The sequence below is a fragment of the Cibotium barometz genome, chromosome 22 (assembly GCF_041138505.1).
Source record: "Cibotium barometz isolate CiBa-2024 chromosome 22, ASM4113850v1, whole genome shotgun sequence".
Classification (NCBI taxonomy): Eukaryota; Viridiplantae; Streptophyta; class Polypodiopsida; order Cyatheales; family Cibotiaceae; genus Cibotium; species Cibotium barometz.
Window position 1 is genome coordinate 25,424,488 of NC_141067.1, and position 72,089 is coordinate 25,496,576.

Here is a 72,089-nt window from a genome sequence, read left to right on the forward strand (position 1 = left end):
GTAAAGAGTCGAACTAATTTGCAAGAAAAACCTTGATTTTGAAGGTACCAATACCTGCAAACTTTGATATATAAAACCTTCAAAATTTGAGGTGAAGTTTCTTGCAGGGAGGGAACTTGAACTATTTTTGGATGATCCTTAGTTCAAATTTTGAGAAATATTCTATTTCGGCTTGTACTTAGAGATTTTGAGATATAAGCCATTAAACTTGGAGAATTGACCAATTTATTGTTCACGTAGTATATATAGTACATGAACAGATTGAAGACTTCGAGAACTAGAAATATTCTATCATTTTTATGTACATTAAAGAATAGAAATATATCTTTTATATCTCAAGAAAATGCCAAGAGAAAATACGCCAGAATCAATTTCATCTTATTTTTTAGCCTTTTTGGATTATCTCTCTCTCAGCTTAGTTTGCACTTCTTAGAGGGCCCAAAGTTGAGTCCAAAATTCTCCTAATTAGTACCTCGTCCTCTACCTGCACTTGTGTAGAATGCTTGTTGCTCCGAATTGCCTTTGTTTCGTGAAGAATAGTCTGACACCCAAACTCTTTTCTTCAATGATCATCATTGACACCAAATCTGTAAAGTTGAGAATGTTCGCCCGAGTCTGAATAGACGTCTTGAATACCTTGTATTGTGCCCGAGACCACGTAGACATACTTCCACCTTATTATCATCATTAACAAAAACACTAATCAATGTAAGGGATTCCACAATGCCCTTGATCTTCAAGGTATAATCAATCCCAGATATGTTTTGCTTCTCCACAGTATAAATCTCATTCTACAATTGAATCTTTTGTGCCTTGGTGTTAGTTTCATATAGCTTCACCAAGGTGTCCCATGCCTCCTTGGGTGATTTAGCATCTTGTATATACCTAATCATGGTATCATGTATGCTATTTGAAAGTCGATACATTACTTTCCTTGCTCGTTGATTCCAAACCTTGTATACTTTTACATCTATAACAGTTGGATTAATCTCAGGTATCTCTCGTGTGTCCTCATGTTTACCTTTCATGTAGTCCCAATAGCCTTTTTCCATCACAAAATTTGTTAATCTAAATCTCCAAGCATGGAAGTTATTCTTATCAAGATTCTCTACAACAATATGGTTAATTCCATCATTTGACATCTTGTCTGCAACAACACAAACTCACCAAAAACAACACTCTTGTTTGTCCTGCACAAACTGCTATTTTCTCTAGCGATAGTATACATATTGCACCCAAACTGTACAATGAGCGACCTCAATTTGTATACATACACCCAATAGCACCTCTAAGACCTCTTTGTAGTACATACAATGTCTGCATAACCAATTGCCCTTCATGTAGTTCTAAAAATAGAATTCTATAAAGAATCGAAACTTCCTCGGCAGTGCCTGTGAACACATGCAAATTGAAGAACGGACGTCCACATGTACCTGAAACTCATTTTTGACAATATAGTTTCCCTACAGTTTCGATCCCATGAAGAAATCTCCTCAATCGCAGTTTGTTTGCCAATGCCTCTAGAAGAGCTCTTGACAAGGGTGTAGTACCCATCACAAAGGGGAAAGAGTAGATGAAGCTCTTACCCTTGTACCGCTTCATGTGATTCTCTTGCTTACTGATCAGCTTCTTAGTATGAACTAGGCTCTGATACCATGAAAAGATGCAGGAAGGAAGAGATATTGAGCTCTTGCAAGCACACACACACACAAACCCTAGAACAGAACACACAAGATGAGATGCTGAAAATGTTTCTACTTCTTCTTCTTCTCAACAAAAGGGTTCTACCAAAAGATAAGGGAAATACAACATAAGTACTAAAGTACTATGTACATGTGGTCCATAATGTGAACACGCTAAGTGAGTGAGCTAGCAAGATAAGTATGCCACAACTGAGTGGTGTGGCAGACTAGTAGCTGGTGTAGTCCAACTGTAGAATCATTGGCAAAGATCTATCATGTCAGCATCCTACCAAACACGCCAGTGATGTAAGTGATGAAAACAATCACCCAAGCATATCACAAGTGTCAGCTTATATTAAGCTTGACATATCAACAAACACGAACACCAACATGCATCAAAAATGCACACACCTACATTTACAGTAAGCTTACTAGAAGTGTGCATTATTCCCAGGTGGAGTTGATCCATCTACAATGATTTAGGAACATGCACACGCACAACAGAGTCACTAGAGGATGTACATACATAATGGGCACCTAACATATTCTTATGTGTTGTTTGCCTAACCACCTAAGTAATAATTAATAACTTGTTCTAACTTTGTATTTCCTACATAATTGTTCTTAATGATGTACTCAAGGGATGACCAAGCCAACAAGTGAAAAAAGAATAAACTTTAACAGTAACATTCTTTGGAGTATGTCAAGTCTTCATAGTCTACTCTAATTCCTTCAGCTGAGAGAATATGACATAAATATTCAATTTCTCTGTGAAAGAAATAAATTTTCTTTGGATTAGCATATAACTAATTTTCTTTCAAAATTTTGAAGACGAAGGCAAAGATGTTGTTTATGCTCTTCTTTATTTTGACTAAAAACAAGAATGTCATTAAAGAAAACAATGACAAAGTGTTGGTGTTTCAAGAAAATATGATTCATCATAAAACTAAATGTGGCAGGTGCATTAGTAAGACCAAAAGGCATAATAAGAAATTCATAATGTCTGGATAGAGTACATAAAGCAGTCTTATATATGTCAGATGTGTGCATTCAAACTTTGTGATACTAGATTTTAAATCTATCTTACTAAATATAGTTACACAACAAAGTTCATCTAGTAAATCATACATGAGGAATAGGATATCTATTTTTAACAGTTAACTTACATGAGGAATATCATATCTATTTTTAATAGTTATCTTATTCAAAGCTCTATAGTCAATCCACATACAATAGGTTTGGTTCTTTTTCTAAACTAGAAGTACCGAGGCATTGAAAGGAGAACTGCTAGGTCATATGACTCCACAATCTAAAAGTTCTTCTATTTATTGTTGAATCTCTTTTTGTTGAGTTTAATTTCATCTATAAGGAGCCTTATGAGGTGGTTGACTACTGAGGATAATATCAATTGTGTGGTCTTTTGGTTGAGATGCAGGTAGTCCTGAGGGTAGATGATCGGCAAAGGTTGAATTGATCTAGGAAGAGTTGTTGAATAGGTGATAAACTATGGTTAGCTACTTTAATTTTGTTTACACATATCATGTAAGCTTTGTATCATTTACACAAATCATGTTTACCTTATGTGTGTGATAGTAGTGAAAAAAATTCATTGGTGGCATCAATATGAAGAGTTAAAGTTTTGTTTTGGTGTGTGATCCACATCATATATGTGTTTGAGGATTGAATTTATGATGAAAGGGCATACCTAGAATGATATCACTAGTAATGGTGTATTTAAGAAGTCTCTTTTCTCTTTGTAAGGACCAATGAGAATCTCTAGTTGCCTAATCAGCTTAGTACCATTGTAACATGTACATAAGAATGCAGATTTAACATTATAAAGTGATTGGTGTGTTTTTAATCGCAACTTCTTAACAACATGTTTTGAAATAAAATCATGTATACCACCATCATCATGTAACACAATAATATCATTATCTTTGATTTTACCCTTTATCTTAAGTAAAGAATAAAATAAAAATAGGGTTACCTAGAATATCGCTCTATTAGGAATTACCATCATCATGTAGTGTCTCTTGACCAATCTGGAGTGTAATCACCATCATCATTGGCACCATCATTGTTGGGTACCTCTTTGATGTTGTGAGGTTGAGTAGTACTTGATGGGCTAATGTTCTTCTAGAATCAAGTAGCAAAGTGGCCTAGTTGGTTACACTTGTAGCATGTAGAGCGAGGCTTCTTTGTAGAATTAGTGTTATCACTAATAGTCTTAGGTTGAGATACAATGTTTTGATCATTAATAGTCTTTACATTCTGAGTGGGATTTATGCGTGTATTGCTAGGTGCTACCCAAGGCTTTCTATTTGCATTAAATTTGTTAAAAGTACGTGGCCCAATAGGAGTACCATAATGATGAGACATTGGTATCGATTTTTAGTGAAACCTAAGGTTTGTCAATTATTGGATGAAAATAGCATTAAATTGTCAAGAGGTTTTGTGCAAACCTCTTTTGTGTTCTACATCATGGGCTAAAGAAATAACTTTATCAAGTGTAGAGGTTTGAACATATTTACCTCGGCTTGAATAGTCTCTTCGAGTCCTGATTCATAATGACGTGGAATTGTATTTCCATGTACTTCAAGCGTACGAAGTTGAAGAAGATCTTATATCTATTTTGTAGTTAGCATACAAATTACACATGAGAGCTTTTTGTATAAGAGCATAAGATTTCTATGCATTCTATTTATATCTAGCATAGAGATTACACATAAGATATTTATGAATAAAATTATAAAATCTCCATGTATTCTTTTTGTATCTCGCATATACAGTATTATGCATATAGTGCTTAAGTATATGAGCTTTTCTATAGAGCGTATTTCAAAAGAGTTTGGGATAACCACCTTCTCTCCCACTGTGTGATTTCAAGAAGACTTACAAAGAGGGAGGGTTTTTGTGATGGATTTCCCACATGATACATGGGTGAGGGGTTTTGGCTCTAGAATTCGGGCAAAGTAAAAATGAAGGAGAGCCTCAGAAGAGGGTATACATAGAGAAGGTGTTTTGATGAGGGCATGTAATAAGGAACCCTTTGAGGTTGGGGTGCACTATAGTTGAAGCGAGGGGTAGGAAAGAGAGGAGGGCACAAGGAACTTTATCACACAATAGAGGAGGTTGGGGGTGCGACCAGGTGTGGTAGTGTATCTACGATTGACACATTAGGTTAATAATTGAAGCGGGTGTGGTAGTATAGTCTAAGGTCTACACATTAGGTTAAAAATTGAAGTAACCAAGTTGATAATACTCTCAATTATTAAGTAAGATCATAATTCAAAAAATGCAATAAACAACTTTTAAGACCTAGTTACACAATTGATAAGGTTGATATTGTCAACCCATGTACTTTTTCACCAATTATGTAAACCTAGTTGCACAATCGACAAGATGGTTTTTTGATATTGTCAACCCATGTAGTTTTAAACAAATATGTAAGAGAAAAATATCATTTTCTAAAAATAATTCATTATTTAAAAGGAATTCAAACCACACATTCATGCCACTACTACGTTATTCTGCGATAGCGCGTATAATCTGTCGATGTGTGGTTCATTGACTAGTCACAAACTTACAAAGTAGGAGGGTTTTGGTGATGGAATTTTCTCATATTCCTCCAGGATTTCAGTGGTAGTAGAAAGAGAAAATGAGGCCTCGCATCATGAAACTATTTTAATGAGGGTGTGCACTAAGGAGAATGGTTTAGGAGGGTTATGTGTAGAGGAGGCCCAAGAGGTTGAGGTGTAGTGCACTTGAGGCAAGGAGTAGGATGGAGAGGAGAGCACAAGGAACATGATTTTTTAGTAGTGGAGGAGGGTGGGGATGGGCAGCATGAGGGTGGGTATAAGAGTAATTCCATGATCTAAACCTTAGGTTAATAATTGATGTTACTAATTTCATACTATTCTTAGTTAGCAAGTTAGAATATATTGTGAAAAAATGTGATATTAAGCAAATTTTAAAACCTAGTTACACAAGGGAGAAATTTTTAGCCAATTGCGTTAGGAAATAATGTTTTAAGGAGGACTTCATGGAACTTGTAGTTTATTCATGAGAGTGTCTATAGGCTGGTGGAATGTAGTTTTTTCACCATAGTGTGCACAAGTAGGAGGGTTTTTGTGTGCACTTATATGGGAAGAAACAATGGGAAGAAACAGGCAGAGAAGGGTGTTCTACATAGATCAATTTGTTTGCTCTGGGGGCCAAATGGTATGAGTAGATCCTAACTGGGATCCTATTCTTGACATCCCCTTGAAAAGAGTACACTTTTGCACTTTGCATGCACTAGTGAGGATCATATACAAATTGGTTTATGAATATGTGTGTTTTTCTCATAAAATGCAGCCAGCTTCTGATGCCCAAGAAACATGTAAAAGGGTGGAAGGAGTATTATCTGGGATGGGTTTACATCGAGGCGAGGTAGAAATATGAAAAAAAGTCCGAAGCAAGCGGCAATGTACCATGCAAGCCTTGCTTCCTCTCTGCACCATGAAATGAAAATGGAGAACCACTAGTACAACAACCAGAGAAATATAAAGCATGGAAAAAGTTACATATGGCCGTTCCTGATCGAAGCAATGGAGGAAAGGCTAGAGTAGCAAAAGCAAATGTGTAGATTGCTATTGACAAATTGGTAGTACTTTTGCAGAAGATGACATTTGGACCACATGATTCCAAGGAGTTTAAGGAGGTGATTGGTATATTCTATGCATCAGTGTTGAAGGCTAGACTTCAAGTAGTATAACACATTACATGGTAAGTATGACATTACAATAAGTGTGACATTACAATTAATTTATATGGTTTTAGAGACTAACTATGATTACGTTGTTTATTGATGTAGCATATATTGCATGCTCATGGTCCTTACTTTGCAAATGTAGGAAGTTTAGTGATATGGTCTACACAAGGCATGGAGAAATCTCATTGGCAAGCATGATGTGATTTCCAAAAGACAACTTCTCATGGAGGTGGAATCTATGATGTCAATCCAATTAAATAATTACGTCTATGGTGGTATAGAAAGATAGTAATAAGGTTAGAGGAGAAGAAACATATGTCCAATGGATCACAGGAAATACACAGAGTCATTTGTGAGGTTAGAAAGGTACGATTTGAGAATTCATCAGGTAGAGAGAAACATGTTGAATGGTTGAGAACTCAAAAAAGAGAGAGAAGCAAGTGGAAAACCCGAGAGTTAAGTGTTTCAAATGAGCAAATGCAAGTTGAAACTCTGTAATTTTTTGTTGATGCAAGTATTACTCTACTATACCAAAATGGATTTCACATAGAGCTTGTAAACCAATGTGATATATAACCCATAATCTCACTAACTATAAGCATAATATTAAATAGGTTTATGTGTGAGAGTATATGTATACTTGTGTGTAAACAGTTGTGTTATTTTTAAAGTTAACTAAACTATTACTTATAAGTGCTTATAAATGGTGAGACATTTACATTTTATAGTCTTGTGGCTTTCAAGGCATGGCATGCACCAAGGAAAGTGCTAAGAGGAAACCTACTAAGACTCACCCAACATAGCCCCAGGTCAATATACCAACAGAGACTGATAGTGAGCGCACTAAATCTGACAATCCAGGAGGCACTACTACAGGTAAAATGCATCCACATCCACCACGTCACAAGAAGCGTAGATGGAGACCAGGCTCTGCTGCTCTTAAAGAAATAAGGAAGTATCAAAAAAGTTATTCGGTGGACCTCATGCATGATGGTCAGTTGTTGGCAGCTAGCGCATCACTCTTATGGACAAGGATTTGAGACTTGTACGAAGGATTCGTAATAATGGCGATGCCTTCAGTTTGAACATGCATAATATGATTTGAGTAAATCATGTGATGCGTTGTAAACCTGTGTTTCAATGTACTTGTAATCTATGAGAAGAGTTTTTAATACAAGTACAATTTGATGTTTCTTTCTCAATATCTTGGGTGCTATTATCTTTTTCTCTCGTATAGTTTTTCAAGTTTATCGAAAGCATTATTTTTTTGTTCACATGCCTCATATGGATTTAGGATTTTTCACAAATGTATGCATGTAAGACTATAAGTGTATAAAATTTCAATGAATTTAGAAATTTTTTCTTTACTAAAAAAGTATAATAAAAATTACTCTAAAAACTAGATTAGTTTAAACATGGAACGAAGTTCTAGAAATCGTAGGGAATTACTGAGATGATGCATCAGAGGGGCTCTTATAAATAAGGAAATTACTAATTTTTTTAAGAGTTATTTATTTTCATTCTATAAAAATATAAATATAAGTTATATTTTTAGTTTTTGAAGTTATAAATGTAAGTTTAGAGTCTTTAATTTTCATTCTATTCTTGTTTTATCTTCTTTAAGAACATGGCTCGCACCAAGCAGACTGCCAAAGAGGGTTGATCCCATGAAGGTCAGGCCCCCACCAACGCCCACACATCACAAACGTCGGTGGAGACGTGGCACCGTTGCTCTTCGAGAAATAATAAAGTATCGAAAGACGACATACCTTCTAATCTCGAGAGGAGACCTTTTCATCGCCTCGTTAAGGAGATCATGGATGATTTGAACGAGAGCCGGACATCTCAATGGCATCCTTGGGTCGACAATAGTGAGGCTTCCACATGATGGACAGCCGTAGCTTTGGAAGCTCTTCAAGAGGCTCTTGAAGCTTTTTTGGTGGACATGTATGGTGACACAGTGTACGCAACAGTCCACAACAAGAGAGGCACCATCACTGACAAAGATATGTGGCTAGTTCTATGCATGCAAAAGTGGAGGGAAGATTATGGTGCTGAGCTGCAGTTTTAGGGAGACCTTGTAATCTCATATATATGCCACAATCTAATCTCATGTGATCATGATGTAAATTCTTTACTTAATTTTTAAAAAAAATCCTTGCCAAGTGTCTACTCGATTATATCTAGAAATCAGAATTGTATTGTGATTTCGATTTCAAATTAATGATTAAATATTATTTGTTGATTGCACGAATACAACAAAACTTCAAAAATATATTTTTAATAATATAGAAACTATTACATCATGACATAGAAGCAAGTACAAAACCCTAAACTTTGTGCCCCTTAGTACTAGGCTCAGCAGAGTCAGTAGGAGCTTTAAGCGAAGGAATTCCAACAAAATTTCCATCGAGCTCGAGTTGGATAGCATAAAGATCAATCTTCCCAGTAGCAAGGCCTAGGCCAACAAGTGAATGAATCATCCCTCCGCGTTGAGCCTCGAAAAAATTTAAGTGCTTGGAGAGCTTCACAAGAACCACCTTCTCTAAGCTTGACTTCACAGGCATGGACTTGAATGCAGCACCCTTTGTTGAAGCCTTGATTTTCATGAGAGAGACTTGTCCATCAGGGGACCATACTTTGTGAAAGACAATGATGTCTTGGAAGATCTTGCCACAATATACTCCTTCAAAGCTGTATCTTGGACTCTTCCTCTGCCATCCTTGTTCCACCAGCTCTTGATATGCAAACTCATCGACATAGACAATTTCCTGAAGAAAATAATTGCATGCAAAAATAAAATAACAAAAATTATTCCAAAATACAATTGCATGAAAAAAAAATATTTTCAAATGAGTTGAAATTCCTCAAAAGTGAGGGGCACAGAGGTAGATCAGAAGGGGGGGGAACATGTGCAAGTGCTCTTTGCACAACTTTTCTATGGTTGTCACCACTAACTCTAGGGGTATCCACCAAGCAGTGGAGTCAAGGATAAAAAATGTGATATCATCACATCCCGCAAAAAAATATGCAAGCACTAAGCTATCAGGGTCTAGAGTCCTAAATATATTCTCTAGCTCAACACTATAACAAAACCTAGGGTAAATCTGGTCCCACATGTGATCGTTTTACGGGTTTCACTCATCCACTCTGCGAATGCATCATGATGAGAAGCCATGTGAAGGCATAAAGGGAGCAACAAGCAAGGTGGATAGAAAGTGAGAGAGATAGAGAATATAATAGAAGTGAATGAAAATAACCCCTACTTATACTTATATATTTTATTAAAATTTTAATGGAGTAATATTTATTTCATTAAAACTCCAAGAGATCCAACACATCCTTCATGAGGAGATACTCCACCCTTTCAATGGTGATGGCACCCAATGAAGCTAGTGGTGGGTCATGACTTTGGGTTTCGTGAGGCTGGATGAATGCAATTTATACTTATGTTTATTATTGTACTTAAAATATCTATAAACTTATATTTATTTTAATACCTTATGTTTATACTTTAGTAAATAAAGGATACTTCAAGAAAATATAATAAATAATAAATCATACTTCTATTTCTTATTACATATTATTATTATTATTATATTATTTACAAAGTTACCTATATTAATATTTATAATTAAACATATACTTAAAGTTATATTTATTTTTATACTTATATCCATAGACTTAAAATTAATGACACTTCATTAAAATATAAGAAATCATAACTCATATTTATATTTCTAGGATAATTAATTATATTATTATCACTTAAATATATATTTATACTTATATTTACAATTATACTTACTTATACTTATCTTTATTTTCTTATACATTAATGGGTCCGAAACACAGTAGACTTTAAAAAACCACTAAAATTTATAAAAATGAAATAAAATTAAATTTACAACACTTTTAGAGAAACAATTTTTAATATTCACTTGGAAGAATAAGAATTACGTGGACTCTACAATTTCAAGGATGTGTGGAGCAACACACTGCTTGCATGTTTTGTAATGTTCACTTCGACTCCCAACCTTCCTACCATCCAACTTGAAATATTACAAGGGGGATCATTAGACATGAGTTGGATTTACTTCCTCCTTAGAAAACTAAGGGGCCAATGACTTTCTACATTAACGCTAAAAGGGTCATTATGCTCCCAAAGAATGTTCACATCAATGAGTGCTGAATGCGTGCCATCTCACATGTCTTGGTCCAAGCTGAGCCACTCCCCTAGTAGAAGTCGCCACCTCCTATACTTGATGCGAATGCATAAAGTTTGTCTTGCAATGAAGTACGTGTCATAAAAAACAAACAAACAACATACATAAAAACAATAATCAACAATCAACAACAAACATAAAAACAACAACAACAACCAATCAACGATCGGTGTCTTGCAACAATGAAGTTATGAATAAAAACTATTAAAAAAGAGAGAGAGAGAGAGAGAGAGAGAAGAGAATACCATTCAAAAATTTTAAACATAAGAAGCTTATGCATGAGAGAGAGAGAGAAAGAGAGAGTGAAGAGAATACCAATCAAAAATCCTAATTCTAAACATACCATTCAAAAACCAAGAATATATAAAGAGGTGGGAGAGACAAGTGGAATAGAAATTACCTTGTGAGGAATCGTCCTTGTTGGGAGAAGACTTGAGAGGAGAATTTGTGAGGAGAGGACAAAGGGTGAGGTGCAGCCATCATGAGGAAGAGAGGGTTGCAAAAAATTAGGGTTATGCACAACAGAGGGAGGAGAGGGGAAGCGAAAATAGTTGCGACATCGACGCGGGATTATTCAAAAAAAAATCAACAAAGCGCTTCTATACTTGCCTCTATATGCGCGTCTATATCATTATAGACGCACATATATCCGCGCATATATCTGTGCATATAGTCATGCATATAGCTGCGTAAATAGCCGCGTAAACCCTTGCAGATCGCAAATTTTCCCATGGCCCCTCTCTCACTTCCATCTCTCTCTAGTTTGTGCGGCTATGTTCTCATTCTCTTGTAGTGATATGATCATTACTCATAAGAATTTGATGCGGCTTAAGATCAAGATAGCTATTTGTGGCACAAAGAAGAGAAAGTTCATGTGAGAAAATGTACATAACTCATAGAGGTTTTATCCAAATGAGATGAAATTTTATGAGGAGAGAGCTATGATGGAGAACAACATACTTGTAAAATTTTGTGAAGAAAGAACTAGAGTTACAGAAGATATGGCAAAATTTCATTCCGTTAAAAAAGGGGGAAAAATGAAAAGGTAGTGAAATGTAAAAGGAGGGACAGTAAAAAGTTAAACATAAAAAAAGAGAAAAAATAAAATTCGGTTTTCAAACTTCCATGTGTTGACCACAAAATCATCTGACATGAAAGATATGGAATCTGACATGAAATCTGACATTTCTCTATTTTTTTAACATATGGGCTCTATTATTTTATAGTCTTAAGATATTTGGACAAAGATATGATAAAAAGATCCATGTTACATCCAGCTCTCTCATTGGTCAGGCCAATGTTTTTTTATTCACTCCTTAAGGGGCAAAATGGAGAGTCCATATTTCTCCTAATGATTTATACTTTATTTTTCAAAATTTCTTTTTATAAGTACATAGATCCGTGCTTTATCTACATTCTGGTGCATTTTTTTTAAAATTTTTTTATAGAGATTTGAAGAGAATAGACATTTTTTAAGATTTTAAGAATGTGTTTAGATTTATTATTTTAGAGAATAGTGCATTACGAATTTTTCTTTTTTTGTGATAGATCTTCTTCTTCTCTTTAGGTCATTTCTTCTTTCCATAGCTCATTTCTTCTTCTACTTTCAAATTTTCATCTCCAAACAATTTGTATTTCCCTTCATCTCCAAACAGTTTGTATTTTCCTCCTGTTCTATTGCACTTGTCCACTACAAAGCTAGAGAATGAAGAGTGATTTGATTTTTGGTGCCATTTTATTGGAGCCAACAAACCATTTCTCTCTTTCATTAATCTTGCTATCAAGGAAAGAAGCAAAAAGAGACAACACACGGCCAACATAGAGAAGCAACAGAGAACAAAAATGGAGGTTAGCAATGTTTTGATGTTGGTTATGTTCAATTGAGTTCTATAAGTTATGTTTTCCTATTGGTTATGTGCATTACTATTCGTGAATAATAAAGTTAATAATAAGATATGTTTTACTATTTATTAATAATAATAATATGTGCATAATTATTGATTAATAATAATAATATGTGTTAAAGTTGGTGTTAAGTTACACATATGTGTTAATAATCATGAAATTTTGTGTAAGTTGTCTTGTAGGCATTGATTGTACTCAATGGAGATAGTGATGGATCTAAGTGTTCCTAGTTTTTTGATGTTTTAGGAAGCAAGAAGCTCTAACAAGAGAAGTATACACTTCCAGCTAGATGAAAAGTATGCCCCATTGTACAAGAGAATTGAGGTTTCAATTATGAAACCATTGGGGATGCAATTACACAGAATAGCAGGGAAAAAACATATACATCTTTGGGTTGATGGGTCTATATATCCGGATGATCCTATTACACAACAATCTCTCCAATTCTTAGGACTAACATCATTTGTCAAGTATGTTTGCAAGGGTAATGCAGGTTACAGGGGGTTATACTTGGAGACTTGCAACCCAAGCCCATGTTTCTACACAACAGATCATGAAACTTAATAGATCATTGTTGGCAAAACAAGAAGAGAACAATGTTTTGCAAGATGCTATGTATGACATGGTAATGCAAAATGCCAGTTTGATTAAGAAGATGAAGACAATGCTAGAGAAGACTGTCACTTATGGACCCACAACGACACGGGAGGTACGTGAATGCCAAAGGTCATATAAACCTATGCACATGTTGGCAAAGATAGGTGGACAATACAGGCGAAGGATCTATGCACAACGTGATAACATGAAAAAGATGTTTAGAAATCTAGAGAATGAAGCCTAATCAAGGAATTGAAAAGATACTCACTAAAGATATGGTGAAGTCTGCGCTTCAATGCCCAAAGTTTAAGTCAGTTGGTGATTAAGTTATCATACAATGCTTAGAAGAGGTAAGTGATTCCTTCACATCAAATGATATGCAAGGAATATGTGATAAGGTAGGAATAAGTTCTCAGTCTTATGGCATGATATTTAAACATTTAGATATAAGGTTTAAAACAGTGATGCAAAAGAAAAGGGTATTGCCTCTTCCTAAACCATTTCATGTCATGCAAGCACGACAAAGATTAAACAGTAAGGTGGAACGATTAATTAGTGAGCCAATGCACTTATGTCAAAGACATGTATGCAAGAATGGGTAAAAGGAAGTGTCATTTGTCTTGCACAAAAATAACAATTTTGTATTAGATATATGCAAGTTACAGTCTCTAACGGTAAAATTTTACAGTATATCTGTTGTAGAATGTGGAGGCAAGCTAAAATTTGTTTTGAAGCTTGATGAAAGTGAGGTTATCAAAGGTCAGAAGTTAGAACGTGTTTGTGAAGCTTGATGAAAGTGAGGTTATCAAAGGTCAGAAGTTAGAACGTGTTTGTGAAGCTTGATGAAAGTGAGGTTATCAAAGGTCAGAAGTTAGAACGTGTTAGTCTAACTCTCATAAATAGAGAACTGGATCCTAACATCTTGCCTGGTCATCTTGATTACTTCAGTGTACAGTCTGAGAATGAAATTTGGTGGATTTCTTTATTTGAAGTAACAAAGGAAGATCATGAGATTTTGAAGATTTTCTTTAACTTGACATAGATACCTAATACTACAGTGCAACATAAAAATCATGGTGAAGGTTTGCATGTAGAAGGTTATGGTGAGTATCAAGTGGAATGGCACCTTGCTAGAGATATCAAAACTTTGAAGTGCATATTTGGTGTGTCAAATGTAGCAAATGCTGAGTTTCCTTGCATATATTGTATGCGATCTAGAAAGAAAGATAAGAATGGGAAGAAACAGGTAGAGAAGGGTGTCCTACATGTGATTAATTTGTTTGCCGTGGAGGCCAAATGGTACGAGATCTCCAGCAAGGTGCCATTCCATTGATACTCACCATAAATTTCACGTAGACTATAACGCCTGTGACCGATAGCAAACCGGATGGCCAGACGGGGCTTTAGCATCAACGCCTCAGCCAAAGCGCCGAGGACGTGGCCATCCAAGGTTCAGTGGGAGAGGATGCCCATGCGGAGTCATGGGCGGCTAGTGTTGACGGCAGGCCACACACTATATAGCCTGGGGGACGAGGGGAAATCCTCATTCTTCCTCTATGGTTGGGTGGTGTCCCCTCCTGTGCCAGTGCCCGTAGTAGTGGTGTTACAGTGATCTAATAGAAATTCACTACCTTGGCCATATTATATCCGCCGATGGTACGCGAATGGAGCCAAAAAAAGTAGAGGTTATTCTTAAATGGCCAGCGCCGAAGAATCTCGAGGAATTGCAGATTTTTCTTGGCATGTCGGGGTTCTACCGACAGTATGTGAAGGACTACGCGAAGATCGTAGTCTGTTGACTGACCAGTTACAGTCAAAAACTAAAAATACCGGTTGGGGGGAAGCCCAATAGAAGAGCTTTGATAAGCTCAAGGTGACCGTAGCAGGTGCACCTGTTTTGACTATTGTCGATCCAAATGAGCCATTTGCCTTGGAAACAGATGCTAGTAATGAGGCCATTGGGGCCGTACTTATGCAAAGGGGACGCCCAATTGCATTTGAGAGTAAAAAGTTAGAGCATGCACAGCGTAACTACTGAGCTTACGAGCGAGAGTTACTAGCGATAGTTCATGCATTGAAAAAGTGGAGACACTATTTATATGGTGCTTCTTTTGAGGTCCGGATAGACCATGAAAATCTGAAATAGCTTTCAAGTCAAATTGACTTGAAGGGTAGAAAAGCTCGGTGGGTAGAGATTCTACAGGAGTTTGACCTTCAGATACGTTACCAAAAAGGTAAGTATAACATGGTGGTAGATGCACTTAGTCGCATGCCACAGATTAATAAACTTAGTTTCACAGCTTCAAGAATGATTTCTTGGAGTCACTACGTGGTTTATGTGAGCAGGATCCATCTTTTACAGAGGTGTGGTGCGTTGTACGCGTACGCACTTCTTCACAGACGCGACCACCTCCCTCGTTGCCATGGATTGCTAGTCCGAAGAGACTGGCCAAAGGTGCAATGGGAAGGGAAGTGAGAGTTAGTCCTGGAGAGACTAGCCGTGTCTTCTGGGTATAGTTTGGAGCCATAGAGCTTTGACGTAGACCCTTCATCACCTTTGACTGCCACGGCTTCAAAGGGGAGTGATAAACTTCATCGGGGGGAGTAATATGCTAATTACTCCATTGATGACGGGTACTTACTCTACAAGGGTAGAGTATGTGTACCAACTATTGGTGACTTTCGGGCCCAAATTCGTAAAGAAAGTCATGATAGTCCAAGTGCGGGTCATCCCGGGATTTAGAAGACCTATGCACTAGTAAAAAGATAGTTTTATTGGCCTAGTTTGTTTAAGGACGTCCAGACTTATGTGCTGAAATGCAGTAAGTGCCAGGTCAATAAACATGAACGTCTTAAGGTTGGAGGACTACTCCATCCGCTAGAGATTCCTCAAGGGAAATGGGAAAATGGATTTCATTACCGATTTACCCAAGACGAGTCGACGGAATTACTCGGTGTGGGTGGTAGTGGACAGGTTAACTAAAATGGCAAAGTTTATCGCCACAAAGAAAACTGTTAAAATGCCAGAGTTGGCAAAACTCTTTATTGAACATCTCTACAAGCTATATGGCCTGTCCGGCTGCCGCCGCAGATATAGTGTCGGATAGAGATAGAAAGTTCAACAATCATTTTTAGATGGAAGTCTTCAAGAAGTTGGATACTACTCTGAGTATGAGTACGGCAGATCATCCGGAGTCTCATGGTCAAACTGAAAGAGTTAACCAAATTCTAGAGGATATGTTGCGTTCTTATGTTAGTAAGAAGCAATCTAATTGGGAAGAGTACTTGTCCTTATTGGAGTTTGCCTATAACAGTTCCAAACACTCAGTGATGATTGGATTTACACCATTCATGTTAATGTATGGATTCCAGCCGAGATCTCCGATGGCTATAGGCTTAGAAAAGGAGAAGATTCAATCTGTTTTCCTTGAAGATATGAATGATATGCTCAGAGCTGCACGTGAGAGCATATCAGAGTATGGATTCCAGCCGAGATCTCCGATGTATGGATTCCAGCCGAGATCTCCGATGTATGGACACCATTCATGTTAATGTATGGATTCGAGCCGAGATCTCCGATGGCTATAGGCTTAGAAAAGGAGAAGATTCAATCTGTTTTCCTTGAAGATATGAATGATATGCTCAGAGCTGCACGTGAGAGCATTCGTAGCGCTCAGGATCGCGCTAAAACTTAGTAAGAAGCAATCTAATTGGGAAGAGTACTTGTCCTTATTGGAGTTTGCCTATAACAACTCCAAACACTCAGCGACTGGATTTACACCATTCATGTTAATGTATGGATTCCAACCGAGATCTCCGATGGTTGTAGGCCTAGAAAAGAAAAGATTCAATCTATCAAGGATTTCCTTGAAGATATGAATGATATGCTCAGAGCCACACGTGAGAGCATTCGTAGCGCTCAGCATCGCGCTAAAACTTATGGGAATAAAGGACATAGAGAGGTGACCTTTGCAGAAGGTGACTTTGTATTCCTCAAGGTTCCTACGCAGTCAGAAATCATGAAAACAAGAAAGTGTGATAAACTTTCTCCGAGATATTGTGGTCCTTTTAAAATCCTTAAGAAGATTGGGGATGTAGCATATAAACTTGAGTTACCGGAAAGTTCTCAAGTCCATCCTGTCTTCCATGTTAGTAAACTGAAGAAATCAGTTCACGGGTTAGAGAACACAGTTTCTCCAGAGATTTTGGTGGACTTGATAGAGCCACCAAAGATACCACATGAACCTGAAAAGATTTTAGAGTATCCTGAAATACAAACCCGATATAAAGTGTACCAAGAGGTACTTGTTAAATGGACAGATAGGGATGAGGAGGCAGCTACTTGGGAACGCCGTAGTGCAATTTCCAAGAGGTTTCCCCAGTTTGTTTTCGAGGACGAAAACTCTTCTTAAGGGGGGGTAATGTCACGTAGGCTGTAACGCCTGTGACCGACGGGGGCAGACCGGATGGCCAGACGGGACTTTAGCGTCAACGCCTCGGCCGGAGCGCCGAGGACATGGCCATCTGGGGTTCAATGGGAGAGAACGCCCATACGGAGTCATGGGCATCCAGGCTAGTGTGGATGACAGGCCACACACTATATAGCCTGGGGGATGAGGGGAAATCCTCATTCTTCCTCTATGGTTGGGTGGTGAGCCAGAGGCCGTCCCCTTTTGTGGTAATGCCCGTAGTGGTGTTACGATGATCTAACAATAACCTTCCACATGGAAACTATCACCATGATTTTGACGTTGCACTGTATTAGGTATCTCTATCAAGTTAAATAAAATCTTCAAAATCTCATGATCTTCCTTTGGTAATTCAAATGTAGCAAGCCACCAAATTTCATTCTCAAACTGTACACTAAAGTAATCAGGATGACCAGGAAAGATGTTAGGATCCAGTGCTCTATTCATGAGAGTTAGACTAACACATTGTAACTTCTGACCTTTGATAACCTCACTTTCATCAAGCTTCAAAACAAATTTTAGCTTGCCTCCACATTCTGCAACACAGATACACTATAATCTTTTACCATTAGAGATTATACCTTGCATACATCTAATACAAAATTGTTATTTGTGTGCAAGACAAATGACACTTCCTTTTACCCATTCTTGCATACATGTCTTTGACATAAGTGCATTGGCTCACCAATTAATCGTTCCACCTTACTGTTTAATGTTTATCGTGCTTGCATGACATGAAATGGTTTAGGAAGAGGCAATACCCTTTTCTTTTGCATCACTTTTTTAAACCTTATATCTAAATGTTTGTATATCATGCCATAAGACTGAGAACTTATTCCTACCTTATCACATATTCAATGCATATCATTTGGATGTGAAGGAATCACTTACCTCTTCTAAGCATTGTATGATAACTTCATCACCAACAACTGAGCTAATCTTTGGGCATTGAAGCGCGGACTTCACCATATCTTTAGTGAGTACCTTTTCAATTCCTTGATTCACTTCATTTTCTAGATTGCTAAACATCTTTTGCATGTTATCACATTGTGGAAAGATCCTTCACTTGTATTGTCCACCTCTCTTTGCCAACATGTGCATAGGTTTATATGACCTTTGGCATTCGCGTACCTCTTGTGTGGTTGTGGGCCCATAAGTGATAGTCTTCTCTAGCATTGTTTTCATCTTCTTATTTGCTAGCCTAGAAATCATTACCATGTCATGCATAGCATCTTGCAAAACATTGTTGTCTTCTTGTTTTCCCAACAATGATCTATTAAGTTTCATGATCTGTTGTGCAGAAACATCGGCATTGGTTACAAGTCTCCAAGTATAACCTTGTAACCCTTCATTACCCTCACAAACATACTTAACAAATGATGTTAGTCTTGAGAATTGGGGAGATTGTTGTGTAATAGGATCAGGTGGATATATAGACCCATCAACCCAAAATATATATGTTTTTTCCCTGCTATTCTGTGTAATTGCATCACCGATGGATCCATCATTGAAACCTCAATTCTCTTGTACAATAGGGTATACTCTTCATCTACGTGGAAGTGTATACTTATTTTCTTAGAGTTTCTTGCTTCCTAAAATATCAAAAAACTAGAAACACTTAGATACATCACTATCTCCATTGAGTACAATCAATGCCTACAAGACAACTTACACAAAATTTCATGATTATTAACACATGTGTAACTCTCGTGTAACTTAACACCAACTTTAACACATATTATTATTATTAACCAACATTTATGCACATATTATTATTATTAATGAACAATAAAACATATCTTATTATTAACTTTATTATTCACGAATAGTAATGCACATAACCAACAAGAAAACATAACTTAGAGAACTCAATTGAACATAACCAACATCAAAACATTGCTAACCTCCATTTTTGTTCTATGTTGACCGTGTGTTGTCTCTTCGTTGCTTCTTTCCTTGCTAGCAAGATTAATGAAGAGGGAAATGGTTTGTTGGCTCTAAGAAAATGGCACCAAAAAATCAAATCACTCTTCATTCTCTAGCTTTGCAGTGAACAAGTGCAATAGAATAGGAGGAAAATACAAACTATTTGGAGATGGAGGGAAATACAAACTGAGATGCAAATTTGAAAGTAGATAAAGAAATGAGCTATGAAAAGAAGAAATGACCTAAAGGGAAGAAGAAGCTCTATCACAAAAAAAAGAAAATTTGTAATGCACTATTCTCTAAAATAATAAATCTAAACACATTCTTAAAATCTTAGAAAATGTCTATTCTCTTCAAATCTGTATAAAAAAACATTGAAACACACCGAAATGTAGATAAAGCACGAATCTACGTACTTGTAAAAAGAAATTATGAAATACAAAGTACAAATCAAGATATTCTATTTTTAAGATAAAATCCTTCTAGAATCACAAAGTGATTGTTTCTTGAGTCATAAATGAATCTGGGCATCTAAGAATGTCATATCTTTTGAGATATTTGAGTTCCGAGCAGGTCTAGTATAGTTCTTGGAAAGTCAATAAAATAATAAGTGAATCTATTATAAAACTAATATTTTGAGATGTACAAGATTCAAAATTTTTCCTAATGTTAGAAAGAGATATTGAGGTTGATGAGTGTTGGTGTACTTTGCTAAAACTGGGTAGGGAGAAAGCTCCTAGTTGGGATGGTCTCTCAACTGAGTTCTTCATAGCCTTTTGGCCTTCATCAAAAGAGGTGGTGGTTGACATCTGCAAGAAAGCTTTTAAATTGGGTCTTTGGAACAAGATCTTTAAAGAATGACTTGTGAAACTCATCCGTGGACTTCTTGTAGTAGGTTTGGGCATTGCAGGCCTATTACTTTATTAGCTGTGATGTAAAAAATTTTAGCTAAGGTGATTGCCCTCAGAATCACTCCTGTGTTGCAAGAGGTTATCTCAAAAACAGCATGGCTTTATCAAAGGCATGTCTATTTATGATAATATTTTTGCTGCTCTACTGGATAGAGATGTGGCCATTAAAACTCAGTAGAAATGTATTATGATGCAATTGGACTTCGAGAAAGCGTATGATAGGATACAGTGGTGATTCATTGCTAGGGTGATGGAATAAAATGGGATTTGGAGTTAAAATGGCTACATGCATTTATACTCTCTCCTTGGGTGGATATTCTGAAGTGCTTCTTAATGGAAGAGTTGTAGGGGGATTTGAGATCAACAGGTCAGTTAGACAAGGTTGCCCATTAGCCTCCCTACTTTTTTCTATTGCCTCTCACCCTTTAATTTTGTCATTAGAGCTAGCATGCAGTGAAGGGAAGATTACAGGTTCAAAACTCAAGCACAATGAGCAACTGGTAATTCAATGTTTTGCTGATGACTCTCTATTATTCTTAAAGGCTGAGAACAACAATGTGAGATGGCCCCTAGAACTTGTACAAGAGTATGACAATGCCTTAGGTTCTAAATGTAACATTCTAAAGGCTAGGATCATAAGCCTGACTGAAGACAATGATTTTGATCTTCAAAGGTGGGGATATGAGGTGGTGCAAAAGGGTCATATTGTCAGACTTCTTGGGGTTCCTTTTCGGGTTGGACTTACTAATAAACAAGTAGTAAAGTGGGCCATTAATAGATTTGTGGAGAAATTGAAAAAGTGGGAAGGTTTGAAAGTTCCCATTCATAACAGAATTGATATCTACAACTCTGTATTGAATGCTTATATCGTGTTTCTAAGTCCTGTGTTATTGGAAGGAAATCATAGGCCCTATCAAAGACTTTCTGTGGAGAAATGGCAATGGTAAGGAACATGATTAATGATAGAGTGTAATATTTATATAACTACGAATTTTAAACATGAAGAAACATAAGTGATGAATGATATAGAGATCTTTGACGCCAATTATGCCTCAATAATATGCATTCCCAAATTTTGATGCATAAAGAATCCCATAAATTACACTACACAAGGAGAGAATCTTTACATAAAACATGTCTTTTGTTGACTCTACGTGTGTGGGGGCATACACAAAGAAAGAAAGGAAGGACGTTGGATATTCCTCACCTACTACCACATCCTCTCTCTCTCTCACACACACTCACACTCTAGCTTGTATCACCCCTACTAGTGCATCCATCTCTCTCTCTCTCTCTCTCAACGAATCCAATAGAAAAAGGTTCATCGTAGAAAAAGAAGGCAAAGCCACAATTCACTCCCATGTAGTCTCAACCGCTAAGCATTAGCTTAAAAATCTAATCTCAGCTTGACTATCTCACGTACTGCCACGTCGCTCTCTCCCTCTGACTCACAAAACGTGCGTGAGAAAACAAGGAAAGAGCTTAGGTTTGTCTCACCCCTACAGGCATCTATTGGCAGCCGTCAGGGCCGCGGATGAAGACCCTCTGCAGGACTTCTGTGTGGCGGATAACACCAGCATGATCACCCTCTCAAAGGGTTCACCCTCAATGATGTGCAGGGCTGGGCGGGTCCGTCAACCTGGCCAGTGCAGCTAGCTTCTTTGCTCTCAACACGCAGGGCCTGTCCATCGCCCGCATCGACTTCGACCCCAAGGGATTAAACCCGCCCCACGTGCATCCTCGCGCCACCGAGGTGCTCTTCCTGGCCGAGGGCACGCTCAAGGTGGGCTTCGTCACCGCCACGCCCAACAATACCCTATTTGAGCAGACACTCGACCCCGGAGATCTCTTTGTCTTCCCTCGCGGCCTTGTGCACTTCCAGCTCAACCCGGACAAGTACCACTCCGCCCTCGCCATCTCCGCTCGCTGTTGCTCTCTGCCACGACTCCTCCCCGAGGAGGTCCTAGAGATAGCCTTTGGCATCGACAAGGCTGAGGTGGAAAGCCTTATTGCCAGCGTCGGCAAAACCCTTTCTTAGACTGCCACAAGTGACACGCAGCCAACTTATACACTCACGTGAATAAACTACATTTGGCATTTCGATAATTGACTTTGGTTTGGCAAAAAAAACTAAATGGGCTCACAAATTATGAATGTTGCCAATTGTGTCTAAAATTTGATTATCACATCTTTAGAATATGATCTTACTTGCCAATTGAGAGTATAATCTTGGTCGCATTATCTATTAACCTAATGTATATATATACCTTAGATTTTATTGGCCCCTATCCCCACTTGCTAATTGAGAGTATAATCTTGGTTGCATCATCTTTTTTGTTTTTGGGGACCAACAATATTTATTTATATTACCATTCAAAATCTGGCATACATTACCCCCAAAGACTTACCTCTCTACTCCCTTTTAACCTCATTCAGGATTTTACAAAGAAATTCTCATCTTTCATCCTCACACAAGAAATAAGACTGCTCCCACAAGATCTGATACCCCAGCAATAAGCAAGCCTCCATCATGGCCTCAGTAGTGCAGCCCCGAGGGGGACTGTTTTTCTAACATACCCCCATGCTTTGACCAAACCTTGACAGTGGGTCTAGTGCCAACTGCGTTCTCAATAAAGGCAACAAATGTGTGATCCGTCTATTTTTCCTTGCGGTACCATCTCTGAGTTTTAGGACCAAATCTTGGAGGCCTTTTCTTCTATATCCAACTCCTCACCTGCTCTGCAGCCAACAATCAATCATTAGGGAGAGAACCCTAGTATGCATGAAGCTCAGCCAAAATCAAGGAAACAATCAAGCCATATTCCTCTGCAGGTTCTGACTCAACCAATCCCATCCAGAGATCTAATTTTATTTACATTACATGCATACCAACACATGTATATACATTTATACATCAGCTCAGTATCCTGCAATCTTGTACATGTAGCCCTCAAGAACACAATTTCATTTCTGCCAGTCCAGATTGTCTATAAGATGCAAGTTCTCATAATGTTAAACACCAACCCACTGAGCTCATCATTAACTGCCCACTTCCCCACCAGTAACCAGCCCTCCCAAAAGGTTTGCATATTCAAACCCCTCTCTATCCAGTTAGGCATTTTGCACCAGGTGCTCCTTAAGGCTGGACATTCCCAAAACACAATTTCATTTCTGCTAGTCCAGATTGTCTATAAGATGCAAGTTCTCATAATGTTAAACACCAACCCACTGAGCTCATCATTAACTGCCCACTTCCCCAGTAACCAGCCCTCCCAAAAGGTTTGCATATTCAGACCCCTCTCTATGCACTTAGTCATTTTGCACCAGGTGCTCCTTAAGGCTGGACATTCCCAAAACACATGCTTGCCACTTTCTATTGAAGACCTCTATCTAGGGCAAATGCCACTAGCCATGTTCCTTTTTTGCAGCTTATAACCAATAGGTAATGCCTACATGTGGTTACTGTGAGGCAGCTCAAGAACACAAGAAGGCCACTATAGCTCGCCGACTCACCACCTTCAGAACACTCACAAGCACAAGGGGCACCACCAGCTTCTCTAGCTGGAAAGAAAAATCTCTCTCTCTCTCTCTCTACTACCCAGAGATACCCAAAGAAAGGCAGTTTCAACAGCTCACATATCTCATTATCAAAGCCTTTTATCTGTCAGCAAGGCTAAACCACTCACATATCATCAACACAAACCCTATTGTCCATTTACAAGGGGTGATCCATCACCATAGATTTTATTAATTGACAAACTTCAACCCACTCTTCCTCGCACTCTCCTTTATCACACACTCACAGCAAACAACTCACACACACACTGCCCAAGCTTCTCTTGGTCTCACACCAGAGGCCTCGAAACAAACGGCCACCTCCCGGTAGAAAGCCAGCAGCAGCTGCACCAACACCTAGTCTCACAGACAGCCCAGCTCTCACCTTGACGTTTGTCCTCTACCCGTTGGTCAGAGCTGCTTCACTGGATCACCTGGCCTTCCACACGGCGGCTACCTAGAATCACCAGCCCACCGTCTCTTTGGCGGCCTTCTGTATAGCTTGCAGCAGCTTTGCTCGCTTTATCAGTAGAGCCACTCGAGCGCGACCTCCTCTGGACCCGGTCTCCTTTCCACGCAACTGTCCCACACTTATCAGCTTCAAATCCTTGACCTGCTGTCTTCACTCGCCAACCTCTGGCTCTGCCTTCCTCTTGCCAGCCTCAGAACACACACAAGTCGGCCTCTCCTTTTATGTCTGCAACGCCTGAGGGAGAGCGTCCACTCTCTGTCCCCAGCTCTCCCACACACGAGCTTCACCAACGCTGGCCTCTGCAGCAACTTCACCAGGCTCACAAGGCGGCTCCTCTGCTCTGGCTCCCTCTCACTTCAGCAAGGCAGTCCATTGGTCCCCAGGCCTACCAGCCACCCCTGCAGTGCCTAGTTTTTCTTGCCTCTCTGCAGCTCTCTTGCGCCTGTGTAAGGCCCTCTCTCTCTCTCTACTCGGCGACCTTCACGTCTTCGGCTGCTGCTGCAGATCACCCACACAAGGCGATTTTCCTTCACGTCGGCCTCTCACCTTCCTTACTGTTCCACGCTGCGCAATCACCAGCCCTCTTCAACAGCAAGGTGGCCACGGCTCTCCTTTCCCCGCAGCACCACAGCAAGACGGCTTCTTCTCACGACCCCGAGCTCTCCTTTCCCAAGCGGCCAACTCGAACCCCCAGCCCTCGTACCAGGCGGAGACCACCTTCTTTGCGCGATCACCTCGGGTCCCACCAACTCCCAGCCAGCTCTACTGTCACCCTCTCTGTACTCTCTTCACAAAACCAGCCACTACAGGCACCTCTTGCGCCAGTTTGCCAGCCTTCTTTTCCCAGCACAACCTCCCCTTGATCACATGACGGCCACCTTCCCTTCGTTACCACCAGAGCCTTGTCTGTCTCCAGATCACCCGGCCTCTGGCTCGCGGTCTCACAGAGCCTCTGCAAGCCTGCTCTTCACTCTGCCCGGCCGTCGTCTACACAATAGGCCCTCTTCAGACCTTCCTTTTTTCCTGCTTTTACAAGGTGGCCTGGTCTCCTTTTCCTTCACGCCTTCTCGCTTCTCCACCAGCTTCTAGATGGCGAGTTGGCAGCCCATAACCTTTCCATGTGGCCTCCTACAAATTGGCCATGTGCATCATATATTTTTATTTATTTAAAGCCTTAAAGATAACCATACAATGCTCTTTATCACTTTGTGCCTCAAGTTCACATGCAGCGTCCACGACTTTCCAAAATTATGCGAGAGCTGCCCACGGCCACCATCATTAGCATCTCAACTTACCAAACATGACCAATTCAGTCGGTGCCCTGCTTTTAGTAATAACCCGCACACCATATTGTTGCCATAAAACTCCCAGACTCCAGCATCTGCTCTCAAAAAAACACGTGCATAAACCAGCTCACAACAAAACCACTCAGCCTGTACACTTGCCAGGGCAATCAGGGCAAAGTTTTATTGCACACCACGCATCCCATATGTACACGGACTCAAAACACCTTTACAAAAAAATGCCTGACATACTTTGCCCAACCCCCAGCCTGCTGAATCATTCATGATCAGCAGTAAAAAGCATTTCAAGACCTAAATCCATATCCAAAAACTGCCCTTCATCTGGAATCACATCTTCAGACACTCCATCCTGTACAATCACCATCAAACGTGCATAATACTTCTTCAGCCTGTATCCATTTACCCTGGAAGCATGTAAAGTCCCATCTAAATCTGCCAATTGATAGGTACCATTTGCAAATCCTTGCATCACCAAGAAGGGTCCTTCCCACTTAATTTGAAACTTCTTATGAAAGGCATCATCCAGCCTGCTATTATAACGTAATACCAAATCATCCTTCATAATTCCTTTGCTTTTAATCTTCTTGTTGAACTTCTCCAGCGTCCTTGCCTATATATCTTCATAATGCTTCAAAGCATTATCCCTGTCCAGCTATGCTTCTTGTAAATATAACAGTCGCTCTTTAAGGGCATCTTTAGGCTCTTCCAAAAGCTTTTCCAACATTTTCACAGCTGGTATCTCCACCTCAATAGGCAATAAGGCTTCCTTCCCATAAACAAGATGAAATGGAGTGAAACCTGTACCAGTCTTAATTGCTGTCCTGTATACCCACAAGGCAGCAGGCAATTCCAGATCCCAATTCTTGCCTTGTTGCTCTGTCACCTTAGATAAAATCTTGATCAATTCACCATTAAAATGCTCATTCAGGCGATTACAATGTGGATAGTAAGGTGTGGTAAAATTGCGACTAATCTTCATCTTTGTACACAAATAATCCATAAGCTCTGCTCTGAAACCTGGACCCTGATCAGAAAGCAATTCCAATGGCGGCACACCAAACTTACAGCAGATATCCTGATATACAAACTTTGCTACCTCCTTAGCAGTAATTTGTTTCACTGCCTTTGCTTCTGCCCATCTAGAAAGGTAATCAATTGCAGTCAAGATGTAGCACTTCCCTCGGCTAGTAATAGGCAATGGTCCCACAGCATCAATTCCCCATTTTTCAAAAACATCATAAGCAAGAATTGTCTTCCTCATTTCAGGCTTTAATATCCGTCTACTGTGAGCTTGGCATTGTTTGCATGACCTGCACCAATGAGTAACATCCTTATGTACACTTGGCCACACATAACCTTCCTGCAATACCTTATGCAAGGTAATCTTTGATGCAAAATGTCCACCGCATGCTCCTTCATGATTTTCCTTAAGAATTTTGTAGATTTCTTCCTTCCAAGGTACCCATCGCATTATCAAATCAATTCCTTTCAAATACAAAGCATCACCAACCATCACATACCTTGCAGCTTTCCTGATGAAACCATATTTTTTTGATCTGTCAATACCATTAGGAATCATCCCTGTTAACAAAAACTCTTCAACATCCTATAAATTCTCCCTGCCACAATAAAATGATGCATGAGCTTTAAGAACAAAAATTTCACCAATCATTCCCTGGGCTGCTTCATGAGCCTCCTCATTATGGCCTCGATCCACATGCTTAAGACTCCAAGCTTCAAATTCCTTCAGCAAACCTTTAATCTTGAAACACATTTCTTTAAGTAACATATTCTTTGACTTCCAAACTCCCAATACCTGTTTTACCACAAGCAATGCATCTCCTCGAATGCGAATCCTGTGTACACCATGCTTCAAGCATATTTGCAATCCAACTTCCAGAGTCAGATACTCCGCTTCATTGTTGCTATGTGCATCCACCTTAACACCCTTCTTAAAAACAAGGCAACCCTGTGGATCATAAAGCACCAAACCTCTCCTGAGGCTGCATCATGGCTTTTCCTGTAAGAACCATCAAAATATAATAAGTGTGCATTCACCAATTCAGCCGCATCCTCAACTGGCTTCTTGATAGTCTCCTCCTTTATAAGAAGAGGACTCTCCTTATATGTCAGTAGATCAGCTAAGGTAGCCCTGGTACTCTCCTCCACCAAGAATGAGAAAGTAAATTCCTGCAACTCAATCACCCACTTCATCATAGCCTTAGATAAATTTGTGCCATTTATCAACTGAGGCAAAAAAGTGTAGCTTGTCAAAAACACAAAGGGGCGAGGCAACAAGTAATGGAGGAACCGCCTACATGCATATAATACACTAACCATAACAAGTTCCACCTCTGATAACAACCTTTCTCTGGCAAGTTTTACTCTGCTAGCACAGTAGACTGGTTGCATATAATGTGATTCTTTCCCTTTCTGTAACAACATAGCTCCAATAGCATCTTCACCCACTGAAGGATTGACATAAAATACCTGTTCCCAGTTAGGCGCCTGCATTATAGGAATAGCTCCCAACACCTCTTTCACTTTTTGGAAGACCACCTCACACTCCTCCGTCCAATGCAAAGGATCATGCTTTGCTGCTTGCTGCAAAGGATATAACAACTGTGAAGATAGAGAGATGAATCGAGCCATATACTTCACCTTTTGCACAAAAGTAGCCAGTTGCCTTGTATTCTTTGGTGTAGGAAGAAGAAGAAGAGACTTGACTTTATCAGGATCTGGATCAATACCATTCTCTGAAATAACATGGCCCAAAAGCTTCACCCTCGGTTGAGCTAAAAAAACACTTTTTTGGATTTAATTGACCACCACACTCATCATAACGCTGAAAAACTGTAGCCAGCTTATCACAATGCTCTTGCCTGGAGCTGTATATACAAAAATCATCAATAAAATCCTTCACAAATTTGTTCAAAAAAGGAGATAATACCCAATTTGCCCTTCTTTGATAGTAGGCTGGTCCATTCATCAATCCAAAAGGAAGAACTTTGTAGCAGAAACATCCCCACGGTGTAATGAAAGTCGTCTTGCGTTGATCTTCTTCTGCAATCTTTAACTGGAAATAACCTGAATACCCATCACAAACACTATACCTTTCATATCCAGCTACAGTATCCAAGATCTCATCCAAAAAAGGTAGGGGGTAAGAATCCTTCTTCGTAGCAGCATTCAAAGGCTTGAAATCCACACATATACGCCACCTGCCATCCTTCTTTGGACTCACCACCGTAGGACTTACCCACTCAGCTGTGTCCACTGGTGTAATGATAAACTTTCTCCGAGATATTGTGGTCCTTTTAAAATCCTTAAGAAGATTGGGGATGTAGCATATAAACTTGAGTTACCGGAAAGTTCTCAAGTCCATCCTGTCTTCCATGTTAGTAAACTGAAGAAATCAGTTCACGGGTTAGAGAACACAGTTTCTCCAGAGATTTTGGTGGACTTGATAGAGCCACCAAAGATACCACATGAACCTGAAAAGATTTTAGAGTATCCTGAAATACAAACCCGATATAAAGTGTACCAAGAGGTACTTGTTAAATGGACAGATAGGGATGAGGAGGCAGCTACTTGGGAACGCCGTAGTGCAATTTCCAAGAGGTTTCCCCAGTTTGTTTTCGAGGACGAAAACTCTTCTTAAGGGGGGGTAATGTCACGTAGGCTGTAACGCCTGTGACCGACGGGGGCAGACCGGATGGCCAGACGGGACTTTAGCGTCAACGCCTCGGCCGGAGCGCCGAGGACATGGCCATCTGGGGTTCAGTGGGAGAGAACGCCCATACGGAGTCATGGGCATCCAGGCTAGTGTGGATGACAGGCCACACACTATATAGCCTGGGGGATGAGGGGAAATCCTCATTCTTCCTCTATGGTTGGGTGGTGAGCCAGAGGCCGTCCCCTTCTGTGGTAATGCCCGTAGTGGTGTTACGATGATCTAACAATAACCTTCCACATGGAAACTATCACCATGATTTTGACGTTGCACTGTATTAGGTATCTCTATCAAGTTAAATAAAATCTTCAAAATCTCATGATCTTCCTTTGGTAATTCAAATGTAGCAAGCCACCAAATTTCATTCTCAAACTGTACACTAAAGTAATCAGGATGACCAGGAAAGATGTTAGGATCCAGTGCTCTATTCATGAGAGTTAGACTAACACATTGTAACTTCTGACCTTTGATAACCTCACTTTCATCAAGCTTCAAAACAAATTTTAGCTTGCCTCCACATTCTGCAACACAGATACACTATAATATTTTACCATTAGAGATTATACCTTGCATACATCTAATACAAAATTGTTATTTGTGTGCAAGACAAATGACACTTCCTTTTACCCATTCTTGCATACATGTCTTTGACATAAGTGCATTGGCTCACCAATTAATCGTTCCACCTTACTGTTTAATGTTTATCGTGCTTGCATGACATGAAATGGTTTAGGAAGAGGCAATACCCTTTTCTTTTGCATCACTTTTTTAAACCTTATATCTAAATGTTTGTATATCATGCCATAAGACTGAGAACTTATTCCTACCTTATCACATATTCAATGCATATCATTTGGATGTGAAGGAATCACTTACCTCTTCTAAGCATTGTATGATAACTTCATCACCAACAACTGAGCTAATCTTTGGGCATTGAAGCGCGGACTTCACCATATCTTTAGTGAGTACCTTTTCAATTCCTTGATTCACTTCATTTTCTAGATTGCTAAACATCTTTTGCATGTTATCACATTGTGGAAAGATCCTTCACTTGTATTGTCCACCTCTCTTTGCCAACATGTGCATAGGTTTATATGACCTTTGGCATTCGCGTACCTCTTGTGTGGTTGTGGGCCCATAAGTGATAGTCTTCTCTAGCATTGTTTTCATCTTCTTATTTGCTAGCCTAGAAATCATTACCATGTCATGCATAGCATCTTGCAAAACATTGTTGTCTTCTTGTTTTCCCAACAATGATCTATTAAGTTTCATGATCTGTTGTGCAGAAACATGGGCATTGGTTACAAGTCTCCAAGTATAACCTTGTAACCCTTCATTACCCTCACAAACATACTTAACAAATGATGTTAGTCTTGAGAATTGGGGAGATTGTTGTGTAATAGGATCAGGTGGATATATAGACCCATCAACCCAAAATATATATGTTTTTTCCCTGCTATTCTGTGTAATTGCATCACCGATGGATTCATCATTGAAACCTCAATTCTCTTGTACAATAGGGTATACTCTTCATCTACGTGGAAGTGTATACTTATTTTCTTAGAGTTTCTTGCTTCCTAAAATATCAAAAAACTAGAAACACTTAGATACATCACTATCTCCATTGAGTACAATCAATGCCTACAAGACAACTTACACAAAATTTCATGATTATTAACACATGTGTAACTCTCGTGTAACTTAACACCAACTTTAACACATATTATTATTATTAACCAACATTTATGCACATATTATTATTATTAATGAACAATAAAACATATCTTATTATTAACTTTATTATTCACGAATAGTAATGCACATAACCAACAAGAAAACATAACTTAGAGAACTCAATTGAACATAACCAACATCAAAACATTGCTAACCTCCATTTTTGTTCTATGTTGACCGTGTGTTGTCTCTTTGTTGCTTCTTTCCTTGCTAGCAAGATTAATGAAGAGGGAAATGGTTTGTTGGCTCTAAGAAAATGGCACCAAAAAATCAAATCACTCTTCATTCTCTAGCTTTGCAGTGAACAAGTGCAATAGAATAGGAGGAAAATACAAACTATTTGGAGATGGAGGGAAATACAAACTGAGATGCAAATTTGAAAGTAGATAAAGAAATGAGCTATGAAAAGAAGAAATGACCTAAAGGGAAGAAGAAGCTCTATCACAAAAAAAAGAAAATTTGTAATGCACTATTCTCTAAAATAATAAATCTAAACACATTCTTAAAATCTTAGAAAATGTCTATTCTCTTCAAATCTGTATAAAAAAACATTGAAACACACCGAAATGTAGATAAAGCACGAATCTACGTACTTGTAAAAAGAAATTATGAAATACAAAGTACAAATCAAGATATTCTATTTTTAAGATAAAATCCTTCTAGAATCACAAAGTGATTGTTTCTTGAGTCATAAATGAATCTGGGCATCTAAGAATGTCATATCTTTTGAGATATTTGAGTTCCGAGCAGGTCTAGTATAGTTCTTGGAAAGTCAATAAAATAATAAGTGAATCTATTATAAAACTAATATTTTGAGATGTACAAGATTCAAAATTTTTCCTAATGTTAGAAAGAGATATTGAGGTTGATGAGTGTTGGTGTACTTTGCTAAAACTGGGTAGGGAGAAAGCTCCTAGTTGGGATGGTCTCTCAACTGAGTTCTTCATAGCCTTTTGGCCTTCATCAAAAGAGGTGGTGGTTGACATCTGCAAGAAAGCTTTTAAATTGGGTCTTTGGAACAAGATCTTTAAAGAATGACTTGTGAAACTCATCCGTGGACTTCTTGTAGTAGGTTTGGGCATTGCAGGCCTATTACTTTATTAGCTGTGATGTAAAAAATTTTAGCTAAGGTGATTGCCCTCAGAATCACTCCTGTGTTGCAAGAGGTTATCTCAAAAACAGCATGGCTTTATCAAAGGCATGTCTATTTATGATAATATTTTTGCTGCTCTACTGGATAGAGATGTGGCCATTAAAACTCAGTAGAAATGTATTATGATGCAATTGGACTTCGAGAAAGCGTATGATAGGATACAGTGGTGATTCATTGCTAGGGTGATGGAATAAAATGGGATTTGGAGTTAAAATGGCTACATGCATTTATACTCTCTCCTTGGGTGGATATTCTGAAGTGCTTCTTAATGGAAGAGTTGTAGGGGGATTTGAGATCAACAGGTCAGTTAGACAAGGTTGCCCATTAGCCTCCCTACTTTTTTCTATTGCCTCTCACCCTTTAATTTTGTCATTAGAGCTAGCATGCAGTGAAGGGAAGATTACAGGTTCAAAACTCAAGCACAATGAGCAACTGGTAATTCAATGTTTTGCTGATGACTCTCTATTATTCTTAAAGGCTGAGAACAACAATGTGAGATGGCCCCTAGAACTTGTACAAGAGTATGACAATGCCTTAGGTTCTAAATGTAACATTCTAAAGGCTAGGATCATAAGCCTGACTGAAGACAATGATTTTGATCTTCAAAGGTGGGGATATGAGGTGGTGCAAAAGGGTCATATTGTCAGACTTCTTGGGGTTCCTTTTCGGGTTGGACTTACTAATAAACAAGTAGTAAAGTGGGCCATTAATAGATTTGTGGAGAAATTGAAAAAGTGGGAAGGTTTGAAAGTTCCCATTCATAACAGAATTGATATCTACAACTCTGTATTGAATGCTTATATCGTGTTTCTAAGTCCTGTGTTATTGGAAGGAAATCATAGGCCCTATCAAAGACTTTCTGTGGAGAAATGGCAATGGTAAGGAACATGATTAATGATAGAGTGTAATATTTATATAACTACGAATTTTAAACATGAAGAAACATAAGTGATGAATGATATAGAGATCTTTGACGCCAATTATGCCTCAATAATATGCATTCCCAAATTTTGATGCATAAAGAATCCCATAAATTACACTACACAAGGAGAGAATCTTTACATAAAACATGTCTTTTGTTGACTCTACGTGTGTGGGGGCATACACAAAGAAAGAAAGGAAGGACGTTGGATATTCCTCACCTACTACCACATCCTCTCTCTCTCTCACACACACTCACACTCTAGCTTGTATCACCCCTACTAGTGCATCCATCTCTCTCTCTCTCTCTCTCAACGAATCCAATAGAAAAAGGTTCATCGTAGAAAAAGAAGGCAAAGCCACAATTCACTCCCATGTAGTCTCAACCGCTAAGCATTAGCTTAAAAATCTAATCTCAGCTTGACTATCTCACGTACTGCCACGTCGCTCTCTCCCTCTGACTCACAAAACGTGCGTGAGAAAACAAGGAAAGAGCTTAGGTTTGTCTCACCCCTACAGGCATCTATTGGCAGCCGTCAGGGCCGCGGATGAAGACCCTCTGCAGGACTTCTGTGTGGCGGATAACACCAGCATGATCACCCTCTCAAAGGGTTCACCCTCAATGATGTGCAGGGCTGGGCGGGTCCGTCAACCTGGCCAGTGCAGCTAGCTTCTTTGCTCTCAACACGCAGGGCCTGTCCATCGCCCGCATCGACTTCGACCCCAAGGGATTAAACCCGCCCCACGTGCATCCTCGCGCCACCGAGGTGCTCTTCCTGGCCGAGGGCACGCTCAAGGTGGGCTTCGTCACCGCCACGCCCAACAATACCCTATTTGAGCAGACACTCGACCCCGGAGATCTCTTTGTCTTCCCTCGCGGCCTTGTGCACTTCCAGCTCAACCCGGACAAGTACCACTCCGCCCTCGCCATCTCCGCTCGCTGTTGCTCTCTGCCACGACTCCTCCCCGAGGAGGTCCTAGAGATAGCCTTTGGCATCGACAAGGCTGAGGTGGAAAGCCTTATTGCCAGCGTCGGCAAAACCCTTTCTTAGACTGCCACAAGTGACACGCAGCCAACTTATACACTCACGTGAATAAACTACATTTGGCATTTCGATAATTGACTTTGGTTTGGCAAAAAAAACTAAATGGGCTCACAAATTATGAATGTTGCCAATTGTGTCTAAAATTTGATTATCACATCTTTAGAATATGATCTTACTTGCCAATTGAGAGTATAATCTTGGTCGCATTATCTATTAACCTAATGTATATATATACCTTAGATTTTATTGGCCCCTATCCCCACTTGCTAATTGAGAGTATAATCTTGGTTGCATCATCTTTTTTGTTTTTGGGGACCAACAATATTTATTTATATTACCATTCAAAATCTGGCATACATTACCCCCAAAGACTTACCTCTCTACTCCCTTTTAACCTCATTCAGGATTTTACAAAGAAATTCTCATCTTTCATCCTCACACAAGAAATAAGACTGCTCCCACAAGATCTGATACCCCAGCAATAAGCAAGCCTCCATCATGGCCTCAGTAGTGCAGCCCCGAGGGGGACTGTTTTTCTAACATACCCCCATGCTTTGACCAAACCTTGACAGTGGGTCTAGTGCCAACTGCGTTCTCAATAAAGGCAACAAATGTGTGATCCGTCTATTTTTCCTTGCGGTACCATCTCTGAGTTTTAGGACCAAATCTTGGAGGCCTTTTCTTCTATATCCAACTCCTCACCTGCTCTGCAGCCAACAATCAATCATTAGGGAGAGAACCCTAGTATGCATGAAGCTCAGCCAAAATCAAGGAAACAATCAAGCCATATTCCTCTGCAGGTTCTGACTCAACCAATCCCATCCAGAGATCTAATTTTATTTACATTACATGCATACCAACACATGTATATACATTTATACATCAGCTCAGTATCCTGCAATCTTGTACATGTAGCCCTCAAGAACACAATTTCATTTCTGCCAGTCCAGATTGTCTATAAGATGCAAGTTCTCATAATGTTAAACACCAACCCACTGAGCTCATCATTAACTGCCCACTTCCCCACCAGTAACCAGCCCTCCCAAAAGGTTTGCATATTCAAACCCCTCTCTATCCAGTTAGGCATTTTGCACCAGGTGCTCCTTAAGGCTGGACATTCCCAAAACACAATTTCATTTCTGCTAGTCCAGATTGTCTATAAGATGCAAGTTCTCATAATGTTAAACACCAACCCACTGAGCTCATCATTAACTGCCCACTTCCCCAGTAACCAGCCCTCCCAAAAGGTTTGCATATTCAGACCCCTCTCTATGCACTTAGTCATTTTGCACCAGGTGCTCCTTAAGGCTGGACATTCCCAAAACACATGCTTGCCACTTTCTATTGAAGACCTCTATCTAGGGCAAATGCCACTAGCCATGTTCCTTTTTTGCAGCTTATAACCAATAGGTAATGCCTACATGTGGTTACTGTGAGGCAGCTCAAGAACACAAGAAGGCCACTATAGCTCGCCGACTCACCACCTTCAGAACACTCACAAGCACAAGGGGCACCACCAGCTTCTCTAGCTGGAAAGAAAAATCTCTCTCTCTCTCTCTCTACTACCCAGAGATACCCAAAGAAAGGCAGTTTCAACAGCTCACATATCTCATTATCAAAGCCTTTTATCTGTCAGCAAGGCTAAACCACTCACATATCATCAACACAAACCCTATTGTCCATTTACAAGGGGTGATCCATCACCATAGATTTTATTAATTGACAAACTTCAACCCACTCTTCCTCGCACTCTCCTTTATCACACACTCACAGCAAACAACTCACACACACACTGCCCAAGCTTCTCTTGGTCTCACACCAGAGGCCTCGAAACAAACGGCCACCTCCCGGTAGAAAGCCAGCAGCAGCTGCACCAACACCTAGTCTCACAGACAGCCCAGCTCTCACCTTGACGTTTGTCCTCTACCCGTTGGTCAGAGCTGCTTCACTGGATCACCTGGCCTTCCACACGGCGGCTACCTAGAATCACCAGCCCACCGTCTCTTTGGCGGCCTTCTGTATAGCTTGCAGCAGCTTTGCTCGCTTTATCAGTAGAGCCACTCGAGCGCGACCTCCTCTGGACCCGGTCTCCTTTCCACGCAACTGTCCCACACTTATCAGCTTCAAATCCTTGACCTGCTGTCTTCACTCGCCAACCTCTGGCTCTGCCTTCCTCTTGCCAGCCTCAGAACACACACAAGTCGGCCTCTCCTTTTATGTCTGCAACGCCTGAGGGAGAGCGTCCACTCTCTGTCCCCAGCTCTCCCACACACGAGCTTCACCAACGCTGGCCTCTGCAGCAACTTCACCAGGCTCACAAGGCGGCTCCTCTGCTCTGGCTCCCTCTCACTTCAGCAAGGCAGTCCATTGGTCCCCAGGCCTACCAGCCACCCCTGCAGTGCCTAGTTTTTCTTGCCTCTCTGCAGCTCTCTTGCGCCTGTGTAAGGCCCTCTCTCTCTCTCTACTCGGCGACCTTCACGTCTTCGGCTGCTGCTGCAGATCACCCACACAAGGCGATTTTCCTTCACGTCGGCCTCTCACCTTCCTTACTGTTCCACGCTGCGCAATCACCAGCCCTCTTCAACAGCAAGGTGGCCACGGCTCTCCTTTCCCCGCAGCACCACAGCAAGACGGCTTCTTCTCACGACCCCGAGCTCTCCTTTCCCAAGCGGCCAACTCGAACCCCCAGCCCTCGTACCAGGCGGAGACCACCTTCTTTGCGCGATCACCTCGGGTCCCACCAACTCCCAGCCAGCTCTACTGTCACCCTCTCTGTACTCTCTTCACAAAACCAGCCACTACAGGCACCTCTTGCGCCAGTTTGCCAGCCTTCTTTTCCCAGCACAACCTCCCCTTGATCACATGACGGCCACCTTCCCTTCGTTACCACCAGAGCCTTGTCTGTCTCCAGATCACCCGGCCTCTGGCTCGCGGTCTCACAGAGCCTCTGCAAGCCTGCTCTTCACTCTGCCCGGCCGTCGTCTACACAATAGGCCCTCTTCAGACCTTCCTTTTTTCCTGCTTTTACAAGGTGGCCTGGTCTCCTTTTCCTTCACGCCTTCTCGCTTCTCCACCAGCTTCTAGATGGCGAGTTGGCAGCCCATAACCTTTCCATGTGGCCTCCTACAAATTGGCCATGTGCATCATATATTTTTATTTATTTAAAGCCTTAAAGATAACCATACAATGCTCTTTATCACTTTGTGCCTCAAGTTCACATGCAGCGTCCACGACTTTCCAAAATTATGCGAGAGCTGCCCACGGCCACCATCATTAGCATCTCAACTTACCAAACATGACCAATTCAGTCGGTGCCCTGCTTTTAGTAATAACCCGCACACCATATTGTTGCCATAAAACTCCCAGACTCCAGCATCTGCTCTCAAAAAAACACGTGCATAAACCAGCTCACAACAAAACCACTCAGCCTGTACACTTGCCAGGGCAATCAGGGCAAAGTTTTATTGCACACCACGCATCCCATATGTACACGGACTCAAAACACCTTTACAAAAAAATGCCTGACATACTTTGCCCAACCCCCAGCCTGCTGAATCATTCATGATCAGCAGTAAAAAGCATTTCAAGACCTAAATCCATATCCAAAAACTGCCCTTCATCTGGAATCACATCTTCAGACACTCCATCCTGTACAATCACCATCAAACGTGCATAATACTTCTTCAGCCTGTATCCATTTACCCTGGAAGCATGTAAAGTCCCATCTAAATCTGCCAATTGATAGGTACCATTTGCAAATCCTTGCATCACCAAGAAGGGTCCTTCCCACTTAATTTGAAACTTCTTATGAAAGGCATCATCCAGCCTGCTATTATAACGTAATACCAAATCATCCTTCATAATTCCTTTGCTTTTAATCTTCTTGTTGAATTTCTCCAGCGTCCTTGCCTATATATCTTCATAATGCTTCAAAGCATTATCCCTGTCCAGCTATGCTTCTTGTAAATATAACAGTCGCTCTTTAAGGGCATCTTTAGGCTCTTCCAAAAGCTTTTCCAACATTTTCACAGCTGGTATCTCCACCTCAATAGGCAATAAGGCTTCCTTCCCATAAACAAGATGAAATGGAGTGAAACCTGTACCAGTCTTAATTGCTGTCCTGTATACCCACAAGGCAGCAGGCAATTCCAGATCCCAATTCTTGCCTTGTTGCTCTGTCACCTTAGATAAAATCTTGATCAATTCACCATTAAAATGCTCATTCAGGCGATTACACTGTGGATAGTAAGGTGTGGTAAAATTGCGACTAATCTTCATCTTTGTACACAAATAATCCATAAGCTCTGCTCTGAAACCTGGACCCTGATCAGAAAGCAATTCCAATGGCGGCACACCAAACTTATAGCAGATATCCTGATATACAAACTTTGCTACCTCCTTAGCAGTAATTTGTTTCACTGCCTTTGCTTCTGCCCATCTAGAAAGGTAATCAATTGCAGTCAAGATGTAGCACTTCCCTCGGCTAGTAATAGGCAATGGTCCCACAGCATCAATTCCCCATTTTTCAAAAACATCATAAGCAAGAATTGTCTTCCTCATTTCAGGCTTTAATATCCGTCTACTGTGAGCTTGGCATTGTTTGCATGACCTGCACCAATGAGTAACATCCTTATGTACACTTGGCCACACATAACCTTCCTGCAATACCTTATGCAAGGTAATCTTTGATGCAAAATGTCCACCGCATGCTCCTTCATGATTTTCCTTAAGAATTTTGTAGATTTCTTCCTTCCAAGGTACCCATCGCATTATCAAATCAATTCCTTTCAAATACAAAGCATCACCAACCATCACATACCTTGCAGCTTTCCTGATGAAACCATATTTTTTTGATCTGTCAATACCATTAGGAATCATCCCTGTTAACAAAAACTCTTCAACATCCTATAAATTCTCCCTGCCACAATAAAATGATGCATGAGCTTTAAGAACAAAAATTTCACCAATCATTCCCTGGGCTGCTTCATGAGCCTCCTCATTATGGCCTCGATCCACATGCTTAAGACTCCAAGCTTCAAATTCCTTCAGCAAACCTTTAATCTTGAAACACATTTCTTTAAGTAACATATTCTTTGACTTCCAAACTCCCAATACCTGTTTTACCACAAGCAATGCATCTCCTCGAATGCGAATCCTGTGTACACCATGCTTCAAGCATATTTGCAATCCAACTTCCAGAGTCAGATACTCCGCTTCATTGTTGCTATGTGCATCCACCTTAACACCCTTCTTAAAAACAAGGCAACCCTGTGGATCATAAAGCACCAAACCTCTCCTGAGGCTGCATCATGGCTTTTCCTGTAAGAACCATCAAAATATAATAAGTGTGCATTCACCAATTCAGCCGCATCCTCAACTGGCTTCTTGATAGTCTCCTCCTTTATAAGAAGAGGACTCTCCTTATATGTCAGTAGATCAGCTAAGGTAGCCCTGGTACTCTCCTCCACCAAGAATGAGAAAGTAAATTCCTGCAACTCAATCACCCACTTCATCATAGCCTTAGATAAATTTGTGCCATTTATCAACTGAGGCAAAAAAGTGTAGCTTGTCAAAAACACAAAGGGGCGAGGCAACAAGTAATGGAGGAACCGCCTACATGCATATAATACACTAACCATAACAAGTTCCACCTCTGATAACAACCTTTCTCTGGCAAGTTTTACTCTGCTAGCACAGTAGACTGGTTGCATATAATGTGATTCTTTCCCTTTCTGTAACAACATAGCTCCAATAGCATCTTCACCCACTGAAGGATTGACATAAAATACCTGTTCCCAGTTAGGCGCCTGCATTATAGGAATAGCTCCCAACACCTCTTTCACTTTTTGGAAGACCACCTCACACTCCTCCGTCCAATGCAAAGGATCATGCTTTGCTGCTTGCTGCAAAGGATATAACAACTGTGAAGATAGAGAGATGAATCGAGCCATATACTTCACCTTTTGCACAAAAGTAGCCAGTTGCCTTGTATTCTTTGGTGTAGGAAGAAGAAGAAGAGACTTGACTTTATCAGGATCTGGATCAATACCATTCTCTGAAATAACATGGCCCAAAAGCTTCACCCTCGGTTGAGCTAAAAAAACACTTTTTTGGATTTAATTGACCACCACACTCATCATAACGCTGAAAAACTGTAGCCAGCTTATCACAATGCTCTTGCCTGGAGCTGTATATACAAAAATCATCAATAAAATCCTTCACAAATTTGTTCAAAAAAGGAGATAATACCCAATTTGCCCTTCTTTGATAGTAGGCTGGTCCATTCATCAATCCAAAAGGAAGAACTTTGTAGCAGAAACATCCCCACGGTGTAATGAAAGTCGTCTTGCGTTGATCTTCTTCTGCAATCTTTAACTGGAAATAACCTGAATACCCATCACAAACACTATACCTTTCATATCCAGCTACAGTATCCAAGATCTCATCCAAAAAAGGTAGGGGGTAAGAATCCTTCTTCGTAGCAGCATTCAAAGGCTTGAAATCCACACATATACGCCACCTGCCATCCTTCTTTGGACTCACCACCGTAGGACTTACCCACTCAGCTGTGTCCACTGGTGTAATGATAAACTTTCTCCGAGATATTGTGGTCCTTTTAAAATCCTTAAGAAGATTGGGGATGTAGCATATAAACTTGAGTTACCGGAAAGTTCTCAAGTCCATCCTGTCTTCCATGTTAGTAAACTGAAGAAATCAGTTCACGGGTTAGAGAACACAGTTTCTCCAGAGATTTTGGTGGACTTGATAGAGCCACCAAAGATACCACATGAACCTGAAAAGATTTTAGAGTATCCTGAAATACAAACCCGATATAAAGTGTACCAAGAGGTACTTGTTAAATGGACAGATAGGGATGAGGAGGCAGCTACTTGGGAACGCCGTAGTGCAATTTCCAAGAGGTTTCCCCAGTTTGTTTTCGAGGACGAAAACTCTTCTTAAGGGGGGGTAATGTCACGTAGGCTGTAACGCCTGTGACCGACGGGGGCAGACCGGATGGCCAGACGGGACTTTAGCGTCAACGCCTCGGCCGGAGCGCCGAGGACATGGCCATCTGGGGTTCAGTGGGAGAGAACGCCCATACGGAGTCATGGGCATCCAGGCTAGTGTGGATGACAGGCCACACACTATATAGCCTGGGGGATGAGGGGAAATCCTCATTCTTCCTCTATGGTTGGGTGGTGAGCCAGAGGCCGTCCCCTTTTGTGGTAATGCCCGTAGTGGTGTTACGATGATCTAACAATAACCTTCCACATGGAAACTATCACCATGATTTTGACGTTGCACTGTATTAGGTATCTCTATCAAGTTAAATAAAATCTTCAAAATCTCATGATCTTCCTTTGGTAATTCAAATGTAGCAAGCCACCAAATTTCATTCTCAAACTGTACACTAAAGTAATCAGGATGACCAGGAAAGATGTTAGGATCCAGTGCTCTATTCATGAGAGTTAGACTAACACATTGTAACTTCTGACCTTTGATAACCTCACTTTCATCAAGCTTCAAAACAAATTTTAGCTTGCCTCCACATTCTGCAACACAGATACACTATAATATTTTACCATTAGAGATTATACCTTGCATACATCTAATACAAAATTGTTATTTGTGTGCAAGACAAATGACACTTCCTTTTACCCATTCTTGCATACATGTCTTTGACATAAGTGCATTGGCTCACCAATTAATCGTTCCACCTTACTGTTTAATGTTTATCGTGCTTGCATGACATGAAATGGTTTAGGAAGAGGCAATACCCTTTTCTTTTGCATCACTTTTTTAAACCTTATATCTAAATGTTTGTATATCATGCCATAAGACTGAGAACTTATTCCTACCTTATCACATATTCAATGCATATCATTTGGATGTGAAGGAATCACTTACCTCTTCTAAGCATTGTATGATAACTTCATCACCAACAACTGAGCTAATCTTTGGGCATTGAAGCGCGGACTTCACCATATCTTTAGTGAGTACCTTTTCAATTCCTTGATTCACTTCATTTTCTAGATTGCTAAACATCTTTTGCATGTTATCACATTGTGGAAAGATCCTTCACTTGTATTGTCCACCTCTCTTTGCCAACATGTGCATAGGTTTATATGACCTTTGGCATTCGCGTACCTCTTGTGTGGTTGTGGGCCCATAAGTGATAGTCTTCTCTAGCATTGTTTTCATCTTCTTATTTGCTAGCCTAGAAATCATTACCATGTCATGCATAGCATCTTGCAAAACATTGTTGTCTTCTTGTTTTCCCAACAATGATCTATTAAGTTTCATGATCTGTTGTGCAGAAACATGGGCATTGGTTACAAGTCTCCAAGTATAACCTTGTAACCCTTCATTACCCTCACAAACATACTTAACAAATGATGTTAGTCTTGAGAATTGGGGAGATTGTTGTGTAATAGGATCAGGTGGATATATAGACCCATCAACCCAAAATATATATGTTTTTTCCCTGCTATTCTGTGTAATTGCATCACCGATGGATTCATCATTGAAACCTCAATTCTCTTGTACAATAGGGTATACTCTTCATCTACGTGGAAGTGTATACTTATTTTCTTAGAGTTTCTTGCTTCCTAAAATATCAAAAAACTAGAAACACTTAGATACATCACTATCTCCATTGAGTACAATCAATGCCTACAAGACAACTTACACAAAATTTCATGATTATTAACACATGTGTAACTCTCGTGTAACTTAACACCAACTTTAACACATATTATTATTATTAACCAACATTTATGCACATATTATTATTATTAATGAACAATAAAACATATCTTATTATTAACTTTATTATTCACGAATAGTAATGCACATAACCAACAAGAAAACATAACTTAGAGAACTCAATTGAACATAACCAACATCAAAACATTGCTAACCTCCATTTTTGTTCTATGTTGACCGTGTGTTGTCTCTTTGTTGCTTCTTTCCTTGCTAGCAAGATTAATGAAGAGGGAAATGGTTTGTTGGCTCTAAGAAAATGGCACCAAAAAATCAAATCACTCTTCATTCTCTAGCTTTGCAGTGAACAAGTGCAATAGAATAGGAGGAAAATACAAACTATTTGGAGATGGAGGGAAATACAAACTGAGATGCAAATTTGAAAGTAGATAAAGAAATGAGCTATGAAAAGAAGAAATGACCTAAAGGGAAGAAGAAGCTCTATCACAAAAAAAAGAAAATTTGTAATGCACTATTCTCTAAAATAATAAATCTAAACACATTCTTAAAATCTTAGAAAATGTCTATTCTCTTCAAATCTGTATAAAAAAACATTGAAACACACCGAAATGTAGATAAAGCACGAATCTACGTACTTGTAAAAAGAAATTATGAAATACAAAGTACAAATCAAGATATTCTATTTTTAAGATAAAATCCTTCTAGAATCACAAAGTGATTGTTTCTTGAGTCATAAATGAATCTGGGCATCTAAGAATGTCATATCTTTTGAGATATTTGAGTTCCGAGCAGGTCTGGTATAGTTCTTGGAAAGTCAATAAAATAATAAGTGAATCTATTATAAAACTAATATTTTGAGATGTACAAGATTCAAAATTTTTCCTAATGTTAGAAAGAGATATTGAGGTTGATAAGTGTTGGTGTACTTTGCTAAAACTGGGTAGGGAGAAAGCTCCTAGTTGGGATGGTCTCTCAACTGAGTTCTTCATAGCCTTTTGGCCTTCATCAAAAGAGGTGGTGGTTGACATCTGCAAGAAAGCTTTTAAATTGGGTCTTTGGAACAAGATCTTTAAAGAATGACTTGTGAAACTCATCCGTGGACTTCTTGTAGTAGGTTTGGGCATTGCAGGCCTATTACTTTATTAGCTGTGATGTAAAAAACTTTAGCTAAGGTGATTGCCCTCAGAATCACTCCTGTGTTGCAAGAGGTTATCTCAAAAACAGCATGGCTTTATCAAAGGCATGTCTATTTATGATAATATTTTTGCTGCTCTACTGGATAGAGATGTGGCCATTAAAACTCAGTAGAAATGTATTATGATGCAATTGGACTTCGAGAAAGCTTATGATAGGATACAGTGGTGATTCATTGCTAGGGTGATGGAATAAAATGGGATTTGGAGTTAAAATGGCTACATGCATTTATACTCTCTCCTTGGGTGGATATTCTGAAGTGCTTCTTAATGGAAGAGTTGTAGGGGGATTTGAGATCAACAGGTCAGTTAGACAAGGTTGCCCATTAGCCTCCCTACTTTTTTCTATTGCCTCTCACCCTTTAATTTTGTCATTAGAGCTAGCATGCAGTGAAGGGAAGATTACAGGTTCAAAACTCAAGCACAATGAGCAACTGGTAATTCAATGTTTTGCTGATGACTCTCTATTATTCTTAAAGGCTGAGAACAACAATGTGAGATGGCCCCTAGAACTTGTACAAGAGTATGACAATGCCTTAGGTTCTAAATGTAACATTCTAAAGGCTAGGATCATAAGCCTGACTGAAGACAATGATTTTGATCTTCAAAGGTGGGGATATGAGGTGGTGCAAAAGGGTCATATTGTCAGACTTCTTGGGGTTCCTTTTCGGGTTGGACTTACTAATAAACAAGTAGTAAAGTGGGCCATTAATAGATTTGTGGAGAAATTGAAAAAGTGGGAAGGTTTGAAAGTTCCCATTCATAACAGAATTGATATCTACAACTCTGTATTGAATGCTTATATCGTGTTTCTAAGTCCTGTGTTATTGGAAGGAAATCATAGGCCCTATCAAAGACTTTCTGTGGAGAAATGGCAATGGTAAGGAACATGATTAATGATAGAGTGTAATATTTATATAACTACGAATTTTAAACATGAAGAAACATAAGTGATGAATGATATAGAGATCTTTGACGCCAATTATGCCTCAATAATATGCATTCCCAAATTTTGATGCATAAAGAATCCCATAAATTACACTACACAAGGAGAGAATCTTTACATAAAACATGTCTTTTGTTGACTCTACGTGTGTGGGGGCATACACAAAGAAAGAAAGGAAGGACGTTGGATATTCCTCACCTACTACCACATCCTCTCTCTCTCTCACACACACTCACACTCTAGCTTGTATCACCCCTACTAGTGCATCCATCTCTCTCTCTCTCTCTCTCAACGAATCCAATAGAAAAAGGTTCATCGTAGAAAAAGAAGGCAAAGCCACAATTCACTCCCATGTAGTCTCAACCGCTAAGCATTAGCTTAAAAATCTAATCTCAGCTTGACTATCTCACGTACTGCCACGTCGCTCTCTCCCTCTGACTCACAAAACGTGCGTGAGAAAACAAGGAAAGAGCTTAGGTTTGTCTCACCCCTACAGGCATCTATTGGCAGCCGTCAGGGCCGCGGATGAAGACCCTCTGCAGGACTTCTGTGTGGCGGATAACACCAGCATGATCACCCTCTCAAAGGGTTCACCCTCAATGATGTGCAGGGCTGGGCGGGTCCGTCAACCTGGCCAGTGCAGCTAGCTTCTTTGCTCTCAACACGCAGGGCCTGTCCATCGCCCGCATCGACTTCGACCCCAAGGGATTAAACCCGCCCCACGTGCATCCTCGCGCCACCGAGGTGCTCTTCCTGGCCGAGGGCACGCTCAAGGTGGGCTTCGTCACCGCCACGCCCAACAATACCCTATTTGAGCAGACACTCGACCCCGGAGATCTCTTTGTCTTCCCTCGCGGCCTTGTGCACTTCCAGCTCAACCCGGACAAGTACCACTCCGCCCTCGCCATCTCCGCTCGCTGTTGCTCTCTGCCACGACTCCTCCCCGAGGAGGTCCTAGAGATAGCCTTTGGCATCGACAAGGCTGAGGTGGAAAGCCTTATTGCCAGCGTCGGCAAAACCCTTTCTTAGACTGCCACAAGTGACACGCAGCCAACTTATACACTCACGTGAATAAACTACATTTGGCATTTCGATAATTGACTTTGGTTTGGCAAAAAAAACTAAATGGGCTCACAAATTATGAATGTTGCCAATTGTGTCTAAAATTTGATTATCACATCTTTAGAATATGATCTTACTTGCCAATTGAGAGTATAATCTTGGTCGCATTATCTATTAACCTAATGTATATATATACCTTAGATTTTATTGGCCCCTATCCCCACTTGCTAATTGAGAGTATAATCTTGGTTGCATCATCTTTTTTGTTTTTGGGGACCAACAATATTTATTTATATTACCATTCAAAATCTGGCATACATTACCCCCAAAGACTTACCTCTCTACTCCCTTTTAACCTCATTCAGGATTTTACAAAGAAATTCTCATCTTTCATCCTCACACAAGAAATAAGACTGCTCCCACAAGATCTGATACCCCAGCAATAAGCAAGCCTCCATCATGGCCTCAGTAGTGCAGCCCCGAGGGGGACTGTTTTTCTAACATACCCCCATGCTTTGACCAAACCTTGACAGTGGGTCTAGTGCCAACTGCGTTCTCAATAAAGGCAACAAATGTGTGATCCGTCTATTTTTCCTTGCGGTACCATCTCTGAGTTTTAGGACCAAATCTTGGAGGCCTTTTCTTCTATATCCAACTCCTCACCTGCTCTGCAGCCAACAATCAATCATTAGGGAGAGAACCCTAGTATGCATGAAGCTCAGCCAAAATCAAGGAAACAATCAAGCCATATTCCTCTGCAGGTTCTGACTCAACCAATCCCATCCAGAGATCTAATTTTATTTACATTACATGCATACCAACACATGTATATACATTTATACATCAGCTCAGTATCCTGCAATCTTGTACATGTAGCCCTCAAGAACACAATTTCATTTCTGCTAGTCCAGATTGTCTATAAGATGCAAGTTCTCATAATGTTAAACACCAACCCACTGAGCTCATCATTAACTGCCCACTTCCCCACCAGTAACCAGCCCTCCCAAAAGGTTTGCATATTCAGACCCCTCTCTATCCACTTAGGCATTTTGCACCAGGTGCTCCTTAAGGCTGGACATTCCCAAAACACAATTTCATTTCTGCTAGTCCAGATTGTCTATAAGATGCAAGTTCTCATAATGTTAAACACCAACCCACTGAGCTCATCATTAACTGCCCACTTCCCCAGTAACCAGCCCTCCCAAAAGGTTTGCATATTCAGACCCCTCTCTATGCACTTAGTCATTTTGCACCAGGTGCTCCTTAAGGCTGGACATTCCCAAAACACATGCTTGCCACTTTCTATTGAAGACCTCTATCTAGGGCAAATGCCACTAGCCATGTTCCTTTTTTGCAGCTTATAACCAATAGGTAATGCCTACATGTGGTTACTGTGAGGCAGCTCAAGAACACAAGAAGGCCACTATAGCTCGCCGACTCACCACCTTCAGAACACTCACAAGCACAAGGGGCACCACCAGCTTCTCTAGCTGGAAAGAAAAATCTCTCTCTCTCTCTCTCTACTACCCAGAGATACCCAAAGAAAGGCAGTTTCAATAGCTCACATATCTCATTATCAAAGCCTTTTATCTATCAGCAAGGCTAAACCACTCACATATCATCAACACAAACCCTATTGTCCATTTACAAGGGGTGATCCATCACCATAGATTTTATTAATTGACAAACTTCAACCCACTCTTCCTCGCACTCTCCTTTATCACACACTCACAGCAAACAACTCACACACACACTGCCCAAGCTTCTCTTGGTCTCACACCAGAGGCCTCGAAACAAACGGCCACCTCCCGGTAGAAAGCCAGCAGCAGCTGCACCAACACCTAGTCTCACAGACAGCCCAGCTCTCACCTTGACGTTTGTCCTCTACCCGTTGGTCAGAGCTGCTTCACTGGATCACCTGGCCTTCCACATGGCGGCTACCTAGAATCACCAGCCCACCGTCTCTTTGGCGGCCTTCTGTATAGCTTGCAGCAGCTTTGCTCGCTTTATCAGTAGAGCCACTCGAGCGCGACCTCCTCTGGACCCGGTCTCCTTTCCACGCAACTGTCCCACACTTATCAGCTTCAAATCCTTGACCTGCTGTCTTCACTCGCCAACCTCTGGCTCTGCCTTCCTCTTGCCAGCCTCAGAACACACACAAGTCGGCCTCTCCTTTTATGTCTGCAGCGCCTGAGGGAGAGCGTCCACTCTCTGTCCCCAGCTCTCCCACACACGAGCTTCACCAACGCTGGCCTCTGCAACAACTTCACCAGGCTCACAAGGCGGCTCCTCTGCTCTGGCTCCCTCTCACTTCAGCAAGGCAGTCCATTGGTCCCCAGGCCTACCAGCCACCCCTGCAGTGCCTAGTTTTTCTTGCCTCTCTGCAGCTCTCTTGCGCCTGTGTAAGGCCCTCTCTCTCTCTCTACTCGGCGACCTTCACGTCTTCGGCTGCTGCTGTCTGCAGATCACCCACACAAGGCGATTTTCCTTCACGTCGGCCTCTCACCTTCCTTACTGTTCCACGCTGCGCAATCACCAGCCCTCTTCAACAGCAAGGTGGCCACGGCTCTCCTTTCCCCGCAGCACCACAGCAAGACGGCTTCTTCTCACGACCCCGAGCTCTCCTTTCCCAAGCGGCCAACTCGAACCCCCAGCCCTCGTACCAGGCGGAGACCACCTTCTTTGCGCGATCACCTCGGGTCCCACCAACTCCCAGCCAGCTCTACTGTCACCCTCTCTGTACTCTCTTCACAAAACCAGCCACTACAGGCACCTCTTGCGCCAGTTTGCCAGCCTTCTTTTCCCAGCACAACCTCCCCTTGATCACATGACGGCCACCTTCCCTTCGTTACCACCAGAGCCTTGTCTGTCTCCAGATCACCCGGCCTCTGGCTCGCGGTCTCACAGAGCCTCTGCAAGCCTGCTCTTCACTCTGCTCGGCCGTCGTCTACACAATAGGCCCTCTTCAGACCTTCCTTTTTTCCTGCTTTTACAAGGTGGCCTGGTCTCCTTTTCCTTCACGCCTTCTCGCTTCTCCACCAGCTTCTAGATGGCGAGTTGGCAGCCCATAACCTTTCCATGTGGCCTCCTACAAATTGGCCATGTGCATCATATATTTTTATTTATTTAAAGCCTTAAAGATAACCATACAATGCTCTTTATCACTTTGTGCCTCAAGTTCACATGCAGCGTCCACGACTTTCCAAAATTATGCGAGAGCTGCCCACGGCCACCATCATTAGCATCTCAACTTACCAAACATGACCAATTCAGTCGGTGCCCTGCTTTTAGTAATAACCCGCACACCATATTGTTGCCATAAAACTCCCAGACTCCAGCATCTGCTCTCAAAAAAACACGTGCATAAACCAGCTCACAACAAAACCACTCAGCCTGTACACTTGCCAGGGCAATCAGGGCAAAGTTTTATTGCACACCACGCATCCCATATGTACACGGACTCAAAACACCTTTACAAAAAAATGCCTGACATACTTTGCCCAACCCCCAGCCTGCTGAATCATTCATGATCAGCAGTAAAAAGCATTTCAAGACCTAAATCCATATCCAAAAACTGCCCTTCATCTGGAATCACATCTTCAGACACTCCATCCTGTACAATCACCATCAAACGTGCATAATATTTCTTCAGCCTGTATCCATTTACCCTGGAAGCATGTAAAGTCCCATCTAAATCTGCCAATTGATAGGTACCATTTGCAAATCCTTGCATCACCAAGAAGGGTCCTTCCCACTTAATTTGAAACTTCTTATGAAAGGCATCATCCAGCCTGCTATTATAACGTAATACCAAATCATCCTTCATAATTCCTTTGCTTTTAATCTTCTTGTTGAACTTCTCCAGCGTCCTTGCCTATATATCTTCATAATGCTTCAAAGCATTATCCCTGTCCAGCTATGCTTCTTGTAAATATAACAGTCGCTCTTTAAGGGCATCTTTAGGCTCTTCCAAAAGCTTTTCCAACATTTTCACAGCTGGTATCTCCACCTCAATAGGCAATAAGGCTTCCTTCCCATAAACAAGATGAAATGGAGTGAAACCTGTACCAGTCTTAATTGCTGTCCTGTATACCCACAAGGCAGTAGGCAATTCCAGATCCCAATTCTTGCCTTGTTGCTCTGTCACCTTAGATAAAATCTTGATCAATTCACCATTAAAATGCTCATTCAGGCGATTACACTGTGGATAGTAAGGTGTGGTAAAATTGTGACTAATCTTCATCTTTGTACACAAATAATCCATAAGCTCTGCTCTGAAACCTGGACCCTGATCAGAAAGCAATTCCAATGGCGGCACACCAAACTTACAGCAGATATCCTGATATACAAACTTTGCTACCTCCTTAGCAGTAATTTGTTTCACTGCCTTTGCTTCTGCCCATCTAGAAAGGTAATCAATTGCAGTCAAGATGTAGCACTTCCCTCGGCTAGTAATAGGCAATGGTCCCACAGCATCAATTCCCCATTCTTCAAAAACATCATAAGCAAGAATTGTCTTCCTCATTTCAGGCTTTAATATCCGTCTACTGTGAGCTTGGCATTGTTTGCATGACCTGCACCAATGAGTAACATCCTTATGTACACTTGGCCACACATAACCTTCCTGCAATACCTTATGCAAGGTAATCTTTGATGCAAAATGTCCACCGCATGCTCCTTCATGATTTTCCTTAAGAATTTTGTAGATTTCTTCCTTCCAAGGTACCCATCGCATTATCAAATCAATTCCTTTCAAATACAAAGCATCACCAACCATCACATACCTTGCAGCTTTCCTGATGAAACCATATTTTTTTGATCTGTCAATACCATTAGGAATCATCCCTGTTAACAAAAACTCTTCAACATCCTATAAATTCTCCCTGCCACAATAAAATGATGCATGAGCTTTAAGAACAAAAATTTCACCAATCATTCCCTGGGCTGCTTCATGAGCCTCCTCATTATGGCCTCGATCCACATGCTTAAGACTCCAAGCTTCAAATTCCTTCAGCAAACCTTTAATCTTGAAACACATTTCTTTAAGTAACATATTCTTTGACTTCCAAACTCCCAATACCTGTTTTACCACAAGCAATGCATCTCCTCGAATGCGAATCCTGTGTACACCATGCTTCAAGCATATTTGCAATCCAACTTCCAGAGTCAGATACTCCGCTTCATTGTTGCTATGTGCATCCACCTTAACACCCTTCTTAAAAACAAGGCAACCCTGTGGATCATAAAGCACCAAACCTCTCCTGAGGCTGCATCATGGCTTTTCCTGTAAGAACCATCAAAATATAATAAGTGTGCATTCACCAATTCAGCCGCATCCTCAACTGGCTTCTTGATAGTCTCCTCCTTTATAAGAAGAGGACTCTCCTTATATGTCAGTAGATCAGCTAAGGTAGCCCTGGTACTCTCCTCCACCAAGAATGAGAAAGTAAATTCCTGCAACTCAATCACCCACTTCATCATAGCCTTAGATAAATTTGTGCCATTTATCAACTGAGGCAAAAAAGTGTAGCTTGTCAAAAACACAAAGGGGCGAGGCAACAAGTAATGGAGGAACCGCCTACATGCATATAATACACTAACCATAACAAGTTCCACCTCTGATAACAACCTTTCTCTGGCAAGTTTTACTCTGCTAGCACAGTAGACTGGTTGCATATAATGTGATTCTTTCCCTTTCTGTAACAACATAGCTCCAATAGCATCTTCACCCACTGAAGGATTGACATAAAATACCTGTTCCCAGTTAGGCGCCTGCATTATAGGAATAGCTCCCAACACCTCTTTCACTTTTTGGAAGACCACCTCACACTCCTCCGTCCAATGCAAAGGATCATGCTTTGCTGCTTGCTGCAAAGGATATAACAACTGTGAAGATAGAGAGATGAATCGAGCCATATACTTCACCTTTTGCACAAAAGTAGCCAGTTGCCTTGTATTCTTTGGTGTAGGAAGAAGAAGAAGAGACTTGACTTTATCAGGATCTGGATCAATACCATTCTCTGAAATAACATGGCCCAAAAGCTTCACCCTCGGTTGAGCTAAAAAAACACTTTTTTGGATTTAATTGACCACCACACTCATCATAACGCTGAAAAACTGTAGCCAGCTTATCACAATGCTCTTGCCTGGAGCTGTATATACAAAAATCATCAATAAAATCCTTCACAAATTTGTTCAAAAAAGGAGATAATACCCAATTTGCCCTTCTTTGATAGTAGGCTGGTCCATTCATCAATCCAAAAGGAAGAACTTTGTAGCAGAAACATCCCCACGGTGTAATGAAAGTCGTCTTGCGTTGATCTTCTTCTGCAATCTTTAACTGGAAATAACCTGAATACCCATCACAAACACTATACCTTTCATATCCAGCTACAGTATCCAAGATCTCATCCAAAAAAGGTAGGGGGTAAGAATCCTTCTTCGTAGCAGCATTCAAAGGCTTGAAATCCACACATATACGCCACCTGCCATCCTTCTTTGGACTCACCACCGTAGGACTTACCCACTCAGCTGTGTCCACTGGTGTAATGAAACCTGCACTCAACAGCTTATCAACTTCCTCTCTCAGGGCCTGCATTTGTTCTCGTCCCATCCTGCGAAGCTTTTGCCTAACAGTTTTTACACCTTCTTTCATCTCAATCTTCAAATCTGGCCCTTTAAATCCTCGAATCTCCTTATAAGAAGTGATGAACAATTTTGGAAAATGAGACAGCATATTAACATATCCAACCTTTTCTCCACTCGAGAGATCCGGACTCAGCATTCCTTCAATCAGCTCCTGCTTCTGCAGCCCATAACCTTTCCATGTGGCCTCCTACAAATTGGCCATGTGCATCATATATTTTTATTTATTTAAAGCCTTAAAGATAACCATACAATGCTCTTTATCACTTTGTGCCTCAAGTTCACATGCAGCATCCACGACTTTCCAAAATTATGCGAGAGCTGCCCACGGCCACCATCATTAGCATCTCAACTTACCAAACATGACCAATTCAGTCGGTGCCCTGCTTTTAGTAATAACCCGCACACCATATTGTTGCCATAAAACTCCCAGACTCCAGCATCTGCTCTCAAAAAAACACATGCATAAACCAGCTCACAACAAAACCACTCAGCCTATACACTTGCCAGGGCATTCAGGGCAAAGTTTTATTGCACACCACGCATCCCATATGTACACGGACTCAAAACACCTTTACAGAAAAATGCCTGACAGTTACCTTCCACAAAAAAACTTAAAATTTCCTAGGGACTTGGCAGTTCCAGATCAAGTGCCATCTCTTTTTCCAGCTAGAGGCACTCCACTTTACATTCCATATTTTGTTGCAATACAGAACATTGGCATCCCCTTTTCTCATTAATGCATAAATATCCCAAGTTTCTCCCTCCTTCAGTTTGACACCATTAATCCAAGTCCGGTCCTTGCTCTAGACTGAAGTATCAGTAGAGCTATGGAACATAATTCACTATGTAACATCTCTATCACCTAAGTCATCATATCTCTCTCTCTCTTGGTTAACTAAAACTCGTTAGATAAGAGGCTCACCTCTTTCCACCCAGCCAAATCCCGATCCCAACAGTCAGCTAGATATCTAATACCTTTGTTGTTGAGAATCTTTGCCACATCAGCATCAAGTGAAGCTAGGGAACTTATGAGTCCACCATAACCCTAAGTATAGCATGGAGTTACCAGTTACCCTCCCCCCTCCATCCCAAGCCATGAAACCCAAATTATCTTTCCAGCAGTTACATAGCATTTTGCAGAAATCTGAGCGTGACTTTTAGAGGAGCATATGAAAACAATTTGTCTTTCCAGTTTAAGTTCCCCCATCTGCCCTTGGCCAGCACATCAGCCATTTTCACCAACTCCCTTATCATTAAGGCCCAAGTAGTATTTTGAGATAGCACCCTAGGTAGCATCAGAGTCCTTCTAGCAACACAATGGGTGGGCAAATGATACTAATGCCCCCTTCCCTTTTAGGCACTAACACCTTCTCCCAGGCCAACCAGGCTCATGGAGACTATAGGGGAAGGACCTTAGTCAAAATACATGTTATCCCAATGAAAAAATCATGTTTATGGAGACTAGAGGGGAATGTCCTTAGATAAAATATAGGTTATCCCAATGGAGAAATCCTAAATGAAAAACATATTGATTTAGACATACAAGAGAAGATTAAGGCTCATACAGCCACTCACTCCTTTGTCTCTCGACTTTAACATGGTAAGGTGACTAAGTTAACCTAGATTTCATCATTGGTAGCCTAAAGAAGATTATATAAGAGGAAAAATCCATTGGTCTACCTTCCTTTGTTGTGTACAAGATGAGTTTTAATTTTTAAAAAAGCTGTTTGTAATTATTTAGTTTAGTGAAAGATTACATGTCGTCACGTTAGAATGGGGGACAAGTGAAAGTGCAAACATCACATGTGACTCTCGCCCTATCCCCAAAACTGAAAAAATGAATTAATTGAGTGACAAATGTTGCATGGAGTATCATATTTGACATGTTGCAACACAATATGTCACTTATTGTGTTATTAATCGTTTCATTTGTTGTTGGTCTATTTATGTCTTGTTTGCTTTACGAAAAAGGTATGAAATGGTTCTCTTTATTATGCTAAGTGACATGATGTGATGCTTAATGATACTCACTATACTAAGTCATATATTAAATGGCCCAGTGTGCTTTTTTAGCCCCCCTTTCATCCTTTCCCCTTTGTCTCTCCTTTCTTTCTAACTTTCTCTCTTCATCTAGTGTTTTTCAGTCTTGAACTCTCTAATCTATAGACCTATACTATTACTCTTTCTCTCTTCATCTATTGTTTTTCAATCTTGTACTCTCTAATGCAGAGACCTATGCTATTACTCTTGCTCTCTTGTAAACAGGCTTTGCCTTTATTAATTTTGTTATCTTAGATTAGTTTTTTGCATCTTTATATGATTGAGCTTTGTATCTTGCACATAGAGGCTCCTCTATTTCTCTCCTTATTTCCAACTCACTATTGCTATGGGTGTGTTGATTAGCTCTCTCAATCATTTCCAACTCCCCTCAATGAAGGTTAGTAGTAATGAATATCACTTTTCTATGAGTTCTTGTGAATACTTATTCTTTCTATAAATGGTTTATTAATATAGAATAAGAAAATTCAGATCTTGAATTAATTATTTATCTCAAGAAAATGTTAAGAAAAATATCAAAAAAATAAAAAATGATAATAAGAATCTTGTGTGTATGTATGTGTGTGTGTGTGTGTGTGTGTGTGTGTGTGTGTGTGTGTGTGTGTGTGTGTGTGTGTGTGTGTGTGTGTGTGTGTGTGAATGTGTGTGTGTGTGTGTGTGTGTGTGTGTGTGTGTGTGTGTGTGTGTGTGTGTGTGTGTGTGTACACATGTGTTCACACGTGTGTATGTGTGTGTGCATACATAGACATACCTAACTTCCATAATTTCACTTTTTTCTATCAGCATGCTCTTACACACATAAAGAAAAAAGGCATTATGGAGAGGGTCTCCCATTTGTGGTGTAACTCACATGTTTTTTAATTGAATTGCATCTTTAGAGATGTATATTATTTGGACATAATCCATGGCAAATTTTGATGCATTTCATTCTAATTTGTGGCCACAATATTCAAGCCTAAATGTGATGCAGGTGGATTAAAAACTCATTGTATTGCACAAGATAGGGAAAAACCCCATGTCCTAAAATTTGATCTATTCTATTTATATTCTTAAATTGTGGTTTATCTCTATATCTTTTTTCACATTTATTTGTTAGTTTATATTAGAGTAATGTTCAAAATTGAGCACATGGGTGTCAATTCTAGCTCACCTTCCTTATCTAGGATGAAACTTTTTCTATTTGGTGGCTGTGCTTAGGGGGGTGGGAGAGAGAGAGAGAGAGAGAGAGAGAGAGAGAGAGAGAGAGAGGATGTGATACTAGGTGAGACAGACCAACTTCCTCCTCTTTTCCTTTGTGCATGTAGAGACAAGAGGCACACGTTTGTTGGGTATTTTTATTCCATTGTTGTGTGAACACGCTCTTAATAAGAGAGCATGAGATGGAACCTTGGTGCCTATGTAAAGCATTGTACATGTGGTACAAGTATTATCATAATGCCATCATTGTTGTGTTGTGCAATCTCTCTCTATTGTTTTCTATCACATTTCTCTCTCTCCCTATTACTCTCTCTCTCTCTCTCTCAGAACCATCTCCATAGCTTAAACTATCATCTTCATCTCTCTTTGCACAAGATCTGCTCCTACACTCACATCATGGAAATATTCGACCCAACATAGCATGAGTTGTGATCTTGTAGGTAACAATATGGTACCAAATTCTTGATCCATGATTATCACATTAGCAAAAACCCTATTTTCGCTCTTTGCCTAAGCACCCGTGCCAATGTTTGGCTTTTTTCTCCCTCTACAAAGAATCTTTCTCTATAATTTTTTACATGTTTTAAAGCTAATATAGAGCTATCTCATCATATCAAGGGACTTGACCCAGCGTAAAGGAGTGAAAAATGCAACACAAATTGGCACCAAAACACAAATATCAAGGGCTACAAATAAAATTGATCATTTCAGAGGTAGTGTCTTACCAAACTTTGGGGCTTTCTCTGAATATGGAAAAAATCAACAAATTGAAGATTCCAGAGCCACAAGAATTTGGGACTTTTAAAGAATTAAGGCAAAGTTGGCCTAGCTACAACTTCCACCCCATCGAGAAAGGGGATTTTCTTAAATGTTAAGAAAATCATCAAATTGAATACCCTACACCATAACATTATTGGGGCTTCTCCACAAGAAATCCTTCTACCAAAAAAAAAACAAGTAAGAGACTTCTATTAAGTAGAAAAAGGCATACAACAATCCGAGCTATAAGCCAGAATAGAATAGAATCACCCCAATATGTAATGTGATTTCCACCACTAAGGAGCATCATGATGCGATGAGAGACCTATGGGACTAGAGGAAAAGAAAATGCTATGGTCCCACTTGCATAAATATAACACGCTTTGCCTACGCGGAATGAGGGGACCCCTGAATACAAGCCCAAGTAGCCATGAGAGTATGGATGATATCACTCCATATAGTACTAATGCACTGAGACCCAAAGATATGGACACCGTCAATAGCCTCCGTGCATCTAGCTCTCGAAATTTGCCATGCTATAATATTGGAAATAATCTCCCAATGGATGTCAATCCTCTGTCTAGGGGATGTATAATCGGAGTGATGGAGATCCTGCAACAAACCATGTTGGGCAATACCTCTACGAATGAAAATAGCAGATTCTGTACCACTACCCTCGTAAAAAAAGCTTTGGACTAGACTGGGAGAGCAAGCGACAGCCCCCCAAGTCACATGCATGGCATGGCCACTCAATTTGCCCATAAGTTAGAGTATAGAATGCCAAATCTACTATGCACCGAAGAAAAATCTCCACTAATTGGTGGGAAGACCACCATGTAAAAATAACCAAAAGAAATGAGAGATGACTGCTTCGTATGAATGCCAAAGCCTATACCAATATTTGTGTTGTACCGCTGGAGAGATATCGTAACTCTCCTCCCAACGAGGCCTGAGAGTAGGGATCCTATGCATCTGTCGAGTGAGGAGAAGCTTGGCATTACGCACCGTGAAATTGAAAAAAGGAAGGCTTTTCAATGGACCAAGGGCATCAATCCACTCTTACTAAAGATATCTGATAGGACTGGCACCAATAGTCACCAACACCAAGAGCCATGAGTCACTATATGAGGAGAAGGGTCAATGAATCAATGCTTCACTCAATGACCAACAATCCTCACTTAGCTAAGCCTAGTATGTGGGATTATCTTCTCCATTCTACATCTCCTCAATATCCCTCCACAAATGATAGAATAAATGATGCAATCTGTAGCCTCCTAGCCCGGGAGAACAATGACCTGCAAAGGTATGCCTATCCTCAAAAACACTCCCAGCCAACTTGGATGATAGTCTCCATGAAAGGTCCCAGAGAGCCACTCATGCGGAAGATCTACATCAATCTAATCAATACATATGTGAGAGCCCCCGAGATGCTGAATGGATGTAGCTCTCTAATCCTCTAGAAGATTCTTAAGGGTCTCACATCTCTCCCTTCTTGACCAATACATGTAACGAGATATACTGAGTGGATGACTGGCCTCATCCCTGATGAACTTGTTCCACATAATAGGTTTCGAGCAGTCAGCCTCATCCAAAGATCTACGAAGACTTTGTAGCAAAAATGGTCTCATGCTTCTCCATGATCTGACAATGTTGCAATAAGAAGGGAAGATGGTGACCTAATATCAGCCTCTGCGAACAAAAATTGTGTGCCGGGTAGCCAATCTCTCCCAACACGGGGTGTACATCCAAAAATCTAAGACAAGAAAACATCCTTCCAAGGCTGACTACCTGGTAGGAAACCTCTGACCACAAGTTTACAAGGAAATGCCCTACATTAAACATCAGGATCAATAATATTCAGCCCCCCCTCTTGTCTAGGCTGAATAACTGTGAGCCAAGCTATCTTGGCACGAGTGTCTGTGGTGCCATCCAAACCTGACCAAAGAAAATTACGGATCAATCTCTGCAATTGACCAATCCATGCATGAGAGAAGAACCAACAAGAAGAAATAAACCAAGCCGAGGCAAGAAATACTTGATTAGCCACCAAAGCTCTGGAGGCTAAATCTAATCTTCTTGAGCTCCAATGAAGAAGCTTCTTTGCGGATACTCATAAGTACCAGAGCAAACTGCTGTGCAGGAGAAATTTCAACCCCAACCTTGCATCCCAAATATGTAGCAGTGCATCCTCTATTGATCCAAGTAAAACCAAGCTCTAAACCCCAAGAAACTCTCGATGAGTGACTAATCCAAAAACCAACATATTTGTGCTAATTAATGAGTGCCTCTGTTTCCAAACAAAACTCTTCCAGGGAGGTACATAAGCATATGTGTGAGGCCTCCAAGAACATGGCTATACCATCAGCTAACTTAGAGTCAACTAGCTCCTCTTGACTACGACAAGGCAACGTCAATCTATAAATACTAGCAGTGGAGTAGAGGAAGATGATCATGGCCTCTGCAACTATGATATAAAATAATGGGGCTAAAGGAAAATCCTACCGTATTGAGAGAGAAATCTGAAACTGCTCTCCTCTATCACTGCAAGTGAGCACACTACTATGGGTATCATGGTACAAGCATGAAATTACCTTGATCCATCTTTGAGAGAAACCCACATGGCTAAGAGCACCCTCAAGGAAATCCCAATCCACTCTATCATAGGCCTTCTCAAAATCCAAGGGCAGAATGGTTATGGGCTGATTGCTCGCTTTGGTCCATTCCACGGCCTCCCAAAATGCAAGAATGTTATCAAAGATGCTCCTTGCATGTAAGAATCCATTCTGAGTATCATGAATGACATCCTGCAAATTGGCTGAAATCTGATGCTCACTGCCTTAGCAAAAATCTTATATGCAGTCCCAAGTAAGATGATAGGTCTCCACTTGCCAATCAATGTCTTATCCCCACTCTTAGGGATAAGATAGATAAGCCCCCCCAGTGAGAGGAGAAGGCATAGAACCTGTGTCCCACATCTCCTAGAAGGCCGATGTGATCTCTGCCCCAATATCATCCCAAAAAGTAGTGAAAAAAACAGGGGAAAGGCCATCCTCCCCTCCTGGACACTTACCCTGAGGTAAGGCATGAAGAGCATGATTGAACTCCTCCATAGAAAAAGGGGCATCCAGAACAACACGCATCTCCTCAGTGATCAAATTTGGCAATACACGCCAAACCTTCCTCTGGGTCGTATGTCTCAAATCAGAGTGCGGCTCAGCACTAATAAGAAGCTAGAGATAGAAATCAATGGCAATCTTTCTAACCATAAGAGGATCTGAGTGAAGAGTGCCATGTGAATCTTGCAACTTCCTGACACTATCTCTAGTATGAGATGGGCCATGAGTAGGAAAGAAATGTTTGTTGCATCTACCACCCATTTGGGTCCAAAAAGATTCATGGGGATGGTAACGGTACTACACACATTGCTCAATAGAGTGATGAAGCTCTGCCTGAACAATAGAGTGATGAAGCTCTGCCCGAACAATACATAAAGAATATGCAACCCATTGAGGATGAGGATGTTTCTCGTGCTCTTTCGGTAAGGCAGCCAGTCTACGTCTAATAGCCCTTTATAAATACAAGGCCTCTTGCCTCTTAGAAAGGGCACATGTGTGATAAAAGTAACTAATATCACAAAGAGTAGAGGCCAAGCTTTGATGCAAGAAATCATGATATCTCCAAATATCAAGCATATGACATGATATCTCTGCATTTGAAAACAAATGATCAGGGATGCATACATGGGGTGTTGATCCATGGTGACTCGGATCTCTAATGCATAAAACTATTGGGCAATGATCCGATTTAGAGGTGCTTGCAACAATAAAAGTATTCCCTCTATTTGGAGCACCCAATCATCCACGTAAAATCTTTCTAACCGTGCATAAAATTAGAACATGAATAAAGAAGAGTGGATTGTCTCCTTGAAATGTCATCCTCATGCCAACAATCTCCGCCATGAATGGAGAGTATAAACCTCTCCCACAACACTCTTTCAAGAGGATGCACCAAGCCCTAATGTCCACCTCTTTTATCCATTAGCATCTTAAACATGTTAGAATCCCCACCAATAATCGATGATTGGCAAGAGATCAATGTAGAGAAAGATTTTCAAAAGATAATCCTCTCACCTCTATGGTTAGGCACATAGAGGTTGAGAATACCAATGGGTGTAGTACCCTGCATTGGTATGTATTCTTACAAGAAAAATTACACCATTTCCAATGATGCAAGGCAAGACCAAAGATGAAACAGAGATACATACACCACCTTTGGTACCAATAGTAGCTAGTGACCAAAAGGTGTGTCCCGAGAGAAGATTGTCTAATCTCCCACATCGACTAGCATCTAGTTTATGCTCTTGCAAGAGAAATACATCCATAGGTCCACCTGTGATGATTGCACAATGAAGCTGAGTTTTGATAATTTGTTTCCACTAACGCAAAAAAGCCTTCGAGACCCTCAATGTTCCATGAGACAATCCTCATAAAGGACTCAAAGTAGAAACAACCAGATCTCGTGGGTGAACACAAAGGACTCCCTTTAGAGACGAAGGTACATTTTGCATAGTTAAGGGAGGGAAAATATGGAAATGAAAACCCTAACTCTCGTTCCTGTTGTTGAGATGTCAAGCTCAACATGAGCTGACACTCGCGAGGCACCTGCATGACTGTTCGACATTTACATCACTGGAGGGTTTAGTAGGCTCGCACCGACGTATCTTTGCCAGCGATTCTACAGATGGACTACACCGACTAGTCCACACCTACCCACTCCTCTTAGCATGTTTACATTATGGACCACTTGTAAATAGTCTAATATGTGTGTAACTTAGTTACTTTATCTTCTTTGTAGACCTCTTTTGTTGTGTGAAGAAGAAGAATTTTCAAGCTCTCACCTTGTGTGTTCTCTTCTAGGGTTTGCGTGAGTGTGTGTGTGCTTGCAAGAGCTCAAGCTCTCTTCTCCCCTATATCTTTCATGGTATCAGATCTTGGTTCATGATAAGGGCTAAGCAGCAAGCAAGAGACGCACAAGAAGCGGTACGAGGGTAAGAGCTTTATTTACTCTTCCCCCTTTGTGTTGGCTACTACACTCTTGTCGAGAGCTCTTTGGGGGAGGCACCAGCAAACAAACTCCGACTGAGGAGATTTCTTCACAAGAGAAAAGTTACACGGTAATTATATTGTCCATTACATAAATTTTTCTAGCAAAAAATGCTGTTTGGGTGCATCTAGACTTCGTTTTTCGGTTCGCGAGGTGTTCACAGGAACTACGGGGTAAGTTTCGATTCTCTACAAAACTCTATTTTTTGGAACTGCAAGAGGGTGATTGGTTATGCAGACACTGTGTGTACTACAAAGAGGTGGTAAATTTGCCATTGGGTAGATGTATGTAAAGCGAGGTCACTGGTTGTGACAGTTTTGGTGCAGTATAGTATCGCCTGCAGAGAATACAACAGTTTGTGCAGGTCAAACAAGAGTGTTGTTTTGGGTAACTTTGTGTTGTAGATAAGATGTCAAATGATGGAATAAACTAGATTGTTGCAAAGAAGCTTGACAAGAACAACTTATATGCTTGGAGGTTTAGATTGACAAATTTCCTAATGGAAAAAGGTTACTGGGACTACATTGAAGGTGAACATGAGGAGACACCAGAGAAACCACAGATTAATCCAACTACTGCAGATGTAAAAGAATTCAAGGATTGGAATCAAGGAGCAAGGAAAGTTATGTATTGGCTTTCTATTAGTATATAGAAAGTTATGTATTGGCTTTCTATTAGTATATAGAACACTATGATTAGGCATATACAGGATGCCAAGTCACCTAAGGAGACATAGGATACCTTGGTGAAGCTATATGAAACTAACACCAAGGCACGAAAGATTCAGTTGAAGAATGAGCTTCATATTGTGGAGAAGAAAAATTTCTGTGAATGATTATGCTTTGAAGATCGAGGACATTATGGAATCCCTTTCATCAATTAGTGTTTCTGTTGATGATGATGATAAGGTGGAAGTGTGTCTACATGGTCTCGGGCCACAATACAAGGCGTTCAAGACGTCTATTCAGACTTGGAAAAGAACATTCCCAACTTCACAGATTTGGTGTCAAAAGAAAAGAATTGGGGTGAAGATCAAGAGTCTTCACAAAACAAAAATAGTTCAGAGCAGCAGGCCTTCTACATAAGTTCAGGTAGAGGAAGTGGTAGAGGTCGTGGACATGGCCAAGGTGGTGGCCAAACAGGTAATCAAAATTATGGTTAGCAATAGTAACAACAGTCCCAAGATTCACAACAACAACACACAGGTGGAAGAGGCCAGTTTAGATGCAAGGAGAGCCAACGAGTGGTAATTGGCAAAGGCAACATAATGATACACGAGGCTTTTCTTACTGTGGTAAGCCTAGACATGTGCAGGTAGATTGCTATAAGAAATAGAGTGACATGAAAAATGGAAAAGTGCAGCAAAATAACTATGCATCCTCTAGCAAAAATAAAGAGGATAATGAGAGGTTGTTTTTCGGTCTTCGATGTAGTACCTACCTACACAAGATGTGCGGTAGATTCTGAGACTGTACATCATTGTTTAAGGAATGCAGCATTGCACAACAAATTTGGGGTTCTATAGCCCAGCTTATGGGCAACTTGAGTGGTCTTGCCATGCATGTAACTTGGGGGGCAGTTGCTTGGCTCACCTAGTTTGGTCCACAACTTTTTTTACGAGGGAAGTGGTACAAAATCTGCTATTTTCATTCATAGAGGTATTGCCCATCTCACGGTTTGTTACAGGATGTCCCTCACTCTGATTATACACCCCCTAGAGACAAAGGATTAACACTATTCATGATATTATTGCCAATATTACAACATGGCAAGTTTGGAGAGCTAGATGCACTGAGGCTATTGAGGGTGTCCAAATATTTGGGTCTCGGTGCATTAGTACTATACGGGGTGATATCATCCATGTTGAAATTACAGCAATGTGATGAGCTATGGTGGATCAAATACTAGAATCAACATCATTAACAAAGTGATTAGATAATAATTAAGATAGACAATAATTACTATACGGGGTGATATCATCGATGTTGAAATTACAGCAATGTGATGAGCTATGGTGGATCAAATACTAGAATCAACATCACTAACAAAGTGATTAGATAATAATTAAGATGTAATAGTGAGCAATTAACTAATTAAGATATAATTAGTTAATTGCTATGGTGGATCAAATACTAGAATCAACATCATTAACAAAGTGATTAGATAATAATTAAGATGTAGAGCAATTAACTAATAGCTTAATGTAGGCATGGATAATCAAAAACCAGCAAATTCTCATTAGGCCAATGCCTCAATTTATAGAGTTTACATCCAAGCATCTTCTCTCCTTGATTCATCCTTGATTCACTCCACCTCTTTTGCTTGATTCTCTCCACCTCTTCACTTTTCCCAGAATATCTCCCAGAATATCTCCACACTTCCTAAATCTTCTCATGCTACCCTTTATTCTCTCCCAGTAGATTCTTCTCACCTTTTCACAGGTTCTTTCACATTTACACATTCTCTTTTACAGCCTCTAACCAAGGGCTTGTTCCCCCACACACCCTATTCACTTGTATATTTCAACACCTCCCCTCAAGTGAATACTCCTAGAACACCTGGACCCTATACCAAGTTTCTCTCTTACTTGATAGTCCGCGACCAGCGTCTAGCACACCTCCCCTCAAGTTAACTTAGCACACGTGGAACCTATACCAAGTTTCTCTCTTACTTGATAGCCCGCGACCAATGCCTCAAGTCCCTAAACTCACAGTCCTTGACACTCTCTCTCTCTATGTGTCCAAGGCTACTACAAGTGCCCGCGACCTTGACTAAAGTGCTCACACATACATCTATCTACCACGTGGCCTACATCATCGGTGGCTCAGAGGTGGTTTTACTTTGTTGGGACAGGTTACATTGGGTCAACAAACCCTAGCCAACCCTTAGCTAGCTATACATGTGGAGGCACACACCTCAAAAGGGACTACCTCTACCAATGAGTCTCAGTAGAATCTAACAAAATCATCTCAGCATTGTCACAAGATGGTATGTAAGTTATGGCATAACTCACATCATTCAAGATTACACCAACAAACCTCCCCTAGGAAGTGATAAAAGTACCACCAACCCAAATGAACATGTTGAGTGCTATAAGAGGAAAAAGCTCTTTGGTGAGATGCACTAGTCCTCACACTTGCCCAATCCAAGACAAAAAGGGAGAACGACTTTGGGCACAAATAAAGCGATAAGATTTCGTACACATATTTGAAGACATGACATGAAAACATTCCTACATGAAAACATTCCTCTCCCATACCCCATCATCATCATAGCATCATCATCATCATATCCATGGGCATCATCATCATTTGTTGGTCATGGAGACCCAACTCCCCATCAATCCCCCCTTGAGGGCTACATGGCCTACTGAGAGATATTGTGAGCATCATAATAACACATAACCTACATCATCCGGTGGTTAGAGGTGTCCATACATTTGGATAAGAGAGGGCATAATTCATTCGTCATTATGACATGTGAGCCATGACATAATAATCAACATAGACAGCATCTTGTTCATCTTCATTGATATCTTCGTCTTTGTCTTCATCCATTTTTGCATCTCTGTCTGCATCTTCATCTGCATCTTCATTCTGCATAGCATCTTCTTCGTCCTGACATTGCACATAGACTGGACGTACGTGCATTCCCATCCTTGAGGCATCTTCATAATGCAGAGAATTTTCCAAAAAGAGGTAAAAGAACATCCTTCCTTAAGTACCATATGAACAACCTCTTAAAGGTTTTTTTAAACCTTAGTCTCAAAATAAGGAATAAGAATTTTTTCAAATTAAAAGAAAACTGCCAGATTTATTCCATCGGCGCTGCGCTGATTTCGGATCTGATTTCAGGGACTCCACGCTGCCGATTCTGGATCATGGATCTGGTCAACTGCCTCGCCTGCTTTTCTTCAAGCACTCCCTCTTCCGGCTATTGTGTAATCTTCTAAGATGTGCTGGGTGCTGATCATCACTTACCTCGCTGTCGTCTCTATGATGCTGCTTCTACAGCGTATTGCCTTCACTGCCGGCTAGTCTTTGCTTTGTTGCCGAGCTGCTTATCATCAGAGATCTTTGAATGCTTGGATTGACTAAGTTGCCACTGTTGCTGCATGATGCTGCTGATGCGAAATCCTGGTTGCTATTGCTTGTTTTGTGTACTCCGACAACTTTTCTTCTTGGCCGTTGTCGAGCTAATTCTTCAGCAGCTCTTCGTTGCACTTTCTTACTTGTTGTCTACGCTGCTATCTATTCTTTAGATGCTCACTCTCTGTCTTCATGCGGTGTGTGTTGCTGCCGTGGTGATCTTTCCTTGCTATGGCCTTTGTAGCCTCTTCTTTGGTGCTGGTCTTGAGAGACGACCACTCAATGAGGCCTCGACTGCTGCTTACTGGTTGTTCCAAGGATGAACTATTGGGTTCTAAGCTTGTGCATATCCACTTTCTCTTCTTTACTCTCTCTCAATCAACTAAGAAGAACAAGAAATATCTCCCTTTGAGAGTCTAAAGGGCTCTAAATTAAAGAGACCAACACAATAATCCTAATGAAAGAGATTAGCGCTAATGATGTGAAAAATACTAAGCTAAGCTAAGAGAGATAGACCTAAGCTATTGGAGAGCTGAACCTACCAGATCCCTAAAGGTGCAAAGACTAATGCAATAATTTTGTTATTCCTTCTTCTCAATGGCACTTCCTTTTGCGGGCACCATATTGAAGAGAAATGGCAAAACAACTAATCTAAGCTAAGCCATAGCCTGCCAGGCTCTGATACCATGTTGGAAATCATGGATCTAGGACTAGGCTAGCCTATGGAGGCTCAAACATAATGCTAAACATGATTATAAACAAATGACAAAAGCAATACAAAGCAACACAAGATGCACTTACTTGACCAAGAGATTGTGTACTTGAGAATGAGTTGTTGTGTTACATTACATTGAAATGACCCTTTATATAGGTCCAAGTACCATATGGGCTTTGCCTTTGCATGTGGGATAACTCCTAGCCTTCACCACATTCATCCACATCCCTTTGACCTTGTCTATGATATGACATAGATCACTTTTTCTAACAAGATCCAAGGTCATCACAACCAAATAGTTGGTCAAAGTGAAGAAGGAGGGTAGTATAACATGGAAAGTGATGAGGGAAAAATTAAGTCATCTACTTCATCTACGGGAGCATCTAGAGATAAGATTCTATACATGGATCAAAGAGCTATAGCTGGAAGATATCAATGGAATGGACCCCAAGACCTTCCAATGAAACTGATGCAATATCCCAACCCCATTAAGGAAAGAACTAGGTTCACAGCTATACAAGGCTTGGTGAAGGAGACTCAATACCAATTAGAGGGACCGCTAGACCTAGTTACTTTGGACCCTTATGAATTTATGCTAAAGAGAGCCCTTGACCCTATAATAAAGGGATCCAAAAAGAAGGGAGTGTGTTATCTCCTCCAAAAATTTGGTGTAAAAAATCAAAATTTGCAACCAAGCCCATCGAAGTGGAAATTAACGCAATTGTGGAAACCAAGACAACAAAGGAAGAAGCCAAGGAGGAGGGAAGATCGAGGATCTAAAAACTCAAACAAATATGATCTGGAATGAGTACCTCGAGGAGCAAGCAAATCCTTAGAATGCTTTTCTATCTAGGTAATTGAAGGAATCCAAACCAAACACTTTCAACACTCTTCCCTCTTATTTGGGTTTGGAAGGAGAAATGACTTTAATGAGAGCATTTAACTTTGAATGGGTAAGAAGACAAAAAGATACAATAGGAATGAGCGTGACAATGTTTGCTCTAATCACACTTACATTAAGTGAGTTCTTGTTAAGAGACCCACACCTTTGGCAAGATATACGAGAGTGGATGGATACAAAATTTAACCAAAACCCTACAAATGTGTCAAACATGGAGTTTAAAGAGAGTACTACATGTGATAATCCTAGTATCACCTATAAAACAGACTTGTACAACAAGTTTTGCAAGTACTTTGAGGGTGAGAAACATAATGTCACCTTGACATTAAAACTAAAAAACAAAACATCTATAACAATCCTACATGGGAGAGCTAGCATCAGCATCATCATAGCCATAAAAAAATATTGTGAGAAATGGGGATCAATAAATTTAGCTTCCACTATTCCAAACATTAAACTAGCTGATAGAAATCCTATCATTCCCATGGGTGTAACTAGAAATTAACAAGTTGACCTCATGTGGAATTACCTCTGATCACATCTTGCTATCATGGAGTTTAAAAAACCTATGACATATGATGTGATATTGGGAAGGCCATTTATGAGTCAACTTTGAATGGTTGACTAGGGAAGTGACCAAATCTATCTATGCAAAAAAGAGGTCATTGTAAAGATCACTCTCAAAAATTAGACTCACCACATCCTATAACAAAAGATTGAGAACATAGACTTTGTCATTATAGAAAAAGGACCATCAAGGATCAAGCTAGGAGTATTTGTCTTTTTGAAAAAGTCAAGACAGATGATCTATCATCTATTGAACTAAACTTTGATGCCACTAGTCTTGCCAAAACAAGGGACGATGAAAATTGGTTGCACATCCTAAGAAAATTTGATACAATACATAAAATATGAGGTTCTTGCTTTTGTTAACAAAGATGGAATGGAAATAGCTCCCATCATGATGATGGAATCAATTTTTGATTCAGAGACCCCTATTAGACTATACTAAGAATTGAGTCTAATAAATTGAGAGCTCGAAGCCTCCTCAAAAAGACCACAAGTCACCTTAGTCATCCAATCATCTATTGGTCAACTAGAAAAGTCACACATGCTTAAGATAAAAGAGGTCCTTGCAAAATACTCTAGGAAGAAGGTCAAACCTATTAAATAATTGACAAAAGAACCCCTACTAATCAAACATGACCATTCTTGACTCTACTACTAAGATCCATTGAGATCCACAAAAGTTTTAAACAAACTTGGGAACCCAATAGGGAGGGGGGAGCATCTCTATAAACACCTACCTTCTTGAGTGAGACTTAAATCCTTCCCGGTCCCCCAAAACTCAAGAACCAATGAGGCTTAGTCATTCGACTAGGAGAAAAAAAAACAAAGAATTAGTAATGAAGGACAATGAAGCTAAAGCCAAAATGAAAGCCTTAATGAAAGAAAAAGATCTAGATGAGTTCTTGAGAACTTTTGTAACTATATTATAGGCGATAGGTTCATCCAAAGTGACAAGCTGAAATGATCCTCTCATGAAAACCCAACAGAGGTCTTTGAAGGACCTATAGATACTAAGAAGGTGGACCTAGCCAAACTTGGAGAGTAGCCTAAGCCAGTGTAAATTGCAAAGGAGCTAGACCCTAAAGGAAAAACAAATTAGTCTTTCTTCTCAAAGAGTTTCACAACATGTTTGCATGGTCGTGTATAGACATGAAAGGTGTGCATCCTTCGATTGTTATGTACACAATTCCCATAGTGGCTAAATCAAGGCTAGTCACAAAAAGAGCATGTGAAATGTACACAAAATATACTCAGCTAATCAAAGAGAAAATTCAAAAACTTTTGGATGTAGGGTTCATTTATGAGATCGAACACATAGAGTGAGTGTCTCCAATTGGGGTGGTGATAAAAAAAAGTGGGTAGAAAAGTGAAAGATCCCTACCCCCTCCGTGCAACGGAATCGGGGGTGCTAGCAGCGGAAGTAGCACTTCTTGCACGGGGCAGGATCCCTCAATCGGGGTCTTGTCCACGGATATCTGGACAAGAGACTAATCCCTTGGTTCTTCAAAAACCAAACTTGGAAAAACTTCCCCCTACCGGAAAGCACGGGAGATTCCTCCAGGATATTTGTACTCTAACGTAGTCAGGGTCATTACCAACCAAACTGATCTGACCGAACCTACGAGTCACTTGGTCAGATCAAGGAAGAAACTTGCGCTTGGATCATAGAAACCAATGCTTTTTTTCCCATCGAGAGGCACAACCGTTGATTCTTTTTCCATAGAACAATTTCTATCCGGGATTTACTTCATCTATCGTACTATAACAGAATTGAGTCTCATTTTATGGATCCATCAGTCCTAGCCTAAGTCCCATGGGTTAGCCTTGGGGGGTTCAGTATATGTAAGCCCTCTATATCACGTGCGTTCAAGGCCTATTTTAAAACCCCTTATCTGTGAAATTTTTGTGAATAAATCACACCCTTTGTCTATTCAATTTGTAAATACCCCCTTTAAATGGTACCCTTCTGTATGTAAAAATTGTCGAAAAAAGAGAGTTTAAAAACCCCTCATGTTGAACTCACGTGCTATGTTTACATATTTATGAGTGACCCCCTCGAGGGGTTAGCCAACCGCCCAACCATTGTAGTGATGGGTTCCAATTAGGAATTTGGTTAGGTTTTATCTCGGGTACGAGGGAAAAGAGTTCCCAGGTCCCCTAGCCAGATCTTCATGAAAATTTAACGCCAGTCACACCACTTACACACCCAATATGAAATCGACTTTTTCACAGATTCAGCTATCTTTAAAACAATCATTTAATGAAACCATAGTGTCACTGATCATAATCCTCAAAATCTCTGGTTGAATCCTTATTTACAATCATTCCTTCATCGGTGTATCTATGGCATCATTGGCAACCAGAACGCTCACCACCTGTCCACTCAGGGGCCTTTTCGATAGTTCCTAGGTCATAGTAACCGGCAATATATTCACATATCAAAAATGGAATCTCTGTTGACGATCAGCAAGATCAACCAATAGATCCATATAAAATAGCCATGGACTCATTCGTTGAGGACCAGCAAGGTCAATCAACCAGATCCATGCTCGGATTCAAAAAACAACTCTTACTTCGTGTTCCAATATCTTCCACGATGCACATGTGGGTATCGTTGGCGAACCAGAGCCTGAGCACCGTATGGTCAGCACCCTACAGGATCCGTCGGCAGGTGACCTAACACTTCACTCATAGGCCGCTTCCTTGGTCCCTCATCCACCGTACTAGAAGCTCACCATTTTAATCAAACTGAGGCTGGTCAAGACCTCGACCGACCTTGCTACGCGAGACGTCCTCCATTGACTCTCCGTTAGCTGTTGCAACTTTATCAGATTAGGTCTCCATGACCTCATTCACAAGACGGTCAAAATGCTTCTCCGGCATTCTTCACATAAAACAGTCATTTAAAAACACGTCATAAATACGGTTTCTATAATGAACTCTCGTCTTTCACATTGTTCCACATCTGTCCACATTACTTAATCCATATCCAACTCATATGTATTCCTATTCTCATCCAATCACATCATTTTCATCTCATCACATCTTTCATCATTTATCCACATCATATCTTATCACATTCATTCTTATCCCGATTCACATCATATCACATCTCATCCATTCACATCCCATATCATTCATTTAGATCCGATTCACATGACATCACATCCTTTCATATACACACCTACATCCATTCTTCCACATACACTTCCACATCCATTCTTTCACATACACATCCACATCCATTATTTCACACACACATCCACATCCATTCTTTCACATCCTTATCCACATCCATTTCACATGCTATTCCCATTTAGTAGCTCTTTCTAGTTTGATTCCGATAATGGGACTTTTTCTAAATTTCTACCAATTGCTTGTCTTAATTAAAGGTTCCTTTTCTCGAACGACTATTTCTATATTCCTTCTCAATTCCTCAATTGAATTATATTCAATATTCCTCTTTTGAATAAAAGAGTTCATGGGATTTACAGAAATCAATTCTATCCATATTTTCACTTTTGATAAATAATCATAAATTCAATTATACTAAAAATTCCTCTTCTTTTCATTTAATTTCTTGGATCTCAAATACCATGGAAATTCCTCTTTTTTGCATTTAATTATTTGCATTCCAATGTCATGGGAATCTCTCTTTTATCATCAATATTTCTCATAATAAAATACCCATTCCAATGTCATGGGAATCTCTCTTTTATCATCAATATTTCTCAT

General features: G+C 40.4%; 3 pseudogenes; all 3 read left to right on the plus strand.

Moving 5' to 3' along the window:
- Positions 1 to 20,750: 20,750 nt before the first annotated feature.
- Positions 20,751 to 22,510, plus strand: LOC147626440 (germin-like protein 8-5 pseudogene; annotated as a pseudogene).
- Positions 22,511 to 25,366: 2,856 nt separating this feature from the next.
- On the plus strand, positions 25,367 to 34,396 carry LOC147626441 (germin-like protein 8-5 pseudogene; annotated as a pseudogene).
- A 2,856-nt stretch (positions 34,397 to 37,252) lies between these two features.
- LOC147626442 (germin-like protein 8-5 pseudogene) lies at positions 37,253 to 46,282 on the plus strand (annotated as a pseudogene).
- The last annotated feature ends 25,807 nt before the right edge of the window (positions 46,283 to 72,089 follow it).